The following is a 71426-nucleotide window of genomic DNA, read 5'->3' on the forward strand; positions in this document are numbered from 1 at the left end:
ACGGGCGGATCACGAGGCCAGGATATCGAGACCATCCTGGCTAACACGGTGAAACCCCGTCTCTACTAAAAAAAAAAAAAAATACAAAAAACTAGCTGGGCGAGGTGGCGGGCGCCTGTAGTCCCAGCTACTCGGGAGGCTGAGCAGGAGAATGGCGTGAACCCGGGAGGCGGAGCTTGAAATGAGCTGAGATCCGGCCACTGCACCCCAGCCTGGGCAACAAAGCAAGACTCTGTCTCAAAAAAAAAAAAAAAAAAAAAATTAGTTACTCCATACTGCCCCTTCCTTTTTTTTCTGGCCTGAGTTGAGTCTATTTCCTTCCTCTGTTACCCACCGAACTTAACCTAAGTAATATATTTTTATTCTTGGAAGTCTTTTTTTGTTTTTTGAGATGGAGTCTTGCTCTGTCGCCCAGGCTGGAGTACAGTGGCGCGATCTCGGCTGACTGCAACCTCCACCTCCCTGGCTCAAGCAATTCCCCTGCCCTGCCTCAGTCTCCCAAATAGCCGGAATTATAGGTGAACATCACCACATCCGGCTAATTTTTTTGTACTTTTAGTAGAGATGCGGTTTCACCATGTTGGCCAGACTGGTCTCAAACTCCTGACTTCAGCCAATCTGCCCATCTCAGACTCCCAAAGTGCTGGAATTACAGGCATGAGCTACCATGCCCGGCCATTCTTGGAAGTCTTTTACTGGCCACCTGTTGAAACACTTGTCTTCCTTTCTGTGTCTCCTTGGCACATCACCTGATGCCTGTAGTCATTGAGAACCTGTTCCCTGGCACGTTGTTTTCCACATAGAGGTTGAGCATCCCTAATCCCAAAATCCAAAATTTGTCTGGGTGTGGTGGCTCACACCTGTAATCCCAGAACTTTGGGAGGTCAAGATGGGTGGATTTCTTCAGCTCAGGAGTTTGAGACCAGCCTGGGCAACCTGGTGAAACCCCATCTCTACAAAAAATATAAAAATTAGCCCGGTGTGGTGGTGCACACCTGTGGTCCCAGCTAGTCAAAAAACTGAGATGAGAGGATCCCTTGAGCCCAGCAGATTGGGCTTCAGTGAGCTGCAATTGTGCTACTGCACTCCAGCCTGGGTAACAGAGTGAGACCCTGTCTCAAAAAAAAAAAAAAAAAGACATCTGAAATCCAAATATGCTCCAAAATCCAAAACTTTTTGAGCACTAACGTGACGCCACAGGTAGAAAATTCCACACCTGGCCTCCTGTGACAGCCCATATTAAACAGTCAAAACTTTGTTTCATACAGAAAATTATTTGAAATATGTAAGATCTGCCGGGTGTGGTGGCTCACTCCTATAATCCCAGCACTTTGGGAGGCCGAGGCAGGCAGATCACGAGTTCAGGAGATGGATACCATCCTGGCTAACACAGTGAAACCCCATCTCCACTAAAAATACAAAAACAAAATTAGCCGGGCGCGGTGGTGGGCGCCTGTAGTCCCCGCTACTCGGGAGGTTGAGGCGGGAGATTGGCGGGAACCCGGGAGGTGGAGCTTGCAGTAAGCCAAGATTGCGCCACTGCACTCCAGCCTGGGTGACAGAGCGAGTCTCCGTTTCAAAAAAGAAAAAAAAAAAAAAAAGAAATACATAAAATCATCTTCAGGCTATGTGTATAAGGTGTATATGAAACATAAATTATTTAGACGTGGGTCCCATTCCCAAGATATCTCATTATGTATATGCAAATGTTCCGAAATTCAAAAAATTCCACAATCAGAAATATCTCTGGTCCCAAGCATTGGTTTTTTTTTTTTTTTTTTTTTTTTGAGACAGAGTCTTGCTCTGTTGCCCAGGCTGGAGTACAATGGCGTGATCTCAGTTCACTGCACCCTCTGCCTCCTAGGTTCAAGTGATTCTTCTTCCTCAGCCTCCCTTAGCTTGGGATTACAGGAGTCCACCACCATGCCTAGCTAATTTTTGTATTTTTAGTAGAGATGGGGTTTCACTGTGTTGGCCAGACTGCTGGTCTTGAACTCCTGACCTCAAGTGATTGGCCCACCTTAGCCTCCCAAAGTGCTGGGATTACAGACATGAGCCACTGCGGTGGGCCCCTTTTCTTTTTCTTTTTTCTTTCTTCTTCTTTTTTTTCTTTTTTATTTGAGATGGAGTTTCGCTCAGTTGCCCACGCTGGAGTGCGATGGCGCTATCTCGGCTCACTGCAACCTCCGCCTCCCAGATTCAAGCGATTCTCCTGCCTCAGCCTCCCGAGTAGCTGGGATTACAGGCATGTGCCACCACTCCTGGCTAATTGTGTATTTTAAGTAGAGGTGGGGTTTCTCCATGTTGATCAGGCTGGTCTCGAACTCCTGACCTCAGGTGGATAGCCTGCCTCAGCCTCCCAAAGTGCTGGAATTACAGGAATGAGCCACCGCGCCCGGCCCCATTTTCTTTTTTTAATACAGAATCTTGCTCTGTCACCCAGGCTGGAGTACAGTGGTGCAGTCTCAGCTCACTGCAACTTCTGCCTTCAGAGCTCATCCTTCCACCTTAGTCTCCTGAGTAACTGGGACTATAGACAGGTATGCACCACCATGCCCAGCTAATTTTTTTTTTTTTTTTTTTGAGACGGAGTCTGGCTCTGTTGTCCAGGCTGGAGTGCAGTGGCGCAATCTTGGCTCACTGCAACCTCCGCTTCCCAGGTGCACACCATTCTCCTGCCTCAGCCACCAGAGTAGCTGGGAACACAGGCATCCGCCACCATGCCAGGCTAATTTTGTTTTTGTATTTTTAGTAGAGACGGGGTTTCACCATGTTAGCCAGGATGGTCTCCATCTCCTGATCTTGTGATCTGCCCGCCTTGGCCTCCCAAAGTGCTGGGATTATAGGCATGACCCACTATGTCCAGCCAGCTAATTTTTTTTTGAGATGAAGTTTTGCTCAGTCGTCCAGGCTGGAGTGCAATGGCGTGATCTCGGCTCACTGCAACCTCTGCCTCCTGGGTTCAGTCAGTTCTCCCACCTCAGCCTCCCGAGTAGCTGGGATTACAGGTGCCTGCCATCATGCCAGGCTAATTTTTTGTATTTTTAGTAGAGAGGGGGTTTCACCATGTTGGCCAGGCTGGTCTTGAACTCCTGACCTCAGGTGATCCACTTTGGTCCTCGGCCTCCCAAAGTGCTGGGATTATAGGCGTGAGCCACTGCACCCAGCCTAATCTTTGCATTTTTAGTAGAGATGGGGTTTCACCATGTTGAAACTGCCTTTGCAAAATTATGACTGAGACAGTAAAAGAGATCTAACTTAACCGACTCCTTCTTGCTTCTAACCGCCAAGCTGCCTTTGTTCGTTCCTGGGTATGGGCTGAACTTACTTTGGGAAAAACTTAGTTTGTAGTTTGTTTGTTTATTTATTTATTTATTGAGATGAAGTCTTGTTCTCCTCTTTTGCCCAGGCTAGAGTTCAGTGGCAGGACCTAGGTGCAATCTCGGCTCACCACAGCCTCTGCCTCCTGGGCTCAAGGGATTCTCCTGCCTTAGCCTCTGGAGTAGATGGGATTACAGGCACCCACCACCACACCCAGCTAATTTTTTTGTATTTTTAGTAGAGATGGGGTTTGACTGTGTTGGTCAGGCTGGTCTTAAACTCATGACCTTGGGAAATCCACCTGCCTCCTAAAGTGCTGGGAGGTAAGCCACCTTGCCAGGCTTGTTTGTAGTTTATAGTTTAAACAAAGATGGTAACAGCCCTTTCTCAAAGCAGACCTCCTTCTTGCCTGGGGACTAGGCTAATGTTAGCCACAGAGTTAGAAATTATGGTTTAGGAGTCATGCAGCTGGAGGCTACAAGATTCTGACCCTCCCTAAACTGCTCCTAAGATCAGTGCTTGGGATATTTTACAGACCTGCACTTGTGGATCAGCTGGGACCACCCAGATCAATAAACTGGCTTGTCTGACGTTGTGTTCCACATCCAGGAACTGACTCAGTGCTAGAAGACAGCTTCTACTCCCTATGATTTCATCTCTGACCAATCAGCACTCCTGGCTCACTGGCTCCCCCTCTACCCACCCAAGTTATCCTTAAAAACTCTGATCCCCGAATGCTCAAGGAGACTGATTTGAGTAATGATAAAACTCCAGCCTCCCACACAGCTGGCTTTGCATGAATTACTCTTTCTCTATTGCAGTTCCCTGTCTTAATGAATTGGCTCTGTCTGGGCAGCGGGCAAGGTGAACCCCTTGGGCAGTTACAGTGTTGGCCTGGATTACTTGAGGCCAACACGGTGTGCATGACCATGCCTCGTTAATTTTGGTATTTTTAGTGGAGACTGGGCCACCTGCCTCAGCCTCCCAAAGTGCTGGGATTATAGGCATCATCTGCTGTGTCTGGCTCCTTTTTTTTTCTTTTTTGAGACGGAGTTTTGCTCTTGTTGCTTAGACTGGAGTGCATGCAGTGGTGTGATCTCGGCTCGCTGCAACCTCTGCCTCCTGGGTTCAAGCTATTCTCCTGCCTCAGCCTCCCGAGTAGCTGGGATGACAGGCATGTGCCACCACGCCTGGCTAATTTTGTATTTTTAGTAGAGATGGGATTTCTCCATATTGGTCAGGCTGGTCTTGAACTTCTGACCTCAGGTGATCCACCTGCCTTAGCCTCCCAAAGTGCTGGGATTACAGGAGTGAGTGACTGTGCCCAGCCCATTTAAAAAATCTTAATTGGCTTTGTGATTCTCGAATAAGGCAATACTTCCTTTCATAAAATGGAATAAATGTTCCAGGGAACTGAGCAGAGGAGGTTGGTTTTATAGACCAAAAGGGCTAAAGAAACAAAAAAGAAAAAGTGAATTGGTCATTTTAAGGCTGCTTTCCTCCTAAGGTGAGAATAAGGAGACAGAACAATAGAAAAAAGAACTGACTGGCTAATCTCGGGTCCCCTTTTGTTGTAAGGGTTAAAGGCAGAGAGAACTTCATTATCATGCCACTGAAGCTGGCCTGTTTGGGAAGTTGGACTGTTATATCTCTCCTGTTGGAAGGCCAGAGATGACTATTTTGGAGTAATTGTACTAGAATGAAAATGCTTTGAAAGTTATGTTAGATAAAAATTATAGGAGACCCTTGTTTTTTGTTTTTGTTTTTTTTTGAGATGAAATTTCAAGTTTTGCTTTTGTTGCCCAGGCTGGAGTGCAACCTCTGCCTCCCGGGTTCAAGCGATTCTCCTGCCTCAGCCTCCTGAGTAGCTGGGATTACAGGCATGTGCCACCACGCCCGGCTAATTCTTTTTGTATTTTTAATAGAGACAGGGTTTCTCCATGTTGATCAGGCTGGTCTCAAACTCCTGACCTCAGGTGATCCACCCAGGAGACCCTTGTTTAGGACTAAGCTGATCCTAGGCAGGAGCTTAGTCCTAAACAAGGGTCTCCTATAATTTTTATTTATAGAATTACTTGGTATTTATGGATTGACTCAATACACACATCTCACTGCAGTTCAAGGGGCTGCAAAGGGACAGCGCAGAGCTCCTGCCTCCAATGGATGACATCACAGTGGGCGTCAAGTGGGAGGAAGAAATAGATGTGTTATCTTCCGAGTTTTGACTGACAGTGTAGTGAAGATTCACAAAGCAGGCTGTGAGGCAGAGTGCTGGGGCAGAGAGACAGCTTTCTCAGAGGTCAGAGTCAGTCAGTGAGAGAAACAGGTTTTCTTTTTTTTTTTTTTTTTTTTTTAGTGATACTTGATCACTGTTTCTGAAGAACCAGGTTTTAAATATTTGTAAGCCAGAGTCATAAACTTCTCTTTGCCATTTCCTCCAGTTAAACTGAGCCAATGAAGTAAAATACTTACCCAGATTTTAGATTAAGGCATAATTTATGAAAAGGGTTTCTTATCTTGAACCAGTGGTTCATTCCAATAAATTGAATGAACTTTATCTAAATCTTTATAAAAATAAGTTAGTTATAATGAGATTAAGCATCTGATAAGGGGAATCATTTATTTACTTGGCAGGAGTAGAATAAAATAATGTTTTTACTGGAACTGAATGTTAAAGTTGAAAGAATCCCACAACACTACGATTTGGAAAAGTCTTAGTTCTGGGTTTGTTGGCATGGAATGTGACCGTGAATGTCAGTAGTTTGTAGAGTCTTGTCTGTTAAATAAATTAAAGAAATTATTGAATTTGTGTCCACCTGAAACCTCGATTCAAATGCGATCAGAGCTCCACTCGTCTTTGTTGTCTCCACAGCAGTAGCTAATATAAAATACCAACCATTTGTTATTCGGCCTCCCCAGTAAACAAAGGGAGCTGGTAGTGTGCTCGCCTCTGATCAGACTACAAAAGAGAAGGACAGTGCTTCAGAGCAATGTTTACCAAACCAGAAAGAACTATTGAAGAAGTCGAAATTTAGTAAACAATGGGGAAAAAAATCCAATCATGTTTTTAAAAATAGAGCAGCAGGGTTTTTTTTTTTTATAATGTAAAATTAAAATGTCTTGTGGTTTGATGTATAAATTCTTGAGAGCTATTATTTGCCTCTAAGTTCTTAATAAACTGGTAAAATATTAATATATTAACTTCTGATGATCAGCATTGGGATTTTCCACACTGAGGGTCCAAATTTATAGCCTATACTGCAGAGGAACTGGAGAACCCATTTTGATCTGAGGGATGGGTAGAGTTTGCTATTTTCCACTTTTTCACTGACACAGATGATTAGGACCCCTCCAGGTTCCTGGGTTTGGGCAGACCGGGAGTTCATGGGACTCATTTCCAGTCCTAAATTCGCACACCTGCCTTGGAAAACAATCAACATTGCCTCTGAAAGCTGAAGCTGTGCACACGTGGTGCTCAGCAGGGATGCCCCAGGTGTGTCCCTCAGAGGACCAGACACACTTGCCCCTGGAGGAGGAGGACAGATCTGAAAGTAGGAGCTGAAGTTGGCACCATAGGGAGAGTTATCTCTAAGAAAAGAACACAAGATGAGGCCAGGCGGGTACAGTGGCTCACGCCTGTAATCCCAGGACTTTGCGAGGCCATAGGCAGGCAGATCACCTGAGGTCAGGAGTTCAAGACCAGCCTGGCCAACAAGGTGAAACCCCATCTGTACTAAAAATACAAAAATTAGCCAGGTGGCACACGGCTGTGATCCCAGCTACTCGGGGGGCTGAGGCAGGAGAATTGCTTGAACCCAGGAGGCGGAGGTTGCAGTGAGCCGAGATTGCGCCACTATACTCCAGCCTGGGTGACAGAGACTCCATCTCAAAAAAAAAAAAAAAATTAACCAAGCATGGTGGCGTACACCTGTAAGCAGGAGGCTGAGGCACAAGAATCGCTTGAACCTAGGAGGTGGAGGTTGCAGCGAGCCAAGATGGTGCCACTGCACTCCAGCGTGGGCTACAGAGTGAAACTCTATCTCGAAAGAAAAAAGAAAAGAGCACAAAATTCTGTATATAATCAGTTTGTCTCAAAGTTTGTGTTTATTTATAATGATAAAAGAATGATTTTTAGAATGACAAAAGCAAAACAATTGCAAATTTTCAAAAGCATAGCATAACAAAATTCCAAAAGATAAATTTTAAAATTAATTCCCTTGTAATTACATTTTACTGCTACCAGTAACTGCATAATCATGATCACTGCTTCATATGATAACGATTTAGAATATTAGAACAATTTCTTTGAGAAAGAATGAAGGACAAACAGGTCTTCTGGTTTGATTGACCCCCTCTCTTTTTTTTTTTTTTGAAGTGGAGTTTCACTTTTGTTGCCCAGGTTGGAGTGCAATGGTGCAATCTCAGCTCACTGCAGCCTCCGCCTCCCGAGTTCAAGCAATTCTCCTACCTCAGCCTCCCGAGTAGCTGGGATTACAGGCGCCTGCCACCACGCCCAGCTGAGTTTTTTTTTTTTTTTTTTTTTTTTTTTTTTTTTGTATTTTTAGTAGAGACAGAGTTTTACTATATTGGCCAGGCTGGTCTCGAACTGCAGACCTCAGGCAATCCACCCGCCTCGGCCTCCCAAAGTGCTGGGATTACAGGCGTGAGCCACCACGCCCAGCCGACACCCTCTCTTAATTTTTTTTTACTAATAGCTTAGAAAATGTGCGTTCCGGCCGGGCGCGGTGGCTCAAGCCTGTAATCCCAGCACTTTGGGAGGCCGAGACGGGCGGATCACGAGGTCAGGAGATCGAGACCATCCTGACTAACAAGGTGAAACCCCGTCTCTACTAAAAAATACAAAAACTAGCCGGGCGAGGTGGCGGGCGCCTGTAGTCCCAGCTACTCGGGAGGCTGAGGCAGGAGAATGGCGTAAACCCGGGAGGCGGAGCTTGCAGTGAGCTGAGATCCGGTCCCTGCACTCCAGCCTGGGCGACAGAGCGAGACTCTGTCTAGAAAGAAAGAAAGGAAGAAAGGAAGAAAGGAAGAAAGGAAGAAGGAAGGAAGGAAGGAAGGAAAGAAAGAAAATGTGCATTCCAGTTCACCACTTTTTATTACTAACGTTTCCCCCCATACCTGTTGCCTTGAATATATGCTCCCCATTGCTAATGTGAAAGTTTTGGACATTGTCAAATTTGGGGAAACCTCTTTCCAGTGTTTTTCATACAGGAGAAGCAAGATTTCAGGGCTCTCACGTTCTCCAGTGCAGTGCCGTCTTGAACATTCTTTGAATTGAGGATACTCATTAACTACATTGTTGCCACCAAACCCCCAAAAGCCTTGGCAGGGCCTCTGGGTGTGTGTGGGGAGAGGAGGTTTGGGGGGTGTGGAGGGGGCCTGGAGCCTAGGGCGAGCCCGGCGCGGGGCAGGGGTCTGGGTGTGGGGAGGTGACCAAGGTGTGACAAGGACAGCTGTGAGGGAGGCCCTGGGCGTGGGAGAGGCAGACATGGGGTGGGGCCGTGGGGGTCAGTGGCCAGGTGGTGTGGGGGCCTGGAATGCAGGGGGCTGGGATACTGGGGGATCGAGCATTGGAGAAGTTCCTGGGCACGGGGAAAGGCTGGGTGTGGGAGGAGGCTCAGGTCATGGGGAGTGGGGTTGGGTGGCCTTGGGGAGAGGTTCTGGGTGTGGGGCGGGCGTGGGGTGCAGACAGTGGGCCGGGATCTGAGCTGGGTAGCTGGCTGTGGGTGGGTCGGGCGGGTGAACGGGGGACCGGGCGTGGGTGGGCCTGGCGCGTGGGGTTGAAGCTTCAGAGACTCTAGTAGTGCAGAAATGTTCCCGCCAAGCACTGTCTTTAACAGAAAAAAAAAAAAAAAAAAAAACGAGAACGACACATATTTACACTGACAGAAGAAACGTCTCCAGTGACAGGAGAGACCCTCGCGGCGCCGGAGCGGGTTGGGACCGAATTCGCGGTGACCCAGGCACTGACTGGCACGCGCGGCTGCATGCGGGCACCGAGGAGCTGATGGAACGAGCGCGTGGAGCGCCGTTCACGCTGAGCTCCAAACTCTACAAGGAAGCCCCGAGATGGAGAGGATGAAAAACAAGGGCAAGATTCACTCTGGAGTCCCTTCGAGCCGCAGGAAAGGGAGAGGCGGCGCGCCGGGCTGCCTGCCCGGTGGCTGCGAGTTGAGATTCGCTGAACACCGGGCACAGCGGCCGCTTGGAGAAGCAGACGCGCGGCTCATTCGGGGAGGGCGCGAAGGTGTTTCATGGGGGCGGCGCAACCAGCTTCTGAAAGTGGGAGTGCAGGGATTGTTTCCAGGATTAGCAGCCATGGAGGGGGTGGGGGTGCAGGCTGGATACGGGGCCATTCTTGCGGATTGGCAGCCAGTTTGGGCAGCTCGGTTGGAGGGGTTGTTCTCCAGTATTACTGGCCAGAGTTCGGGCAGCCTGGACTTTATGGGGGAATGCAGGGATTGTTTGGAGCAATCAGCACCCATAGGCTGGGCAGGCTTGATTCTTTTTTGGGGGGTCTCTTGCTATGTTGCCCAGGCTGGACTCAAATTCCTTGGCTTAAGTGATCCTCCCACCTCCTCAACCTCCCAAAGTGCTGGAATTACAGGCGTGAATTGCTGCACCCAGCCTGCTCAGTGACGTTGATGCTAGCAAGATTCCATCTTATCTATGGAAAACGGAAGCACAACAGGTGAAGTTGCCTGCCAAGTCAGCCAGCTGGTAAGTGGTGGCACTAGAATTAGATCCAGGCGGTCAGGTTCAGCATCTGGGTCTCTGGGCACAGGCAACAGAGCGTTTGTGGAAGAATGCTGAATGTGGCCTTGGGGTGGGGGAAGGTAAGAGGAAGATTGTAAGAAAATGTCATCTCCTGACTGAGGAGGAGTTCACATCTCCTCCTTCCCCAGGCCTTACACGATGGACTTCCCAGCCTTCTTCAGGAGGCTGCACTCATGAGGAGGCAGTCCTGGTTCTGCTAATAAAGCCTTGGCCACTGGATGGGGGCAAGATGAGGCCACAGGGCTGTCCAGGCAGGTTGGGACAGGTTCTGTTCTTCAGTCAGGAAGGGGTCTTCATCAAAGCCCAGGAAAAGTCACTGACATTTCCAAGTCACAGTTCTTTAATTTGTATTTTTCTAGAGATAGGGTCTTGCTTTTTGCCCAACCTGGTCTGAAACTTTTGGCCTCAAGTGATCCCCCGTCTCAGCCTCTCAGTGTTGGGATTAGGGGTGTGAGCCATCATGCCCAGCAAAGTTCACAGTTTTTTGTTTTTGTTTTTGTTTTGAGACAGAGTCTCGCTCTGTCACCCAGGCTGGAGTGCAGTGGTGCCATCTCAGTTCACTGCAACGTCTGCCTCCTGGGTTCAAGCGATTCTCCTGCCTCAGGCTACTGAGTAGCCGGGACTACCGGCGTGAGTCACCACACCCGGCTATTTTTTGTATTTTTAATAGAAACGGGGTTTCACCATGTTGGCCAGGATAGTCTTGAACTCCTGATCTCAAGTGATCCACCCACCTCAGCCTTCCAAGAGGCGTGAGCCACCGTGCCTGGCCAGGTTCACAGTTCTTTATCAGTCTCAGTGGGACAGAGCTAGTTGAGAGGAAACCTCTCTCAACACAAAACCTCCATTTTTGTGTGAAAAGGCAAGCATACTCACCAGGAGAATGAGACAGCAAAGAGACATGGCAGTGGAATTTAGGAAGCTGAGAAGCCTGCTGCCACAGAGAGAGTCCTAGCCCATCCTGGGGAAAGTCCCACAGCAAGCCCGTTTGTACCACCAAATCCCAGAGGACTAGGATACAGAGCTCCTGGGAACTTCTGAAATCAGGTGTTGGGCTGGGGCAGGAGGACTGTCTGGATGCCACAGGATGGGGAGAGGAAGAGCTCTTCCTGCTGGGGGCTCCCTGCCTGTCTCGGCTCAGGTCAGAGAAGATGCTTCTTTTTCCACCATGTCTCGGGGTGCCGGGCTGGGGGCTGGGGGGCTTCTGTGTGTCTCAGTCCTTCTGCATCTCTCTGGCTTGGTTGGTATCTGTCTGGGAGAGTCTCTCTATCTCTCTCTGGGTGTCTCCCTGTCCTTGCTCCGACTCTCTCTCTCTCTCTCTGCTGAACTGTTGTTTCCTTCTTTATCTCTACATCTTTGCAGTGTCCAGGCATCTCCCAGTAACCCCGCATTTGCTTGTTTCTGAAATTTCTGTGGCTTCAGATGTCTGCCTTGGTGTCCCCTCTCCAGGCCAAACTCAGCAATGCCCCACCCTGGCCACAGCCCCACTAGGAATGAACCAAGTGGTTAGTGTGTCTTGTCACACACACATACAGGGCCCTTCCTGAGGACTGGCCTCAGCCTCTAGCCGAGAGGGCGATTTTTGTTCATGGAGACGGCCGAGCCCACCTCCTCTGTCCAGAAGGGGGCGGTCTAGGACAGTTTGGCATCACTTCCACCCTCCTCACTGCTCTCCCTGGTACACAGACTCCCAGGATGCAGGAAGCAGATTTTGGGTGTCTGCACGTTTGCTCGAGCCTGAAGTTTTCTTTAAAAATTCGGACTAGTAGGCCGGGCGCGGTGGCTCAAGCCTGTAATCCCAGCACTTTGGGAGGCCGAGACGGGCGGATCACGAGGTCAGGAGATCGAGACCATCCTGGCTAACACGGTGAAACCCCGTCTCTACTAAAAAATACAAAAAACTGGCAGGGCGAGGTGGCGGGCGCCTGTAGTCCCAGCTACTCGGAGGTTGAGGCAGGAGAATGGCATAAACCCGGGAGGCGGGGCTTGCAGTGAGCTGAGATCCGGCCACTTCACTCCAGCCCGGGCGACAGAGCGAGACTCTGTCTCAAAAAAAAAAAAAAAAAAAAAAAAAAAATCGGACTAGTCCACGAATTCTCATGACATTTTATTTATTTATTTATTTATTTATTTATTTATTTATTTATTTATTTATTTTTGCAGAGACACTCCCAGGTTAGGGAGAGTAGATTTTGAGAGTCTGCAAATTTGCTCAAGCCTGAAGTTTTCTTTAAAAATCTGGACTAGCCCACAAATTCTCATGACACTGTAAAGGTTTATAAAGTGGCTGGTGTGGCAGCTTTTCTTTTCTGTTTTTGAGACGGAGTCTCGCTCTGTCGCCCAAGCTGGAGTGAAGTGGCAGGATCTCGGCTCACTGCAAGCTCCACCTCCCGGGTTCACGCCATTCTCCTGCCTCAGCCTCCCGAGTAGCTGGGACTACAGGCGCCCGCCACCACGCCTGGCTAATTTTTTGTATTTTTAGTAGAGACGGGGTTTCACCGTGTTAGCCAGGATGGTCTCGATCTCCTGACTTCGTGATCCGCCCGCTTCAGCCTCCCAAAGTGCTGGGATTACAGGCATGAGCCACCGTGCCCGCCTGACAGCTTTTCTTTGTTGGACCCTGGCTTCCTCTACTGTAACTTGGGGATGATGGAATCATCCACCTCAGAGTAGAGAAGATGAGATGAATAATGCCCTTCCTACACAGCATGCTCAGTGGACCTCGAATACCATGAACATCACATTCCTGTATTTCCCTTCCCTTCTCCCCACTGGCTGTGCTGCCCCCTGGGTGCCTGCCTCAACAGGCCCTCAGTTTCCCCACTGGCATCTTGATACAGGACTGGACAGGATCATCTGGAGATCTTGGTGGGAAAAGCATGTTTTCCTGCTGTCCAGTGCCTTAACTAAGTTTCCCTAACCATTAAGTATCTTGATATACATTTATTTAATAACTGTATGTATCTTATCTATTAAGAAATGTGTGACGGGGTGCAGTTGCTCATGCCCATAATCCCAGCACTTTGGGAGGCTGAAGCAGGTGGATCACCTGAAGTCAGGAGTTCCAGACCAGCCTGGCCAACATGGTGAAACTCTGTCTCTACTAAAAATACAGAAATTAGCTGGGCGTGGTGGTGGGCACCTATAATCCCAGCTACTTGGGAGGCTGAGGCAGGGGAATCTCTTGACTTGGGAGGCGGAGGTTGCAGTGAGCTGAGATCATGCCACTGCACTCCAGCCTGGGTGACAGAGTGAGACTCTGTCTCAAAAAAAAAAAAAAAAAAAAAAAAAAGAGAATATATAGTATTTTTTTCCTTTTTCTTTTTTTCTTGAAACAAGTTCTTGCTATCTTGCCCAGGCTGGTCTCAAACTCCTGGGCTCAAGCAATCCTCCCACGTCGGCTTCCCAAGTCTGGGACTACACTGCAGGCCACTGTGCTCCATGCTTTATAGTATTTCTATAAATAGTGTCCCTTTAAACATATTTATCCAACTGCTATATATATATGCAAATGTATAACTTAACCAATTTATAGAGAGACATATGTGTGTATATTTGCATATCTATATCTATATCATTTCTCCACTTAGAATTAATTTTAGCACTATTCTACATTTTTTCATCATTCTTTCAATATTTATGTAACCGCTATAGTTATCCATTCTATGTATTTATGCATGGTGATTACTAAACTACTCTACGTTTCTACATGTAGGAAGATAGATGTGTAATACATTTCTTGCATTAGACAGCATGTAAATTCCCTCCATGTTGTATACATGTATTATATCCTATGTGCTTTATATCACTGATGTGTGCACCTTGCCCTGCTCTTTGTGAGGCTCTCAGCCTTGCATATGTGGCCCCTGAACTCTTGTGCTGGGAAGCGGCATTAGGAGCCGTCATCTTCTGGCAGGACCTCATGGCTGATACTATATATGTATATATATGTGTGTGTGTATATATAAGTGCGTATATATATACACACATACTTTTAACTGTTTTATTATTATTATTATTATTGTTATTTTGAGACAGAGTTCTGCTCTTGTTGCCCAGGCTGGAGTGCAATTATGCAATCTTGGCTCACTGCAACCTCTACCTCCTGGGTTCAAGTGATTCTCCTGCTTCAGCCTCCTGAGTAGCTGGGACTACAGGTGCCCACCACCATGCCGGGTTAAATTTTTTTTTTTTTTGTATTTTTAGCAGAGACTGGGTTTCATCATGTTGGCCAGGCTGGTCTCAAACTCCTGACCTCAGGTGATCCACCCGCTTCGGCCTCCCAAAGTGCTGGGATTACAGGCGTGAGCCACTGCACCCGGTCAAAGTCTTACTCTGTCACCCAGGCTGGAGTGCAGTGGCCCACTCTTGGCTCACTGCAACCTGTGCCTCCCAGGTTCAAGCAATTCTCCTGCCTCAGCCTCCTGAGTACCTGGGATTACAGGCAACTGCCACCACACCTGGCTAATTTTTGTATTTTTAGTAGAGATGGGGTTTCACCATGTTAGCCAGTCTGGTCTCGAACTCCTGAACTCAGGTGATCCGCCTGCCTATGGCTTCCTGAAGTGTTAGGATTACAGGCATGAGCCACTGTGCTCGGCATTTAACTTTTTTATTTTGAGACAAGGTCTCATTCTGTCACTCAGGCTGGAGTGCAATAGTGTGATCATGGCTTACTGAAGCTTCAGCCTCTCAGGTTCAAGTGATCCACCCACCTCAGCCTCTTGAATAGCCAGGACCATAAGTGTGAACCACCACACCCAACCTTATTTATTTATTTAGCACTTCAATTTCTTTCAACAATGTTTTGTGTTTTTCAGAGTACACATTTTGCAATTACTTTGTTAAATTTACTCCTAAGACTCTACCTTTTTTTTTTTTGAGATGGAGTTTGACTCTTATCACCCAGGCTGGAGTGCCATGGCATGATCTCTGCTCACTACAACCTCTGCTTCCCGGGTTCAAGTGATTCCCCTGCCTCAGCCTCCCTAGTAGCTGGAACTACAAGCACCCATCACCATGCCTGGCTAATTTTTGTATTTTTAGTAGAGACAAGGTTTCACTATATTGGCCAGGTTGGTCTCGAACTCCTGACTTCAGGTGATCCACCTGCCTCAGCCTCCCAAAATGCTGGGATTACAGGCTTGAGCTGCTGTGCCCGGCTGAGACTGTTATTCTTCTTAATGCTACTGTTAATGTTTTCTTGTTTCTTTTTGGATTTTATTTATGTATGTATGTATGTATGTATGTATTTTTGAGACGGAGCCTTGTTCTGTCCCCCAGGCTGGAGTGCAGTGGCGGGATCTCAGATCACTGCAAGTTCAGCCTCCTGGGTTCAAACGATTTTCCTGCTTCAGCCTCCTGTGATTACAGGTGTGTGCCACCATGCCTGGCTAATTTTTGTATTTTTAGTAGTGACACGGTTTCACCACGTTGATCAGGCTGGTCTCATACTCCTGACTTCATGATCCGCCTGCCTTGGCCTTCCAAAGTGCTGGGATTACAGGCATGAGCCACCGCACCTGGCTGACACTTTTTTTTTTTTTGAGACTGTCACCCAGGCTGGAGTGCAGTGGCACAATTTCGGCTCACTACAAGCTCCGCCTTCTGGGTTCACACCATTCTCCTGCCTCAGCCTCCTGAGTAGCTGGGACTACAGGTGCCCGCCACCATGTCCAGCTAATTTTTTGTATTTTTAGTAGAGACGGGGTTTCACCGTGTTGGCCAGGATGGTCTTGATCTCCTGCCCTCGTGATCGGCCCGCCTCGGCCTCCCAAAGTGCTGGGATTACAGGCGTGAGCCACTGCACCTGGCCTGACACTGTTATTCTTCTTGATGCTACTGTTAATGTTTTCTTGTTTCTTGTTGGATTGTTAACTAAATGTGTATAGAAATACAGTTGACATTTGTATATTGATCTTTTATCCTGTAACATTGCTGAATCCATTTATTGTTTGTTTGTTTGTTTGTTTGTTTTAGACAGAGAGAGACTCTGTTGCCCAGGCTGGAGTGCAGTGGCATGATCATAGCTCACTGTAGCCTCAAACTCCTAGGCTCCAGAGATCCTCCTGCCTTAGCCTCCTGAGTAGCTACGACTACAGGCATGCGCCACCATGCCTGGCTGATTTTTAAAATTTTTATTGTAGAGATTGAGTCTCATTATGTTGTCCAGGCTGGTCCTGAACTCCTTGCCTCCACTGTCTTCCCTCCTCAGACTCCCAAAGTGTTGAGATTATAAACATGAGCCACCGTGTCTGGTCCATTTATTTGTTCTAATAGTTTTTTTTAGTGGTTTCTTTGGGCTTCCCTTCCCCTCCCCTCCCCTTCCTTCCTCTCCCTTCCTCTCCCCTCCCCTTCCCTTACCCTTCTCTTCTCTTCTTTTTTTTCAGATAGGGTCTGGCTTTGTTGCCCAGGCTGGAGTTCAGTGGCTTGATCACTGCAATCTCCGCCTCCCAGGTACAAGAGATTCTCCTGCCTCAGCCTCCAGAGTAGCTGGGATTACAGGTGCCCACCACCACACCCAGCTAATTTTTGTATTATTATTATTAGTATTATTAGATGGAGTCTCACTCTGTTGCCCAGGTTGGAGTGCAATGACATGATCTCGGCTCACTGCAACCTCTGCCTCTTGGATTCAAGCAATTCTCCTGCCTCCCAAGTAGCGGGGATTACAGGCGTGTGCCACCATGTCTGGCTAGTTCTTTGTATTATTAGTAGAGGGGGCATTTCACCATGTTGACCAGCCTGGTCTTGAACTCCTGACCTCAGATGATCCACCTGCCTTGGCCTCCCAAAGTGCTGGCATTTGAGGCATAAGACACCATGCCCGGCCTCCAAGATTTTCTGTAAACAAGATTATGTCATCTGCAAATAGAGACAATTTTACTTCTTTTCCTATCTGGATGCCTTCTTTATTTTCCTTGCTAGAATTGCCAGAACAATTTGAATAGAAGTGGCAAAAACAGATATCCTTGTTTTATTTCCCACCTTAGGGGAAAGCAACTCTGAAAACTGATTCTCTTCTTGCCTCTCCTGGTTTGTTTTTGTTGTTGTTTGCTTGTTTATTTATTTTTTTGACTTCACTACTCTATTATAATGAAGTCTATTTCCCCTGCAACATGGAGCCTCTGATGACACTGCTCAGGTAGATAGGTAAATACATATTTATAAAGAAATAGGCATTGGGAGGCCAAGGCAGGACAGCTTGAGACCAGCTGGGACAATATACTGAGAGCTCATCTCTAAAAAAAAAATTATCCATGCATGATGTGGATGTCTGTAGTCCTAGCTACTTCAGGAGATTGAGGTGGGGGGATTCCTCGAGCCCAGGAGTTCAAGATTGCAGTGAGTTTTGATTGGGCCACTATACTCCAGCCTGAGTCATAGAGAGACCCTGTGTCTAAAAAAAAAAAAAAAAAAACGCTGGGCATGGTGGCTCACACCTGTAATGCCAGAACTTTGAGAGGCTGAGGTGGGCAGATCACTTGAGGTCAGGAGTTCAAAACCAGCCTGGCTAACATGGTGAAACTCCATCTCTAGTAAAAATACACAAATTAGCTGGGGATGGTGTTGCACGCCTGTAGTCCCAGCTACTTGGGAGGCTGAGGAAGGAGAATTGTTTGAACCTGGGAGGTGGAGGTTGCAGTGAGCCGAGATCGCACCACTGACTCCAGCTTGGGCAACAGAGCAAGACTTCGTAAAAAAAAAAAAAAAAAAAAAAAAAAGAAGAAGAAGAATAAAGAAAATAAAAAAATTTAAAAAATAATGAAATGTAGATGTTATATATAATTCCATATTCATATGGGCATGTACACATTCACCCCAGGGTGATCATGGTTTTAGCGGGGCTCTTTTTGACTATCTCTCTCTCTGATTTCTCTGTTAAGATGTTTGCCTCATTTGGTATTACACCCATGTGTTAGGCTTCACTAATTACTGTATTATTTTTGGGAGTGTTCTGGGGCATAAATTGCTCAGCAGTCTGATACAATTAAATTTAGGCAAGGTAGTTCATGAGGCTGATCTTTGAGCAGGTGAGCTCTTCTTAGCTGTCTCCGTTCCTGGCTCTCTCTCTTGCGAACTACCTAGTTGATGGTTTAGTGCAGTGGTCCCCAGCCTTTTTGGCACTAGGGGCTGGTTTCGTAGGAGGCGGAGCTCAGGCTTGCCTGCCACTCACATCCTGCCGTGAGGCCTGGTTCCTAACAGGCAGCAGACGGGTACGGGTACTGGTCTGTGGCCTAGGGGTTGGGGACTCCTGGTTTAGTGTATTGTTCTTTTTTTTTCTTTTCTTTCCCTCTTTTTTTTTTTTTTCTTGAGATGGAGTCTTGCTCTGTAGCCCAGGCTGAAGTGCAATGGTACGATCTCGGCTCACTGCAACCTCTGCCTCCCGGGTTCAAGCGATTCTCCTGCCTCAGCCTCCCGAGTAGCTGAGATTACAGGCACGTGCCACTACGCCCAGCTAATTTTTGCATTTTTAGTAGAGACAAGGTTTCACCATGTTGGCCAGGATGGTCTCAATCTCTTGACCCCGTGATTTGCCCACCTCAGCCTCCCAAAGTGCTGGGATTATAGGCTTGCGCCACTACACCCGGCTAATTTTATACTTTTAGTAGAGACAGGGTTTCACCATGTTGGTCAGGCTGGTCTCGAACTCCTAACCTCAGGTGATCCACCTGCCTCGTCCTCCCAAAGTGCTGAGATTACAGGCGTAAGCCCCCACACCTGGTGTATAACTCTTAATTTACGAGGAGCTTGGCCGGGCGTGGTGGCTCACGTCTGTAATCCCAGCACTTTGGGAGGTTGAGGCGGGCAGATCACGAGGTCAAGAGATTGAGACCATCCTGGCCAACATGGTGAAACCCTGTCTCTACCAAAAATACAAAAATTAGCTAGGTGGGGTGGCACACACCTGTAGTCCCAGCTACTCGGGAGGCTGAGGCAGGAGAATTGCTTGAATCTGGGAGGCAGAGGTTGCAGTGAACCAAGATCACGCCACTCACCCCAGCCAGGGTCACAGAGCGAGACTCCATCTAAAGTAAAATAAAAATAAAAAAAGAGGAGCTTTTGTCCTTCCTTCCTTCCCCCACTTCCTTCCTTTTATTTATTTATTTATTTATTTATTTATTTATTTATTTATTTAGACAGAGTCTTGCTCTGTCGCCCAGGCTGGAATGCAGTGTCACAATCTCAGGTTCCTGCAACTTCTGCCTCCTGGGTTCAAGCAATTCTCCTGCCTCAGCCTCCCCAGAAGCTGGGATTACAGGTATGCGCCATCATGCCAGGCTAATTTTGTATTTTTAGTAGAGATGGGGTTTTTCCATGTTGGTCAGGCTGGTCTCAAACTCCGGACCTCAGGTGATCTGCCGGCCTCGGCCTCCCAAAGTGCTGGGATTACAGGCATGAGCCACTGCACCTGGCTTTTTTTTTTTTTTTTTTTTTAAAGACAGGGTCACCCTGTTGCCCAGGCTGGTCTTGAACTCCTGAGTGCAAGCAATCTACCCGCCTTGGCCTCCCAAAGTGCTGGGATTACAGGTGTGAGCCACCTAGCCTGGCCGGGAACTGTTGGTTTCCAGGGTGCTCTTAAACTTGAATTTCTCCATTTCTTTCTTTTTTCTGGGTTTTTTGTTTTTGTTTTTGTGGTTTTTTGTTTTAGGTTTTTGTTCTGTTTTGTTTTGAGACGGAGTCTCGCTCTGTCACTCAGGCTGGAGTGCAGTGGCATGATCTCGGCTCACTGCAACCTGCCTCCCAGGTTCAAGCAATTCTCCTGCCTCAGCCTCCTGAGTAGCTGGGACGCGCCACCACACCCAGCTGATTTTTGTATTTTTAGTAGAGATGGGGTTTCACCGTTGGCCAGGATGGTCTTGATCTCTTGACCTCGTGATCCACCTGCCTCAGCCTCCCAAAGTGCTGGGATTACAGGCCTGAGCCCCAGGACCCTGCCTTTTTTTTTTTTTTGACGGAGTCTCACTCTGTCGCCAAGGCTGGAGTGCAGTGCCTCGATCTCAGCTCACTGCAACCTCTGCCTCCCGGGTTCAAGTGATTCTCTTGCCTCGGCCTCCTGAGTAGCTGGGACTATAGGTGTGTGCCACCACACCCAGCTAATTTTTGTATTTTTGGTAGAGACAGGGTTTCACCATGTTGGCCAGGCTGGTCTCCAACTCCTGACCTCAAGTGATCTGCCTTGGCCTCCCAAAGTACTGGGATTACAGGCTTGAGCCACGGTGCCAGGCCCTCTTTTTTTCTTTTTTTTTTTTTTGAGATGAGGTCTTGCTCTGTCACCCAGGGAGTGCAGTGGTGCAGGAACAGCTCACTGCAGCCTCAACCTCCCAGACTCAACCAATCCTCCCACCTCAGCCTCCAGAGTAACTGGGATGACATGGACATGCCACCACACTCAGGTATTTTTTGTAGAGACAGGGTCTTGCTATGTTGCCCAGACTGGTCTCAAACTCCTGGACTCAAGCAATCCTCCTGTCTCAGCCCCTCAAAGTGCCAGGATCACAGGTATGAGCCATGGTTCTTGGCCACACACTCTGTTTCAAACAAAGTCAGTTCCTTTGGGAAGAGATTCAGAGCTTACTTTATATTTGTTTATTTAGACAGGATGATAGAGTTCAGATGTGTGTCCCTGCCCAAATCTCATATTGAAATGTAATCCCTTGTGTTGAAGGTGTGGCCTGGTGGGAGATGACTGGATCATAGGGGTACATTTCTCATGAATGGTTTAGCACCATTCCCCTTGGTACTGCCCTTGAGATAATGACTGAATTATCATGAGATCTGGTAGTTTTTTTTTTGTTTGTTTCTTTGTTTGTTTTAGACAGAGTCTTGCTCTGTCACCCAGGCTGGGGTGCAGTGGCACAATCTTGGCTCACTGCAACCTCCGCCTCCTGGGTTCAAGCGTTTCTCCTGTCTCAGCCTCCCAACTAGCTGGGACTACAGGCGCCCGCCATCACGCCCGGCTAAATTTTGTATTTTTAGTAGAGAGGGGGTTTCACCATATTGGTCAGGTTGGTCTCGAACTCCTGATCTCGGGTGATTCACCTGCCTTGGTCTCCAGAAGTGCTGGGATTACGGGTGTGAGCCACCATGCCCGGCCAAGATCTGGTAGTTTAAAAGTGTGTGGGAACTCTTGCCTCTCTCTTGCTCCAGCTCTGGCCCTGTGACCTGCGTGCTTCCCCTTTACCTTCTGCCATGATTGTAAGTGTATTTTTAGTAGAGACAGGGTTTCACCATATTGGTCAGGCTGATCTCAAACTCCTGACTTCAGGTGATCTACCCACACTTGGCCTCCCAAAGTGCTGGGATTATAGGCATGAGCAAAGTTTTGCTTTATAAGTTATCCAGTCTTGGGTATTTCTTTATGGCAATGCAAGAATGGACTAATACACAGGGTCTCACTATGTTGCCCAGGCTAGGTTTTAACTTCTGGGCTCAAGTGATCCTCCCACCTCAGACTTCCTGGTAGCTGGGACTATAGGCATGTGCTATTGCGTCCTTGTGTCTAGCTTCAGAGCATTTTATTATTTTATTTTATTTTATTTTATTTATTTTATTTTAATACGGGGTCTCACTCTGTACCCAGGCTGGAGTGCAGTGGCACAATATCCGCTTGTTGCAATCTCCACCTCCTGGGCTCAAGTGATCCTCTGGTGTCAGCCTGCCTGAGTAGCTGGGATTACAAGTGTGTGTCACTGTGCCCTGCTAATTTTTTGTCTGTGTGTGTGTGTGTGTGTGTGTGTGTGTGTTTGTTTTTTGAGACAGTCTCACTCTGTCTGCCAGGCTGGAGTGCAGTGGCAAAATCTTGGCTCACTGCAAACTCCGTCTCTCAGGTTCAAGTGATTCTTGTGCCTCAGCCTCCCAAGTAGCTGGAATTACAGGCGCATGCCATCACATCCAGCTAATATTTGTGGTATTAGGAGAAATGGGGTTTCACCATGTTGGCCAGGCTGGTTTAGAACTCCTGACCTCAAATGATCTGCCTATCTCAGCCTCTCAAACTGCTGGGATGACTGTCATGAGCCACTGTGCCTAGCCAATTCTTTGAATTTTTTTGTAGAGATGGGGTTTCCCCAGGCTGGTCTCAAACTCTTGGGCTCCCAGCCTGCCTTGGCCTCCCACAGTGCTGAGAATACAGGCATGAGCCACTGCACCTGGCCTTGTCTTTTATTTATATTCATTTATTTATTTGTTTTTAGAAATGGAAGTCTTGGTATGTGCTCAGGCTGGTCTGGAATTCCTGGTCTCAAGCAATCCTCTAGTCTCAGCCTCACCTCCTGAGTCCCTGGGATTACAGGCGTGAGCCACAGTGCCCAGTCACAGCTTTCTTATTTAATTGGCTGCTTCTCCCCCTGGATATCTGTGACCCACGTGTCAAGTAGCTGGGTGGATGTGGTAGCCTTGGTCTTCTTGGCTTCCTTCTCCTGGAGTGAACCTCTGCCCTGCCAGTGAGCTGGGTAAGGGTCGTCAGAACTTTATATTCTTCACCTGCTGTGCTTGTGGTAGAGCCTCTATCTTACAGGTCAAGAGAGTCCCTCACGTCTTGGCCACACGAAACAAGAATTTCGCCTCTTCACCTTGGAGGTGGAGACAGAAATGATACTATCCTGCTCCTCCTGGTGAAGTACAGTAGCCCTTGATTGGGAGCTAAGGGGAGAGGGAGCCATATTTTCTTTTTATTTTCTCCTTCTTTTGTCTTTTCTTTTCTTTTTTTTCTTTTTTTTTTTGAGACAGAGTCTCACTCTATTACCCAGGCTGGAGTGCAGTGGTGCCATCTCGGCTCACTGCAGCCTCTGCCTCCCAGGTTCAAGTGATTCTCCTGCCACCGGAGCAGCTGGGACTACAGGCGCATGCTACCACACCTGGCTAATTTTTGTTTTGTATTTTTAGTACAGATGGGGTTTCAGCATGTTGGTCAGGTTAGTCTAGAACTCCTGACCTCAAATGATCCGCCCACTTTGGCCTCCCAAAGTGCTGGGATTACAGGCATGAGCCACTGTATCAGGTGGGAGACCTACTTTCTTGGCCGCAGCTGCCCAGGGTAGAGCTTGTGTCAAGCTGAGTTGGGGCAGGGGAGGGAGGGAGCGAGACGTGGTTCAAATGCCATAGACTCTTGCTGTTCTTCGCAAGTTCTAGTAGCTTTTCTTTTTCTTTTCTTTCTTTCTTTTTTTTTTTTTTGAGATGGAGTCTTGCTCTGTCGCCCAGGCTGGAATGAAGTGGCGCAATCTTGGCTCACTGCAAGCTCTGCCTCCTGGGTTCATGCCATTCTCCTGCCTCAGCCTCCCAAGTAGCTGGCACTACAGGTGCCTACCATCATGCCCAGCTAATTTTTTTTGTATTTTTAGTAGAGACGGGGTTTCATCATGTTAGCCAGGATGGTGTCGATCTCCTGACCTCGTGATCTGCCCGCCTTGGCCTCCCAAAGTGCTGGTATTACAGGCGTGAGCCACCGCACCTGGCCAGCTTTTCTTGAATAAAGAAAAGAGAGCGATGAGACAGAGAAGCAAATTCCAGCCCAGCTTCAGAGCAGGAAAAGCGAGGAAGCAGGGACAGAGGGGACGCTGGGGGAGTCCAAGGTGGATTTTAGCGGTACCCATCCCCTTCGCCATCCCACATCAGAAATTCCATGTCTCCTCCAGAGCCCAGGGTCAATTTTCCCTTCTGAGGAAAGCCTCCTGATTGCTGGGATCGCACACTGCTCAGTTTTTTGTTTATACCTTTCTCTAATTTTTTTTGAGACAGGGTCTTGCTCTGTCACCCAGGCTGGAGTACAGTGGTGTGATCACAGCTCACTGGAGCCTAAAACTCGTGGGCTCAAGAGATCCTCCTGCTTCAGCCTGCCCAGTTTCTGCCTGACTAAGGTAAAAAAAAAATTTTTTTTTGTAGTGACAGGGTCTCACTATGTTGTCCAGGCTGGTCTGGAATTCCTGGCTTCAGGTGATCTTCCTGCCTTAGCCTCCCAAAGTGCTGGGATTATAGACATGAGCCACCATGCCCGGACACACTTTTCTCTTAACTTTACTACTCTGTCCTCTGTGACAGGTAGCTCCTTCCTCTGTACACCTCACCCCAAATCTGAAAACTCTTGGAAGGAGCAGTGCCTCACACACACCACAGCCATTCTGGCGCCAGATTGGAGCAGCTGCACATTTATAAATGCCTGCCCATTGCCTGATCTCGGGGTGCCACTGAGGACGAGGGGCCTGTGCACAGCACGCGTGTGATGTGCACTTCTGGGTCACAAGAGTCCTGGGGAGACTCCAGAGGGAAAACCACCCATAGGCACTGTGCTATGACCACACCCATTGAGAACAGGACAGTTGTGACTCAGTCACCAGGGAGAACGCTGGCCAGAGATGAGAGATTCTGAGGCTGATTTTCTTTCCCTGACCTGATGAGCCAGAGCTCGGGTCACAGCACCATCTCCCGGGGCCAGTTGAGGGAGCTCCACCTGCAGAGGCCCAGAGCCTTGGGCTGGAAGGCTGCCACTTGCAGGGGCTTCTATTAAGAAGGAGACCACTACTACTCCTGCTGCCCTCCTGCCCCGACCTTGCCTAGTTCACAAGACAGGAGGAAAGAGAGAAAGCAAATAGTTAAAAACAACAACAACGACAACAAAAAGAAGATAAATAGCCAGACAACCTTGGCACCACCACGCGGCCCTAAAAGTTAAAAAGTTATAATAATAAGAGTTAAAAAAGAGTAATAATAATAACATCAATCCCTGACCTAAACTACTTGTATTATCTGTAAATTCTAGACACTGTATGAAAAAAGCATTGTAAAACTTTTTGTTCTGTTAGCTGATGCATGTAGCCCCCAGTCACGTTTGCCATGCTTGCTCGATTTATCATGACCCTTTCACACGGACCCCTTAAAGCTGTAAGCCTTTAAAAAGGCCAAGAATTTCTTTTTTGGAGAGCTCGGCTCTTAAGACGCGAGTCTGCCGAGGCTCCCAGCCAAATAAAAAACCTCTTCCTTCTTTAATCCGGTGACTGAGGAGTTTTGTCTGCGGCTCGTCCTGCTACACTATTAGGGACACAGAAGGCCAAACACCAATAAACTGCCCTCTGCTTGCTGCCATTAGGGTCAGCAGAATCAGTGCTGCCGGGACCACCTCGGCCTGACGCACTGTGGACAGTGCCCTGCTCACGGTACTGGGAAGATACCAACATTTGTGAAATATGAGGCATGTTGTTTTCTACACATTTGGGGGAAAATGGCAACTGGAAAAATGACATAATAGGCCGGGCGTGGTGGCTCACGCCTGTAATCCCAGTACTTTGGAGGCCAAGAAGGGCGCGTTGCTTGAGCCCAGGGTTTGAGACCAGCCTGGGCAATATCTCGGAATCCTGTCTCTAGAAAGAATACAAAAATTAGTTGGACAGTGGTGCCTGCCTGTGGTCCTAGCTACTTAGAAGGCTGAGGCGGGAGGATCGCTTGAGCCTGGGAGGTGGAGGTTGCAGTGAACTGAGATCCCACCACTGCACTCCAGCCTGGGGGACAGAGCCAGACCCTGTCTAAAAAAAAAAAAAAAAAAGTAGCAGAGGGTGGAGCTGGACAGACCTGCTGTCCTGTGTTGGTTCTTATTACTGGTATTATTACCAGTGCCCACCTGCTGATTCGGACTCTTAGCGACGCCTCCAAAGCACTGTTCTGAGGGTGAAATGAGATAGGGGACAAGGTGCCACCAACTGGAAAAGGTGAACTCAACACCATCTGGCACCCGCCAGAGCTTCCTACACCGGGAGTGCGTCAGAACCACCCCAGGGTGTGAAAGCGGACACTGTCAACACTGTCTTAGGATTCTAAATTATTCACTATTTACAGGAGCACAGAAATAAACTAGAATGAGATGTGTTAATTTTCTGTGTTAATTATCACAGACCTCACTCTATCACCTGGCGGTTCCGCAGGTCGGAGCCGGGTATGCGCTCCTCCTGAGATGGGCTCACGGGCCTGGCAGGCCCAGGACAAGGGGTGGGGGTAGGAGAAGGGAGGGCTGGGGCAAAGCAGCCTTTCCCTGGCCTCGCCCGGGCGCACCACGCCTGGCGACCCACCCCGCCACCGTCTCCATGGTGACGGTAAACAAGCCTCGTCCTTCGTCTAGCCAGCGCCCCAGTCTCTGGTGGAAACCAGGGAGATGGAACCCCGGGGTGAGGCACAGGCCCTGGGTGGTGGTGGAGGGGGAGGTGGGCGGAGGGCCGGGCAGGGTACAGGCGGCCTGGGCCCAGCGCAGCAAGCACTGGGGGAACGGGGCGGGGTGGGGTGGGGGGGCCGAGCTTAGCCTGGCGAAAGGGAGGTGGCAGGGCCGGACCAGCCTGGGCCTCTATTGCTCTCACCGCCTGCACCCCCTCAACCCCAGGCGCTGCAGCACTCCGCCGGCCCAGCCCCAGGACTCCACCCTGCGCAGCACCCCAGCGCTTGGCAGCCCGCACACGTTGTCCCGGACACCCTCTGCTGTCTTGCCTCAGCCACTCTCCCAAGGCATCTTCTTTCCCGACTCTCTGCACACTCGGTCTTGGTTTCTCCTGAGAGCAGCCATCAGGAGGGCTCCTACTCGCCGGCTGCATCCTCTGCCCACCTTCCTGCCTCTGGCTCCGGCCCAGCCCAGCGTCCAGTGCGCCACGCGATGAGCCCCTAGCGCCCGCGTCCGCACAGCCTCCCTCCCTCCCTACCCTCCACTCCATCAGGTCTCCCCAGTCTCCTCACTCCAGGACGTCCTTCCTGCGCTTCTCCCCTTGGCCTTCTCCACGGAGACCGTACACTCCGCATGGAAATACGCTGCTTTGTTCTCTTTCTCTTTTTTAATTTTTAGTTTTTAAAAGATTTAAAGGCCGGGAACTGTGGCTCACACCTGTAATCCCAGAACAATTGGAGGCCAAGGGGGTCGAATCGCTTGAGGTCAGGAGTTCGAGATCAGCCTGGCCAACATGGTGAAACCCCGTCTCTACTAAAAATACAAAAATTAGCCAGGTTTCGTGGCGGACGCCTGCAATCCCAGCTACTCAGGAGGCCGAGGCAGGAGAATCTCTTGAACCTGGAAGGCGGAGGTTGCAGTGAGCTGAGATCCTACCACTGCACCGGGATTATCAGGGTTGGAACTTTTCTCTAAAACATCCACTCCGATTGGTGACCTCATCCCTTCTTCCTGAAGGCACACGTTTCCCAAATGCTCCTCATATTAAAAAAAAAAGGAAAGAAAGAAAGAAAGAAAGAAAGAAAGAAAGAAAGAAAGGAAGGAAGGAAGGAAGGAAGGAAGGAAGGAAGGAAGGAAAGAAAGAAGGAGGAAAAAAAAGATTTAAAAAGCGAGGGTTAGATGCCAGAAGTAGGTGGGAGCACCTTAACCCTCTGTGTGTTGTCAGGCCCGAGGGCCTCTTCCATCCCTGTCGAGGGGAATGCCAACCTTCTTTCCCTTCACACAGCACAGTTTTCTCCTAAAACCCTCTCTTGACCCCATTTCCACTTGGAGCGACCACCTCACTGCTTTGTGCCCCTTAACAGCAAAGTCATGCCGTGTTGTCCACCTTCATTGTTTCCACTTTCTCACCTCCCCCACCAAGGCACTCTCCCTCTTTCCCCTCCAACTCCACCTGCCTTTTCTGCCTGACCATATCATGGCTGATCATTTCTTTCTGAAATTTTTGTTTGTTTGTTTGTTTGTTTTTTGAGATGAAGTCTTGCTCTGTTGTCCAGGCTGGAGTGCGGTGGCACTATCTCAGTTCATTGCAACCTCCGCCTCCCAGGTACAAGCGATTCTCCTGCCTCAACCTCCTGAGTAGCTGGGATTATAGCCATGTGCCACCATGCCCGGCTGATTTTTTTTTTTTTTTTTTGAGACAGAGTCTGCACTTCCGCCAGGCTGGAGTGCAGTGGCCCGATCCCGGCTCCCTCCTCCCCCGACTCCCTGGTTCAAGGGATTCTCACACCTCAGCCTCTCAAGTAGCTGGGATTACAGGCACACGCCACCACACCCAGCTTATTTTTTGTATTTTTAGTAGAGACAGGGTTTCACCATGTTGGCCAAGATGGTCTCAATCTTCTGACCTCGTGATCCGCCCATCTCGGCCTCCCAAAGTGCTGGTATTACAGGTGTGAGCCACTGCACCCGGCCTATGCCTGGCTAATTTTTGTATTTTTAGTAGAGATGGGATTTCACTATGTTGGCCAGGCTGGTCTGGAACTCCTGACCTCAAGTGATTCACCCACCTTGGCCTCCCAAAGTGCTGAAATTACAAGCATGAGCCACTGCCGTTGCCCTGAAATATTTTTTTCTTGGCCTCCAGCACCTCTGTCCCATGGTTCTCTTACCTCGCTGCCCAGCCCTTGGTCCTCACTAGTTCCTCGTCACTGTCCCAATCTTTTAATGTTGAAACGCTCCCTGGGACTGTCAGGGTTGGCACTTTTCTCTAAAACTTCCACTGACATTGGTGACCTCATCCCTTATTCCTGAAGACACACAGTTCCCAAATGCTCCTCATATCCTGGGCCTCTCTCCTCAACCCCAGGCTCTAATGCATTTGTTCCTCCAGCGTCTCCACCTGGACATCTCCTAGACACCTTGAGCTGAATGTGCAGCCACTGATCTCCTTCAAACCAGTCATCCCATTCGCCTAACCAGGATTCTTGCGAACGCCTCATTTCTCACACCGAGCACAGCACCCACAAGCAAATCCTTCCCATCAAGGCTGCAGGTACTTCCAGAAATAGGCCATGGTCACCACATCCCCCACTATGGCCTTAGCAATGAGTCACAGTCCGTGCTTCCTGCATTCCCACCGGTTCCTGCCGTAGCCTCCTGACTGGATATCCTGTGTGTGCACTTGCTTTCCTTGTTCAGTTGTCAGCTAAGTCCGCAGCAGCTCAATCATCCCCAGCCATGTCCCTTCTCAGCTGCAAACCTTCTGAGGGTGCCAACTTGCCTCAGAATCCAACCCGGAGTCTGCACAGTATTTCCCGTGACCCTGTGTGAAGTTCGTTGTCACCTCTCTGCCTTCACTTCCTCTTCCTCTCGCCTTTGCCCACTCTGTTCCAGCTGCACTTGCTTTTCCAGCCATAGCACCAGGCACCAGGAGCACCAGACCTCTCCTGCCTGTAGAGTGTCGACAATGGTTCCCACGCTTGATAGCTCAGCACCTTCACACCTTCCTCTAATATTGCCTGTGAGACCTTCCCTAACTATCCTGTTTTAGAATGGAATTCTGCCACACTCCTCTTCCTTCCCGCCTAATTCTACCAGTAGCATTTTCACCGCCCCACACAACGCCCCAGGCCAGCCTCTCCCGTGGCCAGGGCTCCTGTCTACTGCCTCCTACCCCAGCACTTTGAAACACTCTAATCATAGGCTGGGCGCGGTGGCTCACACCTGTAATCCTAGTACTTTGCGGGGCAGAGGCAGGCGGATTGCCTGAGCTCAGGAGTTTGAGATCAACCTGGGCAACATGGCGAAACCCCGTCTCTACTAAAAATACAAAAAATTAGCTGGGCATGGTGGTGGGTGCCTGTAAATCCCAGCTACTCAGGAGGCTGAGGCAGGAGAATCACTTGAACCTGGGAGGGGGAGGTTGCAGTGAGCCGAGATCATGCCACTGCACTGTAGCCTGAGTGACAGAGCAAGACTCTGTCTCAAAAAAACTACAGCAGCAGCAACAACAACAACAACAACAACAACAACAAAATCACTCTAATCATTTCTACTCCAAAGTCCTTCCTCTCTCCCTGACCCTCCCCTACCCCACCTTGACCGAATTTCCCATCTTATTTCTCCGTGGGGCTCCTCATTCCCTTGGCTTTCTTCCTGTCTCTGTGACTCTCCTGCATACACACACAGCCCCTCCAGAGCCCATTGTCCTCCCCTACCCCACCAGCATGGACTCTTCTCCCCACTTCTATAACAAGCCCTGTCAGACATTGCCAGCCCCTCAGGCTACCATATGCATTCTTCTTTCCTTCTTGACATATTTCCGTCCTGAGTGTCTGTTCCCAGCATGCATCTCCCCTTCTGTCCTCTTGCAGCAGTGTGGTTCCCAGCCCGGGCATCCCTGTGGGCCGTTTTGTCAAGGCTGCTCCTTGGTGCTCCTCGTTCCTGACCTCCTGGCCACCTCAACGTGGGCAGTGTGGACTGGTGGTTAGGGAGGTGGTTCTGGCGCCAACTCGGGTGCAGGTCCTGACTCTACTGCTGCGTGGCTGCATGGCTTTGGGCCAGTCTCCTCCTCCTGGAGAGTCACATTCCCTTCCTGACAGTTGGAGATAAGGCCAGTGCCTCCCCGCTGGACAGCCCTCAGGGCAGGGCGCCCTGGACACACTACCCAGGAAGCCCTGCAGGTCCCCTCCACATGGCCCTGCCTCGGACCTCAGCTAGCTGGCACTTGGCCTCACAGTCTTTTCTGCCTCTTATGTGCCTGTGTCGGTCTCCTGACACTCCTAGAGGTTGGAGCTGTTTTTTGTCCCCGCTGGTTCAGTCAAAGCTCAGGGAATGCAGAATTATCCCCTCTTAACATCCATTATGTTAGATGGAATTTTCTCAAGCACTGCTCTAGCCACGTCTGGTCCCCACCAGAAAACCTCCCCCATGGCCTCCTCTTTCCCCCATCAGCTCCAGCCACAGCATCCCTCTGACCCCTCCCTGTCTCATCCACCCCGCCTCCCACCCGTGCAACAGTTCAAACCCACCATGTGCTCGGTCGGCTTCACCCTTTGTTCTCTCTACACTGGGTGCTGTCTGCCCGGCTGGCCCCATGGGATTTGGAACTGCTGGCACATCCAAAGCAATACACAATTTAGGAGCTGCTCGGGGTTAGGCACAGAGGAGTCGTGCTCAGAGGGACTTTCTAAGGCCTCTGGTGCTCTATTCCCACAGGCAAGATCCTCTCAGGACTGATGCACTCGGTCCCACAGCCACTGGGAAGAGTGGCTACTGGTGGCTCTCAGCTGAGTCCCTTGCAGGAATTGCCCTCGGCCCACGGTCATGTCCCTCCTTTTGCTAACTTAGCACCTCCAGTGGCCTGGAAGGGCAGAGTTCCCTTGTCTCAAGGAAGGATGTCCCTGACCAGCCATCACAGCATCAGAGCTCCCCCAAGAATCGGGCGAGGCCTCCGTTGCGGCATCCTGTCTCCTTCATTCTACCATGGGGGCGGCTCCTGCCTGCACAGCACCAGCTTGAGTTTTCCAGAGATCCTGACCTGGGGGCTTGGTTCCAGGGTGGGTGGAGGAAGCAGGCTCCACATGGGATGTTCGAGCTGCTTCACATCACTGCTGGTGCCAACCCTGGTGGTAGGTGGCAGGTTGATGCCCCTGGCACACTGAAGTAGGCGAAATTGTTAGAACCTCCACAGTTGGTGAATTAGAATGGGAAAACATGCACTGGGGATGCCATAGCTCAGTTTTCTGAGAGGTCCTGGGGATGGACGTCAATAAAGCCTGGAGTTGGATGGGTGCTGCTGAGACCATCAGTTAGAGAACGACAGTGAAAGGCTAAGCGTGATTCACCACCAACCACACCACAGCACAGTGTTGGCCATGGGGCCTTCAGGCTGCAGCTAAAAAGACTATTTCCTGTTGCTGGAGGGCTAAAAATGCTGAGAATTGAGCCCAGGGCATAATTAGAGAAAATTGTGAACTCTCAGTCCTGGTCAGTTTAGCTCCCTCTGTGGGGACAGAGGCTCCCTGAAGTTTGGAATGGGGTCATCTGAACGGAAGCACCCAGGTGCCCAGCTGCCACTGACTTGCAAGGCACTGGCCACCCTCAGGGCCAGCCACCTGCTCCTGGTCACACCTGCACTTGAGACTACACTTGGCTGGGAAGGCACTGGGCTTGGTAAGAAAGGGCAGGGACCAAATTCTAAAGAAGCTGCAGGACTTGGTCAAGGTGACTGGGAAGAGCGAGTGAGAGAGGGAGGTGTGCATGTGCACCTGTGTGTGGGGCAGGCCCGAGGGTCCTGGGACAAGGTGGGGAGGGGGTAGAACATAAAGTTGAATAAGGTAGAGTTTATTTTTATTTATTTATTTATTTATTTGGGACAGCATCTTGCTCTGTTGTCCAGGCTGGAGTGCAGTGGTGCGATCATGGCTCACTGCAACCTTGACTTTAAAGCAGTCCTTCCACCTCAGCCTCCTGAGTTGCTGGGGCTACAGTCATGTACCAGCATCATGGGCTAACTTTTTCTATTTTTTGTAGAGATGTGGGTCTCACTATGTTGCCCAGGCTGGTGTGAGAACACTATCCTAAGATACAGGATATAACATCCTAGAAAGAGCCCAGGAGGTGGGGCCAACATGCTGCCTCTGTAGCCCCTGGAGGCTTGGAGAAAGCATGGCCCTCTCTAAGCAGAGGTGCCAACATTGCCATGGCAGCCGGGGACATCTGACCTTCCCAGAACTGTGGAGGTGGCGAATTGAGCAGGTTATTCCTGTGGCCGAGGAGAACAGTCCACAAAGTCATTGCTTAATCTACACAACCAAAAGAAATCCAAGATGGGAGATGGAGGCTGAGGGCAGCCACCCCAGTGAAAAGCTTCAGACCAGAGCCCAATGCCTGAAGGAGAGGCTGGGTTTCCAGAAGGAACAACTCCTTCACGGCAGTGAGTAAGTGGTCGTGATTCCTCAATTCTTCCCCCACAGCACTTATGACTATTTACTAGAGTTGCCACATACTAGGTAAAGAGGAATTTAAACATTTCAGGGGCCGGTAGACACAGAATCCATCTTGGCATTGATACCCAGGGACCCAAAGCCTTATTGTGGTCCTCTGTTAGTGTTGGGGCTATATGAGAGTTAGGCAATAGAGTTTTGACCCAGGCCCAACTCACTGTAGGTCCACTGCATTCAGGAATCCACCCAGAGGTCCCTTTTCCAGGTTCTATGCATGATTGAATAGACACATCTGGTGTTTTGAGAGCACTCACATTTCTTTCTTTCTTTTCTTTTTTTTTTTTTAAGACGGAGTTTCACACTTGTTGTCTAGGCTGGAGTGCAAAGGCACGATCTTGGCTCACCGCAACCTCCACCTCCCAGGTTCAAGTGAGCTCTGTCACCTAGGCTAGAGCGCAGTGGCATGATCATAGCATACCGCAACCTCCACCTCCTGAGCTCAAGAAATTCTCCCACCTCAGCCACCCGAGTAGCTGGGACTACAGGCATGCACCACCATATCCGGCTAATGTAAATGATTTTGTCCACAGATGGGGGTCTCTCTGTGTTGCCCAGGCTGGTCTCGAATTCCTGGGCTCAAGGGGTCCTCTTGCCTCAGGCTACCAAAGTGCTGGGATTATAGGTGACAGTCACCGCATTCGGCCAAAATGGAAAGAATACATACATATGTATGTGTGTGTATATATGTATGTGTGTGTGTGTATATATATACCTGTGAAATAATCATCACAATAAAAAAATGACTACATCCATCACTGAAAACTTTCCTTATGCCCTTCTGTGATCCTTTTCTCCCTCCCCCAAGGCTCCCTTGGAGAGGCAAAGCAACGCCACAGGCAAGCACTGATCTGCTTTGTTTGATTTGTTTGTGATTTCCAGAATTTTATATAGATGGAATCATACAATGTATACTCCTTTGTCTGGCTTCTTTCCATTAGTGTAATTATTTTGAGATAAGTAGTGATGTGAATATCAATAGTTTATTCTTTTTTTTTTTTTTCTTTTTTAGACAGGGTCTTGCTCTGTCACCCAGGTTGGAGTGCAGTGCAGTTCATTCTTTTAAAATTGCTAAACAGTATTGCGTAGTATGGACGAGCCATAATTTGTGCATTCTTCTGTTTTTTGATTTTTGTTCCCGAGATGGGGTCTTGCTCTGTTGCCCAGGCTGGAGTGCAGTGGCTCTATCTCAGCTCACTGCAACCTCCACCTCCTGGATTTAAGCGATTCTCCTGCCTCAGCCTCCCGTGTAGCTGGGATTACAGGTGTGTGCCATCACGTGCGGCTAATTTTTGTATTTTTAGTAGAGGAGGAGTTTCACCATGTTGGCCAGGCTGGTCTTGAACTCCTGGCCTCATGATCCGCCCACCTCAGCCTCCCAAAGTGCTGAGATTACAGGCGTGAGCCACCGTGCCTGGCCGCATTCTTCTGTTGATGGACACTTGGGTTGTTTCCAGTTTCTAACTATTACGAACAAAGTGTCTATACATATTACTGGGCAGGTCTTGTGTGTACATATGTTTTCATGAAACCTGGGTAAATCCTTATGAGTGAAGTGACTGAGTCATATGGCAGGTTTAACTTTTTTCTTTTTAGAATCAGGGACTCGCCAACTGGGCGCGTGGCTCATGCCTGTAATCCCAGCACTTTGGGAGGCCAAGGCGGGCGGACCACCTGAGGTCAGAAGTTCAAGACCAGCCTGCCAACATGGTGAAATCCCATCTCTACTAAAATACAAAAATTAGCATGGTGTGGTGGCATGCGCCTGTAATCCTAGTTATTTGGGAGCCTGAGGCAGGAGGATCACTTGAACCTGGGAGGTGGAGGTTGCAGTGAGTGGAGATTGTGCCACTGCACTCTAGCCTGGGTGACAGATCTAGGTAGACTCTGGCTCCAAAAAACAAAAAAACCGAGTCTCACCATGTTGCCCAGGCTGGTCTCTAACTCCTGAGCTAAAGTCATCCACCCGCCTCCACCTCCCAAAGTATTAGGATTACAGGTGTGAGCCACCATCCCTGGCTGTATGCTTAACTTCATAAGAACTTGCCAAACTGTCTTCCAAAGTGGTTGTGCCATTTCACATTCCCACCAACAGCGCACGAATGTCCCAGTTTCCTGACACCCTCACTACCACTTGCCATGGTGATACATCTTTGGTTGTAGCCATCCTAGTGGGTGTGTCACGGTGTCTCTTCGTGGTTTCAATGAGTGTTTCCCTAATGACTAATGATGTTGAGCATCTTTTTCTGTGCTTATTTGCCATCAGTTTACCTTCTTTGCTGAGGTGATTATCCAAATATTTTACCCATTTTATTTATTTATTTATTTTTGAGACGGAGTCTTACTCTGTCGCCCAGGCTGCAGTGCATTGTCGTGATCTCAGCTCACTGCAACCTCTGCCTCCCGAGTTCAAGCGGTTCTCCTGCCTCACCCTCCCAAGTAGCTGGGCTCATAGGCACGTGCCACCACACCCGGCTAATTTTTGTATTTTTAGTAGAGATGGGGTTTCACCATGTTGGTCAGGCTGGTCTCGAACTCCTGACCTTGTGATCCACCTGACTTGGCCTCCCAAAGTGCTGGGATCACAGGCGTGAGCTACTGCTCCTGGGCTACTCATTTTTTTTAAAAAAACAGAAACAAAAATACTACAGTGCAAGTGGCTGTTCACAGCCTTCCCTTTCCTTTGTGTCCTGAGGAGGTACGAATGTTTGGCTGCTCCTTATGGGGCCTTTGCTGTGGGAGTGGGCAGAGATGGGAAGAGCCCAGGCTGATCCATGTTAGAACAGACATGGGAGTGCTTGTGGGAAATCCAGCAGTCCTGTTGGAGGGGATGGGAGGGGAGAGGAAGAGAAGGTTGGAAGCTTACGGGGAGAGACGGATGGGGAGAGAGGAGGAGATACTGGAGGATCTGCTTTAAGGCGCAGCTTTGGTCGTTGGTGGGAAGGATGGCATCAGGAGGTTTTGCTTTGCATCCTGAGGTGGGAGCCTTCTCTCCACAGTTCTCCCAAGAAAACCTGAAGCAAAGCTCTCCATGACTGCTCAGGGTCTTGGACCTGCATTATTTTTGCCTATGTCACTACACTGAGATGAGGTGGAGAAGGGTGGGGGTGGTTTTATCTGGGTGTTACATAAACACTGAGCAGTTGTAGCTTTATTCTTCAATGCTGGCCTTCATGGATCACTGCCTGAGATAGCAACAGAAGTGCAGCGGTGGAGAGGAGTGGGCGGAGAAGCATTTTAAAAATAATATATGTTAAGAATTTTAAAAATTGGGCAGGGTGCGGTGGCTCATGCCTGTAATCCCAGCACTTTGGTAGGCCAAGGTGGGTGGATCACTTGAGGTCAGGAGTTCAAGACCAACCTGGCCAACATGGTAAAACCCTGTCTCTACTAAAAATACAAAAATTAGCTGGATGTGGTGGTGCATACTTGTAATCCCAGCTACGTGGGAAGCTGAGACAGAAGAATCGCTTGAACCTGGGAGGCGGAGGTTGCAGTAAGCTGAGATAAGGCTATTGCGCTCCAGCCTGGGTGACAGAGTGAGACTCTATCTCAAAATACAAAAAAAAAAAAAAAAAAAGTTTAAATTGTGAAATGATTAGAGACCCACGGGAAGTTGCAAAAAAAAAAAAAAAAAAAAAAAAAAGTTCAAGGAAGTTTCACATACATTTCACCCAGTTTCCCCCAATGATAAACATCTTTTCTAACTATGGTTCAATATCAAAGCCAGGACGTTGATGTTGATATAGTCCTCGAGCTTGTTTGTACTTCATCAGTGTCACATGCATTCACTTGTGTGTGTTGTATGTATGCGTGTGAATAGTTCAATGCAATTTTATCACATGTGTAGGTTCGTGTAAGCAGCACCACAATCAAGGTACAGAACAATTATCACCACAGAAGTCCCTCATGCTAACCCTTTACCTATGTCTTCCCCCTTTCCTCTGCCCCTAAACCCTGGCAACTGCTAATCTGATTTCCATCTGTCTACTTTGTCATTTCAAAAATGTTATATAAATGAAATCACACAGTATATGGCCTTTTGAACTGGCTTTTTTTCACTGAGCATAATTTGCTTGAGATCCATCCAAGTTGTTGAATGTATCAATTGTCGGTTCCTTTTTATTGCTGAGTAGTATTCCATGGTATGGGGGTGTCAGAGTTTCTTTAACCATTCACCCACTGAAGAGCATTTGTGTTTTTCCCAGTTTTTGGCGATTGTGAATAATGCTGCTGTGGACATTTGTGACCAGGTGTTTGTGTGAATAGTTTTCATTTCTCTGTGATAAATGTGAATGTGGTTGTTGAGTTTTATGGCCAGTATGTATTTAATTTTATAAGAGACTACCTGCCAGGCGTGGTGGCTCACACCTGTAATCCCAGCACTTTGGGAGGCTGAAGTGGGAGGATCACCTGAGTTTAGGAGTTCAAGACCAGCCTGGCTAACCTGGTAAAACCCCATTTCTAGTAAAAATACAAAAAATTAGCCAAGCATCATGGCGCACACCTGTAATCCCAGCTACTTGGGAGGCTGAGGCAGGAGAATTGCTTGAACCCAGGAGGCGAAGGTAGCAGGGAGCCAAGATCTCGCCATTGCACTCCAGCCTGGGCAACAAGAGCAAAACTCCATCTTAAAAAAAAAAGAAAAAAAGAAAGAAACTATCAAGCTATTTTCCAGGGTGGCTGTACCATTTTACATTACTTTTTTTGTGAGATGGAGTCTTGCTCTGTTGCCCAGGATGGAGTGCAGTGGCCCAATCTCGGCTCACTGCAACCGCCACCTCCCAGGTTCAAGCCATTCTCCTGCCTCAGACTCCCGAGTAGCTGAGATTACAGGTGCCCGCCACCACTCCTGGTTAATTTAAAAATATTTCTAGTAGAAATAGAGTTTCACCATGTTGGCCAGGCTGGTCTCAAACTCCTGACCTCAAATAATCCGCCTGCCTCTGTCTTCCAAAAAGGTAGGATTACAGGCGTGAGCCACCATGCCTGGCCACATTCCTAACAGTAATGTGTGGTCTAGTTTTTCTGCATCCTCACTGTTATTTGGTGTTATCACTTTTTTTTTTTTTTTTTTTTTTTGAGGCAGGGTTTCGCTGTGTCACCTAGGCTGGAGTGTAGTGGCACAATCCCGGCTCAATGCAGCCTCAATCTCCTGGGCTTAAGCGATCCTCCCACCTCAGTCTCCCAAGTAGGTGGGACTACAGGTGTGAGCCATCATGCCCAGCTAATTATTAGTTTTTGTAGTGATGGGGTCTCACTCTGTTGCCCAGGCTGGTCTTTTTTTTTTTTTTTTTTTTTTTTGAGACGGAGTCTCGCTCTGTCGCCCGGGCTGGAGTGCAGTGGCCGGATCTCAGCTCACTGCAAGCTCCGCCTCCTGTGTTCACGCCATTCTCCTGCCTCAGCCTTCCGAGTAGCTGGGACTACAGGCGCCCGCCACCTCGTCCGGCTAGTTTTTTTGTATTTTTTAGTAGAGACGGGGTTTCACCGTGTTAGCCAGGATGGTCTCGATCTCCTGACCTCATGATCCGCCCATCTCGGCCTCCCAAAGTGCTGGGATTACAGGCTTGAGCCACCGCGCCCGGCCTCAGGCTGGTCTTGAACTGCTGGACTCAGGCAGTCTTTCCCCCTCAGCCTTCCAAAGTGCTGAAAGTGCAAGTGTGGGACACTACACCAAGCCACTGTTTTTGTGTTTAGTCACTCTGATAGGTATATAGTGATTGTGGGTTTATTTGAGTTTCTCTAATAGCTAATCATGTTGAGCATCATTTAACGAGCTTATTTGCCAATGTATACCCTTTTTGGTGAAATATATGTTTATGTCTTTTGCTCACATACGAATTGGATTTTTAAAAATTGGGTTGTCTGTCTTCTTATTATTGAGTTATAAGAGTTCTTTTTGTATTCCAGATTCAAGTTTTTTGTTGGACATATATTTTGCAAATGGTTTTCACATTATATAGCTCCCCTTTTCTAACAGTCTTTTGAAGAGCCAAAGTTTTAATTTTGAGAAAGTTCAATTTATTGATTTGTTGCTTTCATGGATTATGCTGTTTGTGTCTTATCTAAGTAATCTTTGCCAAAGCAAAGGTTGTTAAGATGTTCTCCCATGCCTTCTTTAAGGAATTTGTGTTCAGCTGCTGAAAGGACCTGCAGGACTCAGTTTATACTTGTGCTGTTTTATAGGCACAGTAGCAAAAGCAGAAGGCTATGCACTAAAGGGACTTTGAGAGTTAGGTATTTTTAACACTGGGACCCATAGGATGCACTTTGATTTCAGATCTTGCCCTTGAATACTGTGTATGGAAGCACCTCGGTCCCAAGAAGCCTGAAGTCTGCTCATGGTGGAAGTGGAGGGTCTTAGAGTGAGCTGATCACATAGATATGTTCCGACTTTGTGACCAGCTTTAGCTTTCAAAATTTTCCAGACCCCTCTAAAACCAGGTACGAATAGTAAGTTCAATTGTTATTGAACAATGCTGTCAGGCTGGTAGTCCTGCCCTGAAACAACTCACAGACTCATAGTTATAGAACATCTTTATCTTTAGTTAATCCATTGCACAGCATTGGCCAAGGGTCAATACCTTGTAATAAGCCTGTGTGTATTGGTCAGGGTTCTACAGAGAGACAGATCAATAGGAGCTATCGATAGATATAGGCATATGAGAGGGGGTTTATTAGGGGAATTAGTTCACTTGATTACAGAGGTTGAAAAGTCCCACGACAGGCTGTCTACAAGCTGGAGACTCTGAGATGCTGGTAGCATGGCCCAGTCCAAGTCCAAAGGCCTTAGAACCAGGGAAGCCAATTATGTAAGTCTCTGTCTGAGGCTGAAGTCCTGAGAACCTGGGGGCAGGAAGAGAAGAGTGTCCCAGTTCCAGGAGAGAGAGGGTAAATCCTTTCCCTTCTTTTTTTGTTCTCTCTGGACCCCCAGCCAGTTGAATGGTGCCTGCCCACATTGAGGACAGATCTTCCTGACTCAGTGCAGCAACTCACACATCAGTCTCCTTGAAACACCCTCACAGACACACCCAGAAGTACTGTTTTGTCAGTTCTGTAGGTATTTCTTAATCCAGTCATGTCAACACCTAAAATTAACCGTCACAACGTGGTTAATCCAGATCAGCTGAGATTAACCCATGCCATGTAAGTCTCATAGTTTTAGCTAACACTAAAACTATGGTTTAGGGGTATGATCCATTTTGAGTTAATTTAATTTTTTTTTAAGAGATAGTGTCTTTCTCCAATCCAGGCTGGAGTGCAGTGGCATGATCATAGCTCACTGTAACCTTCAACTCCTGGGCTCAAGGGATTTTCCTGCCTCAACCTCTCAAGTAGCTAGAACTACAGGTTTCTCAGGAGGTTGAGGTGGGAGGAGCCACCACACATGGCTAATTTTAAAACTTTTTGTAGAGATGGGATCTCACTATGTTGCCCAAGCTGGTCTCGAACTCCTGGCCTCAATAAATCCTCCTTGCTTGGCCTCTGAATGCACTTTGAGTTTATTTTTGTATACCTAATCGATTGATGTATATATTGACCTTGTATCTTCCAACCTGCTAAACACATTTGTGGAGACTTCAGGATTCCAGTGGTTTGGGACATGCTTGGACATTCCTTCCAAAGTAAAAGACAAGTGATTACATCTCATACCTCCCACCAACAAGAATAAAGCACAATGCTTATTAGGCTCCCTTGGGTTTAAAGGTAGCAAACCCCATGTGTGGGCATGCTGCTCTGGCCGCCTTATTGAGCTGTATGAAGGCTTTGGGCCCAGAGCTGGAAAGGGCTCTGTAGCAAGTTCAGGATGTGGGTCAGCAACCCTGCTCCTTGCATCATAAGATCCAGCAGACCTTATTGTATATGAGGTATCTATGGTAGAAAAAGAGGGCATTTGGAGTTTACAGCAGGTTCCCATGGGAGAATCACAATACAGACACTTAGGGTTCTGGATCCAGACCACACTATCTGTAACTGCTAATTATACATATACCACCCAAAAAACCAAACCCAACCAGAACAGCTCCCAGCATGCTACCGGGCCCTGATGGAGACAGAGCACCCAGCAAGAGACATCAAGCGACTCTGCAGCCAGAACTGCCCATCCTGAGCTGGGTTCGGCTAGAACCCAAGTTATAAAGTCAGTGGTGGGCCCAACAGCCCCATTCACAGTACGATGGTGATGGTGCATTCCATTCTGGGCCAGAGCAAGGCCACATGGCAGCCAGGAGCTGCACAAGCAGGTGGCGCAGGCCCTATGTTGTCTGTAAAGGTTGCATCGTGCCCCTGTCTCACTCAGCTCAGAACCGGGGTAGAGGTGGGAGTAAAGGGGCCAAACTTGGGCCATGGCTTGATAGGTGGGTGTAAGTCCCAAATGCTATTGTGCTATAGCCTGCCATGGGACGGCCCTGAAAACCAGTGGTGGGGGAAAGTCCTTCCAATGGGCAGAAATTCTGACAGAGAACCCATCATTCACTATGTGGAAAGAAGCAGACTGAGGTTAAACATGAAACTGATGGGCAGGGGCTGACGACTGGGCTGGTGATCAGGGGCCTAGAAGGAGAAAGACTGGGAGGTGTGGTGGGCTGAAAAATGCCCCCCTGCAAAGTGTGTCCATGTTCTCTTCCTGAAATCTGTGAATGTGACCTCATTTGGAAAAAGGGTCTTTGCACGTGTGATTCATTTAAGCATCCTCAGGTGAGGGTCATCCTGGATTATCTGGGTGGGCCCTGAATGCCATCATAAGTGTCCTTATGAGAGAGAGGTAGTGTGAGATTAGACACACACAGTTGGAAGGTCATGTGATAGTGGGAGCGGACATTGGAGTGTACAGCCACAAGCCCAGGAACACCAGCAGCCACCATAGGCAAGGTATGGGTTCTACCCTAGAGGCTCTGGAGAAAGTGCAGCTTTGCTGACACCTTCACTTCAGAGTTCTGGACTCCAGGACCTGTGATAAAAAACTAGTCTGTTCTTTTTTTTTTTTTTTTTTTTTTTTGAGACAGAGTCTTGCTGTGTCACCCAGGCTGGAGTGCAGTGGTGCGATCTCGGCTCACTGCAAGTTCCGCCTCTCGGGTTCATGCCATTCTCCTGCCTCAGCCTCCCCAGTAGCTGGGACTACAGGCGCCCGCCACCATGCCTGGCTAATTTTTTGTATTTTTAGTAGAGACAGGGTTTCGCCGTGTTAGCCAGGATGGTCTGGATCTCCTGACCTCGTGATCCGCCCACCTCGGCCTCCCAAAGCTCTGGGATTACAGACGTGAGCCACCATACCCGGCCTACTCTGTTCTTTTAAGTCACTAAGTTTGTGGTAATTTGTTACAACAGCCCAGGAAACTAATAAGAGAAGGCGAGGCAAGAGGAGGTTTTTGCAGAGGCCTGTGACAGAGCTGTGGAGTGGGCATGTGAGGGTCCATATGCAGTCTGCCTCTGTTGCAGTGCCCCGGCCTGCGACTGATCGGGTCAAGGAAGCTCCCAGCAAGGGCTTGCATTTATTCTCACGTCTCGCCTCTGCCTTGTGCAGTGTGCTGTGATCCTGCCCACCACCCATGGCTCACACTGCATGGGAACTAGCCGCCTCCTTTTTCAACCCTTGTTAAAAAAGAATTTGTCTGGGTGACATCTGTCCCCTCTCTCCTCTGATGTTTTATCTTTTCTGTCTGGTGTTGGGCCAAGTTTCTGCTGCCTACAGCTGAAACTGCTCACAATTTCTTTTTTTTTTTTTTCTTTTCCAGGAGACCAGGAAATATTTTATTGACAACCAGGGACACAGCCATAAGAGAGGGAAGCACACAGGACTGCAAACTAACACCCAATAACCAGCAAGGGCCCTCTGGGCCAGGAATACTGAATCCTGGGGTCCTCACAGTCTCCCACCAGTAGATGTACAATACTGGGCACCCAGGGGAGGGGGCAGTGGCTCTGGTGTCCCAGAGAGTGAGAGGATATATGATGCCTCATCATGAGCGACATGGTACGGAGGTAAAATGGAGGGTCCGTCACTGCCTAAGACCACCTCCTCCTCTCAGAGCCAACACCAGGTGAAGGACTGAACCACCTAAAATCTTGTAATCAGCTGCTGTCTTCTCATCATTCATGTTTGCCACTGTAGATGAGCCTCTGCTGTTGTGGGGGGATTCCCTCTTTCTCTTCCACACGCTCCTTGATCCGCTCCACCTTGTCTGTAGGTTCAATGTCAATCTCAATCTCCTTTCCGGTCAGCGTCTTCACTTTAATTAGCATCTTCTTTCCAGTTTGGGGCTGCACATGGATAAATTGCTGCTCCTACCGCTCCGGTTGCCGCTGCCACTATTGCTCACAATTTCATATCATCCCTTCTGTAAGGCAGGGCTTCTAGAACAGACGCTCCAGAAGTTCTCACTCAGGGGTCTGCTCCCACTGGCACGGAGCTTCCTGTTGTAACTGCGCCGGCATCTTCTGCCAGGCACTGTTTTCTTTGAGCCTATGGAGTTCAACTGTGTACCTGTTTGCACTCTGTTTAGCTTCCTCAGGAGGGTCTTTTAACCTCTAAATTTTTGGCCTATACAAATTTTAATAAAATCTTGCAACTGGAGCTAGGCATGGTGGCTCATACCTGTAATCCCAGCACTTTGGGAGGCCAAGGTGGGGGGATCGCTTGAACCCAGGAGCTCCAGACCAGCCTGGGCAACATAGTGAGACTCCCATCTCTTAAAAAATAAAAAATAAATAAATAAAATTAGCCAGCTGTGGTGGTGTGCGCCTGTGGTCCCAGATACTCAGGTGCTTGAGGTGGAAGGATTATTTGAGCCTGGGAGGTCGAGACTGCAGTGAGCTATGACTGCACCACTGCACTCCATCCTGGGTGACAGAATGACACTCTGTCTTTAAAAAAAAAAAAAAAAAAAAAATCTTGCCATCAGCTCATAGATAATCAGCTTTCAAGTATATTTAAAAAATCAGCCAGGCGCAGTGGCTCACACCTGTAATCCCAGCACTTTGGGAGGCTGAGGCAGATGGATCACTTGAGGCCAGGAGTTCAAGACCAACTTGGTCAAACATGGAGAAACCTTGTCTCTACTAAAAACACAAAAATTAGCTGGGTGTGATGGCAGGTGCCTGTAATCCCATCTACTTGGGAGGCTGAAGCATGAGAATCACTTGAATCTGGGAGCTGGAGGTTGCAGTGAGCCAGAATCAAGCCACTACACTCCAGCCTGGGTGATAGAGCAAGACTCTGTGTTAAAAAAAAAAAAAACCAAAAAAACAAACAAACAAAAAAACAGGCTGGGCACGGTGGTTCACACCTATAATCCCAGCACTTTGGGTGGCCAAGGCGGGCGGATCACGAGGTCAGGAGATAGAGACGATCCTGGCTTACATGGTGAAATCTCGTCTCTACTAAAAATACAAAAAATTAGCTGGGCTTGGTGGCGAGTGCCTGTAGTCCCAGCTACTCGGGAGGCTGAGGCAGGAGAATGGCTTGAACACGGGAGGCGGAGCTTGCAGTGAGCCGAGATTGCGCCACTGCACTCCAGCCTGGGTGACAGAGTGAGACTCCATCTCAAAAAAATAAAATAAAATAAAATAAAATAAAAAATTCTGTTCTCTTTTGGTCTCCAAAAAGCAAGCCGATTTTCCACTCATCTTTAAGCCCTCCAAGACATTTTTGTTGTCTACCTTGCTTCCTTGAGAAGGTTTTGTTTTGGGTTTCTCTTCATTGTCTGATTAAACAATTTTCTTTTGCAATTTATCTTCATCTGTCGTTCAGTTATGTGCTGTCTTTCTCCCCCACCCCACACAGGAAAGTGAACTCCCTAGAAGAAAATGGCTCCCCAAAATGATATGTTCCGAACTCCTCCTGACAAACAGACTGAGGTTTTCAGGCAGAGGGGACACTAGACCTCCGTGAACGCTCAGGAAGCGCGGGGCCCTGCCGCTCTGCCCAGAGGAAACCTGGTGGGCGGGCTGCACCACCCCCTCATCCCACTCTAGTCCCTCGGGGCTTCCCATTCTAGACACCCTAGTGCCAGAGCGTTATAATCGCCAGGTCCTGCTGGGCCTTCATCCTCTCTGTCGTCTGTTATCCTGGCTGTCTTTTGGGCTCCATTTCTAGCTGTTTCGTGGGTTTCACAGAGAAAGTTTCTTGGTAGGGAGGATGGGAGCCCAGGAGTGTTCAGTGGGAGGCATGACTTTGGCCTTAGTGACATTGCCCGGAAACAGTGCATTTGAAGCCGCTGAGACGTCTCTGCTCTCTGCAGGCTCCCCGCTCTCTGTGGTGCCCCAGGGGAGTGGCAAGAAGGGGCATCCATCCTCTCCCTCGGCCCAGCCCAGGCCGAAGGGCCTTCACCAGAGCCTCAGCCCTGCCCCTCCGACTGACTCAGCCCGCCCCACGCCCAGACGGCCAATCACTGGCTTAGCTCCGAATGCTCCACCAAGGCGCTGGCAGTCCGGCCCTCCCCAGCCCAGGACGCGCTGTTGCCATGGTGACGGTAAACTGGGTCTGAGTAGCCAAGCTCGCGAGTGAGACCCCTGCACAGGCTCTCAAGGGGCAGGTGAGGCGCGGAAGGTCCATGATTGCGAGAAAAGAGGTCCTCCAAAGCCCCCGCAGCTCTCCTTGTTGGTTAGTGAAGATTGTGGCCCCACTTCGCGTCTCTTCACCGCTTCTGTCATCTTCCCGGATTCCTTCAGCGTCTACCTTGGTCTCTTGGGGCTTTCACTCCTTGACTGTGAAAACAAAGTCGCTTCTTCCCTAAAAGTCTTCCTTTCTTCCTCAAAGTAATCATTCTTCAGGCATCTTGAGCAAAGTGCACAAAGAGCGGAGCCTCCCGAAGGCCATTCCCTTTGTCAGGGATTGGAGTAGTTGGGCCAACTTAGCAGTTCCGCCCAATTCTGACTGGCAGGACCAGAAACCAGGACTTTCTGTGTGTGGTATGGGAAAGTGGCCTTGGTAAATGACGTGCGGAGCTTCGGTGCCATCCATGACTTGGGGAGAAGAGCGTCTTTAAGAAGCTAACCCCGGCCGGGCGCGGTGGCTCAAGCCTGTAATCCCGGCACTTTGGGAGGCCGAGACGGGCGGATCACGAGGTCAGGAGATCGAGACCATCCTGGCTAACATGGTGAAACCCCGTCTCTACTAAAAAATACAAAAAAAAACTAGCCGGGCGAGGGGGCAGGCGCCTGTAGTCCCAGCTACTCTGGAGGCTGAGGCAGGAGAATGGCGTAAACCTGGGAGGTGGAGCTTGCAGTGAGCTGAGATGGGACCACTGCACTCCAACGTGGGTGACAGAGCGAGACTCCGTCTCAAAAAAAAAAAAAAGAAAAAAAAGAAGAAGCCAACCCCATCGCCCAGTTTGTGTGGTTTAGAGATATCCAACCCAGGCGCCTTGGGCCTCTAGACTCCAGAGATCGCACCGTTTTTTGTTTGTTTGTTTGTTTTGTTTTAGACAGAGTCTCACTCCATCATGCAGCCTGGAGTGCCCTAGTGGGATCTTAGCATACTGCAACCTCCCTTCCTGGGTTCAAGCAATTCTCCTGCCTCAGCCTCCTGAGTAGCTGGGACTACAGGAGCATGCTACCATGCCAGCTAATTTTTGTATTTTTATTTAATTAATTAATTAATTTATTTTTTGATGAAGTATCGCTCTTTCGCCAGGCTGGAGTGCAGTGGCTTGATCTCGGCTCACTGCAACCTGTGCCTCCCAGGTTCAAGCGATTCTCCTGCCTCAGCCTCCTGAGTAGCTAGGAATATGGGTGCACACACCAGCCCAGCAAATTTTTGTATTTTTAGTAGAGACAGGGTTTCACCATGTTGGTCAGGATGGTCTTGATTTCTTGACGTCGTGATCCACCTGACTCTGCCTCCCAAAGTGCTAGGATTACAGGCATGAGCCACTGTGCCTGGCCTTTTCTTTCTTTTTTTTTTTAATATGGAGTCTTGCTCTGTCACCCAGGCTGGAGTGCAATGGTGCGATCTCGGCTCACTGCAACCTTCACCTCCTGGGTTCAAACGATTCTCCTGCCTGAGCCTCCCAAGTAGCTGGGATTATAGGTGCATGCCACCACGCCCAGCTAATTTTTGTATTTTTTAGTAGAGAAGGGGTTTTGCCATGTTGGCCAGACTGGTCTTGAACTCCTGACTTCAGGTGATCCACCCGCCTCGGCCTCCCAAAGTACTGGGATTACAGGCATGAGCCAGCATGCCTGGCCAACACCCTGTTGTTTAAGCCACTTTGGCCCGGATTTCCTGTACTTGAACCTGGAAGCATCCTTTATAATATGCCATCCTTATGATAACACCTCTGTTCCACTGTGAACACCCACGAGACTCTGGACCTCAGTAAAAATTACCAGTCACTGCACCATCTCCGAATCTCCAGGTCAGCCATCTCCCTCCCATGCCCTGCCCTGCTTTCCGGTGAACCTCACCATCTCTTTGAAACCCTTTCCTCACTTGACTTGAGACAGCATTCCCTGGTCTTCAGCCTTTCTCAGGGGGCCTCCCTGGGTCTCACTTTCTCACCTTTGTGGTGGCAGTGGTGCAGGCTCCATCCAGCTTTGGACCCTTCTTTTGATCTCTTTGCCCTCCTTAAATGAAGGTATCGAGCCACGATTTTTAAATTCCATCTGCATGCTGACTCCCCAAGCTGCTGTCTCCAGCCTGTTTTTGTGAACACAGGCTCAACCAGCCAACTGCCTCACACACATCATGCTTGGATGCTGTATTAGTCTGTTCTCACACTGCTGAAGAAAGGCCTGAGACTAGGTAATTTATAAAGAAAAGAGGTTTAATTGGCTCACAGTTCTGCAGGCTGTACAGGAAGCATGGCAGCATCTGCTTCTGGGGAAGCCTCAGGGAGCTTTCACTCATGGCAGAAGGCAGAGCGGGAGCAGGCGTCTCACATGGCAGGACGAGGAGCAAGAGAGGGAATAGGGACTTTCAAACAGTCGGATCCCTCCAGAACTCACTCACTCACTAACAGGAGAACAGCTCCGAGGGGATGGTGCTAACCCATTCATGAGAACTCCGCCCCCATGACCCAATCACCTCCCGCCAGGCCCCACCTCCAACACTGGGGATTACAACTGAACCGCAGATTTGGGTGGGAACACAGATCTAAACCATATCAGATTCTAATGCCCATTTCAAATTGAGCATGTTCGAAGTAGAATTACTGATGTCTCATGCATCCGTGTGAAGAGACCACCAAACAGGCTTTGAGTGAGCAACAAGGCTGTTTATTTCACCTGGGTGCAGGCAGACTGTGTCCTAAAAGAGAGTCAGCAAAGGGTGGTGGGATTATCATTAGTTCTTATACGTTTGGGGATAGGCAGTGGAGTTAGGAGCAATGTTTTGTGGGCAGAGGGTGGATCTCACAAAGTACATTCTCAAGGGTGGGGAGAATTACAAAGAAACTTCTTAAGGGTGGGGGAGATTATAAAGAACCTTCTTAAGGGTGGGGGAGATTACAAAGTACATTGATCAGTTAGGGTGGGGCAGAAACAAATCACAATGGTGGAATGTCATCAGTTAAGGCTATTTTCACTTCTTTCCTGGATCTTCAGTTGCTTCAGGCCATCTGGATGTGTACATGCAGGTCACAGGGGATATGATGGGTTAGCTTGAGCTAAGAGGCCTGACAACTGATACGCACCTCCCCCCACCGCCCCTGCAAAAAAACAACAACAAACCAACAACAAAAAAACCATGACCCTCCAGCAGTGTTCCCTATTTCAGCAAAGGTGCCAGGCTTACCCGGAGGCCCAGACCTTGACCCTGTTTCCCATGTCCTCTCTGGTTCATATCTAAATTCATTGCCCCCACCACCTCCACTGCTCCTGCTCTGGTCTGTCTCACCTGAACTACTGCAAAAGTCTAAAGAAGGGATCCTCTTGCTGCTGTTCTTCTACATTTAAAATCCACTCAAGTACTCTGACAGACACCTCGGTTTTGTGGACGACTTAGTAATGTGCCTGGCAATGGCTCTCAGAGGGGGACTGGGATCCAGATCTCCAGGGCTCACTCCAGGTCCATTGATTGCCTGGAATTCACCCTCAGGTCTAACCACATAGAGTGAAGCTCAGCCATGGCCATTTACTCCCCCACACTGCTCCTGGGAGCAGAGATTCTATGTTGAAGAACTGGAGGCAAAAACAGAGGCAGGAATGTTAGATTCTCCAGTGGGGGGTGGTGGGGAGGTGTCCAGACAGGCACAGGCTCCAGCAGGAGCTCGGAGCTGCGGCAGTAAGGGGATGTTGTTCCAGAGACACATTGTAGCAAGTGGCCTTGGCAAAGCACTTACCCCTGATCTCAGCTCACCTCCAGGACACAGCTGAGATGGATGGATGTTGGTCACCAAAGTTCAAAGGGACCCTCTTCCTCGAGGTCTCCAGCGGCACTAAATGAAAATGAGGGGCCACAGCAAGAGCTCGCTCGTGAGGCCGCACTGTTTGATACTCTTTGCAATTTTTTTTTTTTTGAGACAGAGTCTCACTCTGTCGCCCAGGCTGGAGTGCAGTGGTGTGATCTCAGCTTACTGCAACCTCCGCCTCCTGGGTGTCTTGTTTTTCTAAGACCAGCCGAGCGGGCGCAAAAGAACCAGCGGGTAGGCAAGTGTAACAGCAAAACTGCACAGTTTATTCTTGGTAACCTAAGGTGTGCGGGAGAAGTCTGTCGGCCTCCGGGGAAGGAGGCCGGCAGAGTCCCCCCGTGGGGCTCTCGGACGGACTTCCCACAGTCCCGACATCCCGACAGGAGTGGGGCTGCAAGAAGGCCGCGTGGCTCAATGGCGGAGAGCGGCTTTTCTAGGAGTGGGAGGGCAATAGGTGGGGCATGGGCGTGTCAGGGGCGTTCCGCAGGTGCGACCAGGTAAATCTTGGTCTCTTCAGATTGATGTCACCTGGCGCATGCCCAGTTGGTCTGCACCCTCCCTGGGCGCCCGCTGCATTTTCGGGCGGGCGGGAAGAGTTGGGGGTGGGGATGAAGAACCCGGAAGTGCACCATCTTGCCTCGGTTCGTCCAAACACTGGGTTCAAGTGATTCTCCTGCCTCAGCCTCCTAAGTAGTTGGGATTATAGGCACGTGCCACCACACCTGGCTAATTTTTGTATTTTTAGTAGAGATGGGTTCTCACCATGTTGGTCAGGCTAGTCTTGAAGTCCTGACCTCCGCGCCCGTCCCTTTGCACATACTAACTCATTGAAAATACACAACCTACCCACTAGTGGGGAGGCTCTCTTATCATTACTCTACAGAAAGGCAAACTGGAAATGCAGAGAAGCCACAGCCAGCTTGCGACTCTGTCTCCATCCCCTTCGCCAGGATCCCAGCTGGCTCCTGCATCCACCTCACTGTTTTCAGCCTGGCTCTCAAACTCCTCCTCAGCATCCTTCCTTGCTGTGGCAAAGCAGCAGCCTTGTCTTGGCTGACCACCACAGGGACTTCTTGAAAACATGAGGTTTCTCCTTGGCGATGATGTTCAGGCCTGAATCAGAGGATGACCCTGCAGGGGTGTCCCTGGGGAAGCTAGACTGCCTGTATCCGGAGCTGGACCCTAGGCATCTCCCCTGCGGGATAGGAGGCTGGGGCAGCAGGCATGCTCGGACATTACCCACTCAGTGCACTCTCTTCTCCTCCCACGCACTTCCCACGAGTAGGGGAAGCCACACCATTATTGTTTGTCAGTCAGTGTGAGGGCCGATTGCTAGAAAAGGTGTGATTTTGCTCACCCCACACTGAGGGCACCGCAGTGCTAAGGCACAAAGTGACAAGACGCTCCCCTCTGTGGCTTCCCGAATGTGAGCTTGTACCCCAGCCAGCCATGAAGTCATGAGGAGTTGCTTCCTTCTGTTCCCTCCTGAGAGTCCTAGAAACCCTCACTAGGCTCCTGGGCACAATCTCACAGGTAACATCTGGTGCGAAGATGCCTGCACCACCAGCCATGTCCTCCTGGTGTCGTTTGCTGAGTGTCCAATCCGGCTCTTTCCACCCTGGCTTCGAGACAGTCCTCTGTTGGAGATACAGTTTCTAGTTTTTAGCTTAAACTGAGTCTCCAGGCAAGCATGGCAGAAAAGCAGAAACCATCTACCCCGAGGTGACCTGATGACCTGGTTAAATGATGACAGTAGCTGGCAACAGAAGAGTTGAGAGGACAAGTAACCCCTCATGAGGTGCAACCCAGAGCGATTTGGTAGGGATTTCCCCAGGGGCACACAGCACAGCCAGGACGTCGACATGGCCCCAGGCCTTCCCATTCCCTCTGGAAAGAGTACGAATTCTAGGGCATTTTATTAATATAACACTTTATTCATATCTTGTACATTTTACATATACAAAATTAGCCTCTAAGCTTCACTTTTAGATTTTAGAACTTTTTCCACCCTGTGGGCTGCATAAACAGGTCAGCAGGTCAGCTCTTCGGTGAGTAGCAAGTAGAAAATGTGGAGCTAATTAAAGGTCAAGGACACCATGGTACCTGTTATTTCCAGGGCCTGTCTCATGTGGCTGCCATCTCGGGCAGTGAGGCGAGGGATCTGGCTGTCCGTGAAGCACCAAGATGGTTTGGGTGTAAAGCCATGCCGCCAGTCTTGGTGACTTCCTGAGTTTAGTGTCTGATCACAGGGAAGATGACGTCACAAAGGCATGTCTGCAGAGGCTGGCCCCTTGACCGAGGGTGAGGCAGGGACAAGACTGGGCACAGAGGAAGGGGAGGGCATATGAAACCCTCTGGTGTGTTTTTTCAGGGCATAACACAAAACGGCAACAAGCAGCAAGGAAACAATTCACACCAAGGACAGGAATGGAGTCTAGGGATGGGTCAGGGGATGCACTCACCTCCAAGGCTTGGGGTTGCACCCTTGAGAGGCCACTCAGGCTCAGGCACACAGAGGTCACCTGAGGACATGACATGTCCTGCTTTCTATGTGGACTCTTTCTATTTATTATTTATACCTTACCTTTGTAACCTCTCTCACACACGATATCTTGTTTATTCTTTTTTTTTTCCTTTTTGAGACAGGGTCTCACTCTATCATCCAGGCTGGAGTGCAGTGGTACCATCCCAACTCTCTGCAGCCTTGACTTCTTGAGCCCAAGTGATCCTCCCACCTCAGCCTCCAAAAGTGCTAGGATTACAGGCTTGAGCCACTACACCCACCCTCATTTATTCCTTTAAAGTGAGGAAAATGACCACATACCAAACTGGAATTGTAACAAAGCCTGCACAAGCCTAGAACACAGCCCTTGACCCCCCCAGCACAAACGTCCTGCAAAAACCTGGTTTGGGAAAAACTCACCTTTGGAGATAATGTAGGGACAAGGAACCAGCAAAGGATCATCCTGAAGACCCGGCCCACAGCAGAATGATGGGAACACAGGCAGGTGAGTCAGAGCACCAACCAGAAGTTGTGGCCACGTGCTGCATGAACAGCAGGTGACACTGGTGAAGGGCGTAGCCATCACTGCAAACCGGAGGCATGCCTGAGAGTGCGGGGAGGCGGCAGGGCCTCTCGGGAGAGGGGATGCAGCCTGGCCAAGCTCCAGGTTGGAAAAGCCCAGCTCAGAAATGATTTCCTTGGGAGTAGGCTGCAGGGAACCCAGTGCCAGTTATCTACTGAAAGATATCTTCCAAGCTCCTTACATGCAGAACCAGAACAAGAAGTCCTCACTTATTACCATTTTATTCTTGGGGCTCCATGCTCCTTAAAACATCAAATGAATCAGCAATGAACTGAACCAAAGTTTAAAACTATCTGCACAGAAATGCCACATTGCTGAATACTGCCAGGTTGAGGCATTCTGGCCAAAGCAGCAAAGTTACCTTCTGAAAACCTGCAAGGCTAGGAATGGGCCTCACTCAGGGAATCACCCAAGGCCTCTGGAAGCCAGTCCAGGTGCACAGTGACAATCTGGAAGGAAGTTCTAGCCACAGGGAAGGAAGGCAGTTCAGGTGTACAGTCACAAGGCTGCACTTGCTGGGGCTCTGGCCTGCAGAGGCTCCCAGGGCAGGGAAGGCAGGAAGCACAGTGCTGCGGTGAATGGCAGAGAAGGCCTTCAATTCGCAGAAAGGAAAAAAGAAAACAAAAGGATTAGCCGGGCCAGGCATGGTGGCTCATGCCTGTAATCCCGGCACTTTGGGAGGCTGAGGCTGGTGGATCACTTGAGCCCAGGAGTTCCAGACCAACCTGGGCAAGACGGTGAGACCCCATCTCTACCAAAAGAACTCAAACAAAAATTAGACAAGTGTGGTGGTGTGCACCTGTGGTCCCAGCTATGCGGGAGGCTGAGGTGGGAGGATTGCTTGAGCCAGGGAGGTGGAGGCTGCAGTGAGCTGATTGCTTCACTGCACTCTAGCCTGGGTGACAGAGCGAAACCCTATCTCAAAAAAAGAAAAAAGAAAGAAAAGAGAAAACGAGAATGTGCAGAAATAGAAAGGAATAAGCAAAAAATCATCTAGACAAAGACAGGAGACAAGAAGTGCAGGGAAAATGACAGAAAACTGTCCACTCATCCGAAACACAGGTGGCTTCCCTGTACCAAGACCGACTGTGACCTCCATGCTCCAGGGCCGGCTGCTGGCAGGCTCTGAATGAGGAGGAGTTTTCAGAGAAGAACATCTCAAAATGGAAATATTTCAAAGACCAAGCAGTGTAAAAGCATCTCCAGGAAGACCTGGGCTTCAGACCCCTACTGAAGGGGTCCCAGGCCCAGGCTTCCCCTGGTCGGGGGTTGGGGGTCTCTGAGGCAGTACTTTGTCACCTTTTCATGGAAATATCATGGTCCTAGAATAGAATCTGGGCCTGAAGAGGGGCCTCCCCTGGCCTCCAGGGAATGGAGCACTTTAGTGTAAATGTAATTTTTTCAAGAATAGTTTTGTTTTATGTTATTTTAACACTCCCCAGGGCAGTCTGCTTGCACACTCCAGTGTGGGCAGCATTTGTCCTAGCAGTTCTACCAAAGGGATCCAGGTCTGAGGACTTGTAGTTCATTCTGGCGCTCCTGCTGGGGCCTGACAAAGGCACAGCACCGGCATCCCAGGCAGCCTCAGGATGGAGCTGTGAGGACGCGGAATCCCCAAAGGTGAGTGCAGTTCTCTCACGACCTCCACAGCGAGGACATTCTCTATCAGGAGAACCAGCCCTGGATAACTCCTTGTGCTGTCCTAGTTCCGAGCACTTGGTACTTTAACTCATTCAGTGCCTACAACCACCAGTTTTGAAAAAGTGAGAGGAAGCCCAGGGACGTGGAGTCACTGGTCCAAGATTGCACAGTTAGCATGCGGCCAACCCAGCGTCTGAAATCAGGCACTGTGAGTCAACGTCCAGCCCCATCCTCTGGCTCCTGTGACTTCTGTCACTTGTGATCTCTGGGGTCCACTTCCTCAGGCTGCCACCTCTGCCAGTCTCCCTAGGTGACGGGCAGGGTCAGTGTAGCCTGTGCTCAGCCTGAACCCAGGCTCTTCTCTACCAAAGCAGATTGAGGGGGGTGGGGGTGGCGAGCGAGTTGAGGCCAGATGTGTGTTCATGGTGGTGCAGGGGGTTCAGCTGAGGCGCTGCTGGGTGGGCAGCAGACGCAGGCTCATCCCTATCTGCCTCGCAGAGGGCAGCCCTGCCCCCGAGGTCACAGAGGTGGTCCTGCCTTCTGACATTGCCGTTCTTGCTGTTTCTGTGAACTCTCACTCGGCTTTCTCTGGCTGGCTCTGCTTTCACTCTGTTCTTTCCAGAACGCTTGGCTGACGATCAGCAGGGCAGGAGGTGGGAGTGCTCAGGGCCAGTGGGGCTGCCAGTGAAGCCCAGCTTCTTCTGTCCTGAGTCACCTCCAGCCCCAAGCCATCCCCTGCCTTTGTGGCCCACAGCCCCCAGCCCCTTCTCAGCCCCCTCCTGCCTGCTCCTGGAGGTGCGCACGCCTGTCCTTGTGTTGTCTCAATGCCCTGGGATGCTCTGGCTAAGGCAGGTTTTCTGTCCTCCTTCCAGAGCACTTCCAGGCTAGCAAAATGGCATGGACATCCTTTCCCCAGGATGAGCCTGTCCTGTGCACCATCGGCCTAACCCCTACTGAACGCTGGCCTGTCCAGCACGTGGCCCAGCTGCCCTGAGTGTTGTCATCGTGATGAGTAGACATCCTCATCGCCAGGAAACGGGCAGTCTGGCAGTGAACTGATTCCGTGTCCAAGCCTCTGACTGTCTCCCCATTGGACCTGGCCAGCAGCTCGTGGCTCAGTAAAAACTTCCTCCCCACCAGCTGCCAGGCTGCCAGCTGCCAGTCTGATCCTGGGAGGCACCAGGTCTGATCTGTGCTGCCTCCTCTAGGGTCTGAGGGGCCCATTAGCTGTCCTTAGAAACAAGTCTACCTCGAGGACCAGTCTGTACTTGAGGCCTATGGAGCCTGGTTTGTGAAATCGCTTTGATGCTGGTGTGCAAGGTAGGTGTATTCAGAATTGTGTGTGCAGGTGACAAAGTGCATTTTCTGAGATAGCCAATTTGTTCAGCTCTCCAAGGGTCCATGACCCCGGGGGGGTTAAGAGGCACCTATCGGAAGAGACTCATCCTGCTCTGGAAGGCCTGAGACAGACTCTTTCTCCCATTTTGCTCCCGTTCCCAAAGGGGCAGCATCTGTGGGGAGCCTCAGGCCTGGGCTGGGGATGAAGGGTGTGGGAGGCAGGCCAGGGCCCCATGGTCTTCTGGGGCTCACTTAGGGACCTGCATGAATCACTGAATGCCCCCTACTGTAGCTTCAAGGCTCCATGAGGGGCACTGCTGTGGGTCGGGGTGGGAGCGCTGTCAGTGAGGGGCCAGGTCTGTGCCCACTGTGGTCCTGGGATAGCCAAGATGGCGTGTACTGGGGCTGGTCCCGCGTGTGATTTACCCTCATAGTGGCTGAAGCAGGGAAGCATGCTGACCGGAGCACCTGTCCCTCGTTCAGTTTTCTATGGAACTCACCCAGGTTTGCTTGGTTGCAATCTCTTGTTCCTGGGCAACTGGACTCAACCATTAGGTGATTTTTTTAGAGCAGAAACCACAACAGACCAGGCATCTGAAATGGAAGCCTCTTTGCCTTGATGTTCCTAAGCAGTGCCGGGGCTCTGGCAGGAACTGCTCTTTGCACTGGGCTGTCACTGAGCCTGGAAGGCTACACTGAGCCACCGGTGTAGCCCAGGTGGAGGCAGCCTCACTCTCACAGGCCTTACAGGACCCTACCGCTTTCTTTTGCTTTAGACCTACCTGATGACTGGGATGCTGCAGATGAGCTGGGGTGGTGGCAATCCTGTAGTCTGAGCTACTCAGGAGGCTGAGGTGAGAAGGTCACTTGAGTCCAGGAGTTTGAGGTTGCAGTGAGCTAGAGTTGTACATAAGTTTTTTGTAGAGACAGGTTCTTGTTGTGTTTCCCAGGCTGGTCTGGAACTTCTGACCTCAAGCTCAGCCTCCCAAAGCACTGGGATTATAGGCGTGAGCCACCATGCCCAGCCCAGTGTTTGATTTATTATTATTTTTTGAGAGTCTCACTCTGTCATCCAGGCTGGAGTGCTGTGACTCAATCTCGGGTCACTGCAACCTCCGCCTCCCAGGTTCAAGTGATTTTCGTCTCATGCCTCGGCCTCCCGAATAGCTGGGATTGTAGGTGCACGTCACCACACCTGGCTAATGTTTGTATTTTAGTAGAGGCAGAGTTTCACTATGTTGGCCAGGCTGGTCTCAAACTCCTGACCTCAAGTGATCTGTCTGCCTCTGTCTCCCAAAGGTCTGGGATTACAGGTGTGAGCCACCGCGCCTGGCCCAGTGTTTGATTAAAATGCTGTTGTGCAGGTGCTGCCCTGCAAATGATCCCAAAATGATCATCCAGCAAGGGGAGCAGAGGAACTGCATGGAGGCTGAAACGCCCGCCCTGTACGGCACTCAGCTGTGGGGAACTGCAGGGATCGTCCCCTCACCAGCACTGTCCTCTGACCACGGGGGGTGCCAAGGTCGAGCCCACGGCTCAACATCAGCACCAGTGGCCACAGCTTTGGGACCGCCTTCCCAGCACAGCCCTGCTTTCTAGGAGACAACTTCATCGTTCATTCCAGCAACTGCCAGAAAGGCCCATCAACTCTTGGGTAGAAAACAGAAACAAGTTTAACCCTAGGGCTCTCTGAACCCTCACCTTGCTGTGTTTGCCACTTCTAAATTGCTGTATTGTGACCCTTACTCTAATCCTAACCAGCCCCACATTGAAAGACCCTAAACCAGACTTCATAGTCTGCCAGACAGCTCAGCCCTGCCCTTCTGCCACCATGCGGCAGAGAAGCATCTGCCTTCTCAGGTCCATCCTACAGAGAAAGAAGGAGAGCAGGGGAGAGAGGGAGGGGCAAGGAGAAAGAAAGAAGAAAAAGGGAATAAAAGGAAGAGAAAGAAGGAAACAAAAATAAACAACAGTAGTTCGTTCTTTCTTTTTCTTTCTTTCTTTTCTTTCTTTCTTTCTTTCTTTTTTTCTTTCTTTCTTTCTTTCTTTCTTTCTTTCTTTCTTTCTTTCTTTCTTTTCTTTTCTTTTCTTTTTTCAGATGGAGTCTCGCTCTATGGTCCAGGCTGGAGTACAGTGGTGCAATTTTGGCTCCCTGCAACGTCTGCCTCCCTGGTTCAAGCAATTCTTCTGCCTCAGCCTCCCCAGTAGCTGGGATTGCAGGTGCCCACCACCATGCCCAGTTAATTTTTGTATTTTTTTTAGAAACTTGGTTCCACCATGTTGGCCAGGCTGGTCTTGAACTTCTGAACTCAGGTGATCCACCCACCTCGGCCTCCCGAAGTGCTGGGATTACAGGCTTGAGCCACCGTGCCTAGCCAATAGCGATATTTCTTTTTCCTTTTTAGATACAGAGTCTTGCTCTGTCACTCAGGCAGAAGTGCAATGGCGGGATCACAGCTCACTGCAGCCTCGAACTCAAGTGATTCTCCCACCTCAGCCCCCAAGCAGGAGCAGCTGGGACCACAGGTACAAGTCAACACACCTGGCAAATTTTTGTATTTTTTGTAGAGACCAGGTCTCACTATGTTGCCCAGGCTGGTCTCGAACTCCTGGCCTCAAGTGATCCTCCTACCTCTGCCTCCCAAAGTGCTGGGATTACAGGTGTGAGCTACTGCGCCCCATCGACAGTAGGTATTACAGAAGAGTTCTATGATTGTTTTTCTATGTATGATGTAAGCAAATTAAAGAAGTAAAAAATAATCACCTAATATAAAACCGTTTGGAGAAATTAAAATTTATTTTTTCTTGTCCTTTCCAGTGTCTGTTAACACAACAAGTAATTTTAAATAATCGAAGAGCTCCTAAGCAAATCTTTATGTTTCTCAAACTTTAAAAAGAAATAAAGATGGGAAAATCCTGAAATCACATCCAGCAGAGGAGAATGGACTGTAGTCGGGTCTGTGCTGGTTTGGAAGAGATCATGTCATCCCTAAGGTTAATTTGAGAACAAAATCAAGATTTCAATGAAAGCTGTTCCTCTACTCTGAATGTCTCCTTTCCATGTAGACATTGGAGCATTGGAGTTTATGTAAGGAGCATTTCCTAAAGTTAATATCTGAAGGAAATTAACGAGGTCATCTCAATATCTAAACATATAGCATCACCATTTTCAGTGTGGCAATTTCCACATCAGGTCTATGCGGTGAACATCTGAGAGAAACCTGAAAGGCCACAGAGTGAAACATGTAATGTGGCTCTATGTTGGGAATTTAGGCGACTGCCACTGTTTTCTGCCTTCTAGTTTGTTTGTTTTTTCTAATTTCTATAATCAACAAGTATTATATAATAGACACTAAAAAGGAAAATGAGAAGGAAATGGCAAAGGCCATCAACAGACAGCTCAGGGCTAGAAATGTGCATTTAGGCCTGGCGAGGGCTCAGCCTGTGATCCCAGCACCTTGGGAGGCTGAGGCGAGAGGATTGCTTGAGCCCAGGAGTTCAAGATCAGCCTAGGCAATATAGTGAGAGCCCATCTCTACAAAAATATTGAAAAATTAGCCAAGCATGGTGGTGCATGCCTCTGGTCCTGGCTACTTGGGAGGCTGAGGCAGGAGGATCACTTGAGCCCAGGAGGCAGAGGTTACAGTGAGCTGAGAACGCACCACTGGACTCCAGCCTGGGCATCAGAGCAAAAAAAAAAAAAAAAAAAAAAAAAGGCCAGGCACAGTGACAGGTGCCTATAATTCCAGCTACTTAGGAGGCTGAGGCAGGAGAATTGCTTGAACTTGGGAGATGGAGGTTGCAGTGAGCCAAGATCATGCCACTGCACTCCAGCGTAGGCGAGAGAGTGAGACTCTGTCTCAAAAATACCAAAATTCTCTTTTTTCAGTTCTCAGAGGAATGGGTGTCTCTTTACATAATACCCAGGCTGAGATACAGCGCTGTGAGCCTGCTCATCATAAGTATATATGAAACCTTCCCAGTGAGGCAGAGCACATACAGGAGTGAGAGACAAAGGGAGGGGCTTGAGATTTTGTAAAATTCTTTTTGTGGCAGAAAAGAAACAGACAACTGGTAAATTTATGAAACAAATACAAGTAAATAAATTTAAGTGTGGATCTTAAGGACAACCACCATAAAAATAAACAGAGTGCATTGCTGCTGGGCGCAGTGGCTCACGCCTGTAATTCCAGCACTTCGGGAGGCTGAGGCGGGGGATCACTTGAGGTCAGGAGGTCGAGACCAGCCTGGCCAACATGGCAAAACCCTGTCTCTACTGAAAATACAAAAATTAGTGGGGTATGATGGCACATGCCTGTAATCCCAGCTACTCGGGAGGCTGAGGCACAAGAATCGCTTGAACCCAGGAGGTGGAGGTGGCAGTGAGCCAAGATGATGTCATTGCACTCCAGCTTGGGTGACAGAGCAAGGTTCTGTCTCAAAAAAACCCCAAAAAACAAAAAACCAGATTACAGTGCTTTTAAAGCACCACAAAAAGCCCTCAAAGCATGATCTATCTGGTGGATGCATGCAAGAAAAACTCTTCGAAGAGACAAAACCTCTTTGCAAACTACATTTATAAGGGAACTTCCTTTTCTTGTTAAAGGTTATCTACCAAGATCTGCAACTGCCACATTTAAGACTTTAGGAGCATCCCCTTCAAAATCAAGCACGATATCAGATGTGTACATCACCGTGCCAGAGTTAGCCAAGGTTTGCAGGTGTTGTAGTCATGTATGGAGAACAGCTACCAAATGAAACAGCTGTCTCCTGCGTTTTTCTCTGGCATACCACGAGACTCCCCCTTCATCGGGGCCCCCTGCCCCTGTGGGCATGCCCAGGCTGGCTTTAGGAAAGGAGGCGGGACACACTTAACACTGTGGTTGTTCCTACAGCAGGAAAGTGTTTGTTTCCACCTCCGCATCCTAGGGGAATCCTAGAGGCAGCACGAGAGGCAGAAAGACAAGCTCCAAACGTCAGCTTTTCTATTTTTAATATGTGTTTAGTACCCTTGGTGTCAGTACATAAATAGCATGCGTGTGTGTATCACACATTCTTCCTCTCTCCATGCATGTGCAAACACACTCCTTGACAAAAAAGTGCAAAACGGAATTGGAAAAGTGTCCACTCACGACACTGCATGTTGTGGGCCTTTCTCTCTCTCAGATTTTACGTCACAGAGATTACTGGGAAACCACATGCGCTGCTTGGATCGGGAGGACGGGACCTTTGGATTCCATCCCATCCATGCAGTAAGCACATAGCCATGTGAAAGAGCCCTATTGTCAGTGAGCACATTGCTAAGAAAGAAGTGTTAACAGGCGAATTTATCATCCAAGCATAATTATTTGAGTAAACAAAATATTAATTCATCAGGTCAATTGTGAGACTGAGATGTACAATTGCTAAAGAATTATTAAAGAAGCCACATGTGACACATAAACGCGAAAAAAAGATTGGAGTAGAACTTGGGAATGTCATAATTTCTAACTCAAAGATTAGTTCTCAATTGAAAAAATAAGAGGGAACGTAAGAGTTAAACAGAAAGCTGAGTTTCAATTGTCAGCTCTGTCCACCATGTGTATTTTAAACACATAGATGCCCAGGGCCACACCTAGAGACGTCAGTGCAGGACAAGGGACTGGGCTGGGGAGTAGATGTCTCATGGTCTTTCCATTGAAAATAGTGACACAAAGCTGACATTTCCTTTCTTCTCCAGAATCAGATCTGAAGAGTGTGACAATCTCCACGTGCACAAGGGGAGGTGTGCTGAGTAGGGCAGGGGAGGGCAGGTTCAGAATGGGCTGCAGGAAGAGGGGCATCCTGCCCCCCCAAATTAAAACACTTCTCTTGCAAGCTCAGGAATGGGGGCAGCTGCCTTCTCTGAGAGGAAGAAATCATTTGCAATTTAAAAAAATATGCCACAGCATGGACACCCCTTTAAAAGGTCATGCTAAGTGACAGAAGCCAAATACAAAAGGCCACATATGATCTGATTCCATTTGCATCAAGTGCTGAGAGAAGGACATCCACAGAGACAGAAAGTGGTGTCGGGATGGGGTCGGGGGCTGATGGAAGTGCCTGAAAACTGGATTGTGGTGAGCGTTGCTCAACTGCATATATTAGCTAAAAATTATTGATTTACACCTAAAATGGATGAATTTTTTTTTTGAGACAGAGTTTCACTCTTGTTGCCCATGCTGGAGTGAATGGTGCTATCTTGGCTCACTGAAACCTCCACCTCCCGGGTTCAAGTGATTCTCCTGCCTCAGCCTCCTGAGTAGCTGGGATTACAGGCATGTGCCACCACACCCAGTTAATTTTGCATTTTTAGTAGAGATGGGGTTTCACCATGTTGGCCAGGCTGGTCTTGAACTCCTAACCTCAGGTAATCCACCCGCCTCGGCCTCCCAAAGTACTGGGATTACATGTGTGAGCCACCATGCCTGGCCAAAAATGGAGGAATTTTATGCGGGAGAGAGATGCAGACACCCCTCCCAGGAGCAGGTCAGGTGCAGGTGAGAGGCCCCAGCGTGGCTGGCAGGGCCAGGGGGGAGGCTCCATGGCCTAGCAGCTGGGTCTGTGCAGGGTTCTGCTGCCCCTTGACAGACCTTTCAGAAGCCTCAGCCTTGTCATCGCCATAAGCTAGGGTGATGGCACTGCAGGCTGGCAGGCTACACTGGAGATGCAGTCCTCCAGGTGGGGAATGGGGTGATACCCCACCCTCAACCAGGAGCAGAGGGCCCTGTCTGGGGGCTCCTAGTGTGGCCCCAGAGTGCTCAGGGGCCACAGAATCCAGCAGCATGTGGAACCCATATGCACATTCAGCTTCCCTAGTGACAGGTGAAGCCAGCTGGACTTTCTGGGTGAGTGAGTACTTGGAAAACTTTTATATCTAGCTGGAGGATTGCAAATGCACCAATCAGCACTCTGTGTCTAGCTGGAGGATTGTAAATGCACCAATCAGCACTCTGTAAAAATGGATCTATCAGCCCTCTGTAAAATGGACCAATCAACGCTCTGTAAAATGGACCAATCAGCAGGATGTGGACGGGGACAAATAAGGGAATAAAAGCTGGTCACCGGCCTCCTGCCTTCCCCCTTCTGCCTCAGCCTCTAGAGTAGCTGGGACCACAGGCATGTGCCACCACACCTGGTTAATATTTTTGCTGCTGTTTGCTGCTGTTGTAGAAATGTTGCTGTTGTAGGAATTGACTCTCCCTTTGTTGCCCAGACTGGTCTCAAATCCCTGGTCTCAAGTGATCCTCCACCTCAGCCTCCCAAAGTGCTGGGATTACAGGTGTGAGCCACTACGCCCAGCCATAAAACAGTTATTAACCAGACATTTCACTTCCTTTTTTTTCTTACAAAGCATTCAAAATCCAGTGTGTATTTTACCCTCACAGCACATTTCCATTTGGGCCAGCCATGTTTCAAATCTCCATTAGCTGCCTGTGGCTCCCGGTCACGGTAGTGGGCAGTTGTGGGGGTTCAGTCAGGCTGGTGGGAAAAATTTTAGTTATAATAGCCACAAACCCTCTTGAAAGACCTGAGAGTTTGCATAACTTCAGTAATAAATCTGACTGAAGGCAGCCTAGGCCCCTTACCTTTAGTTAAATAAATTAGAGTAGAAACAAAGGAGTGTAGGGAATTTATCTAACTAACTAGTTTAATCATGTGGTCTTAAGACTAACCTTTGTTCTACCAAGGGTGCTTAATTGCTTTCTACTTGGGAGGTCTGCAGTGTCAATTACCCTCTAGTGGTGTTGACTCAAACCTTTGTCAATTAATCTTTACTGAATAAATGCGAGTCTCGCTAGTTATTCTGGCAGCAGTGGCAACTGTTTACAGCACTCTGTAAGCGGCCCAGAGGCTCAGCTGGACTGGCAAAGCAGAATATCTGTGTATCAGTGTACTTTATTCATCCATAGTTGGGTCAGGGTCTGCGGGACAGACCCCCACAGCCGGTGCCCCCATGTGATGAACACTGCCAAGGAAGGGGAAAAAGGAACCACGTGGTCAGTGAGTAATCAGTAAGTCATTGGTGCCCACTGGGGATTTCCATTTCCAAGTTTCTGGGAGATTGTTCATGCTGAGATTTTATCATGGGACAACAGTTAGCTCAACAGAAACAGTATATAAAAGTGTTGAAACAGTTGCTTAAGGCTAGCAGACCATCAGTTTCACAGGCTCAATTAAGGGACTTAATGCAAACTGTTGAATCCCAAAGCCCATGGTTCCCCGAAAAAGGCACACTAAACATGAAGCTCTGGGAACAAGTGGGGAGAAATATTTATTTATTTATTTATTTATTTATTTGAGATGGAGTTTCACTCTTGTTGCCCAGGCTGGAGTGCAATGGCACGACCTCAGCTCACCACAACCTCCACCTCCCGGGTTCAAGCAATTCTCCTGCCTCAGCCTCGCGAGTAGCTCGGATTACAGGCATGCGCTACCACACCCGGCTAATTTTGTATTTTTAATAGATACGGGGTTTCTCCATATTGGTCAGGCTGCTCTCGAACTCCCGACCTCAGGTGATCCGCCCACCTCAGCCTCCCAAAGTGCTGGGATTATAGGCGTGAGCCACCCCGCCGGCCTGTGGGGAGAAATCTTAAACAACATTATGCACAAGGGCAACAGGTCCCAGTAACAACTTTAACGCTATGGGCTTTAATTAGAGCAACCCTGGTTCCATTATACATGCAAGAGCCTAAAAAGGGGAAGGAGGAGGAACCGTCACCCGCCTTATCGCCTCCTGTTTCCTCAGCCCCAGTATCACCGGGGCAAAATAACAAAGAGGATCCTCCAATAGTAGGAAAAAAGACAAGAAACATGCTCCAGCTATGGGACCCTGTCGTAGGCAAGCGGCATTTGAAGGGGGGCCCTTAGCTTACCCCTAATGCAAGACCCGCAAGGCAATCAGGTACATAAAGGGTTAAGAAAAGGCATTAGAGGCCCGAACAGCCGGGTGGTGGAGCAAGCAAGCAGTAAGTAGAAGGGAAAGCTCCGTGGGGAGGAAGTTCGGAAAACCTAAGCCAGCAAGTGCTCCCAGGAACTCTGCATGGAGGGCGGCACCTGCAACAAAGAGCGCAGAAGTTAGCCTGTTAGGGCGGGGCAGGAGGCACGCGAGAAAGTCCGCCCAGCCAGCAGCGGCCGGGGGAGGACGTCGCACAGGCGAAAAGCGGCACAGAAAAAAGGGGCGCCTTTGCAAGCGCAAAGCTGTCGCTGCCCAAGGACCCGCCTGCTCAGCTCTCCAGCTCCGCAGGCGGCGCAGGGCAAAATTTTTGAGTGCTCCTTGTAGAGGAGCGACACCACAAAGTATAATTCTATGCTAAGATTTAAGTAAAATTTAAGAATTTGAAAAACCTGTTTCTGATAATGGCCACTGTTCTCTTTCTTGTACCCCTAGTGTGACTCTCCAAATCCAATTTAAGCAAAACAGTAACCTCTAAAAGGAGAGAAATTACAAAAGTCCCATGAGTTAGTTAAGGAGCAATTAAAATCAAGCTCTGCTCCCTAGTGAAAAAAAATTTCCTGATTGCAAGATTATTCATTTTATGGATAATATTCTAACAGCCCTTAAAATTCACCCATTTTTGTCATTCCCAAAAAGTCTAGTAAATATTTTACCTACAAAATAGTTCATTCCCCCATACCTGATGCTTTAACACTGTTTACTGATGGGTCTAGTAAACATAGAAAAGTGGCAGTCTAGTAGAGACCATACAATTCGCTCACTCAGTCTGTTTACTAGCAGAGAGCTGAGATTAGGGCTCTGATACTGGCCTTAGAAACTTTTTCAACTCAGCCCATCAATATAGTTAGTAATTCTGCTTACTTTGTGTGTTTACTACAGAACCTTGAGATAGCACTAATTAAGTCTACTCTGGAGCCAGCCCTGTGTGCTCTTTATCTTCGACTTCAGCAATTGCTAGATCAAGGTATACATCCTATTTTTATTACACACATTCAAGCTCACAGCTCACTGCCTGGCCCATTGGCTTATGGCAATGAACAAGCAGACCTTCAGGTTATGACATCACTGCTTGATCAAGCCACCTAATCACATCAATTTTTCAACCAAAATTGGACAAACTTATCTAAACCATTTCAACTTACACAGAGACTAGCTAAACAAATTATCCTACAATGCCCAGATTGCCAGCTCACAGGCACGTCCCCTCCTTCAACAGTTGTTAACCCTAGAGGACTAGAACCTAATCAGTTATAGCAAACAGATGTTACATCCCTAAATTTAAAAAACTAAGATATGGCCGGGTGCGGTGGCTCAAGCCTGTAATCCCAGCACTTTGGGAGGCCGAGACGGGCAGATCACGAGGTCAGGAGATCGAGACCATCCTGGCTAACACTGTGAAACCCCATCTCTACTAAAAAATGCAAAAACCTAGCCGGGCGAGGTGGCGGGCGCCTGTAGTCCCAGCTACTTGGGAGGCTGAGGCAGGAGAATGGTGTGAACCCGGGAGGCGGAGCTTGCAGTGAGCTGAGATCCGCCCACTGTAGTCCAGCCTGGGTGACAGAGCAAGACTCCGTCTCAAAAAAAAAAAAAAAAAAAAAAAAAACTAAGATATGTGCATGTGTCCATTGATACTCTCATTTAATCAGTGCACATGCTGTGCTTAGAGAGTACACTCGATATGTCATTAAACATCTTTTAACTTTTACATTTATAAGACAACCCACAAAAATTAAGACTGATAATGGTCTGGCTTATGCCAGCTCACTATTTCAACAATTTTGTCACATGTAGAATATCCAACATTCCACAGGCATGCCATATAACCCCCAAAGACAAGCAATCGTAGAATGTGCACACTCCACTGTTAAAAATATGCTCAAAAAACAAAAGGGGAGTATGGGTAAAGACCCTGCAACACTATTGGCACAAGCCTTATTTACCCTTAATTTTAAAAATTTAGATGACAAATTTCAATCAGCTGTAGAAAAGCACTTTGCTAAAACCTCTCAAGGCATAAAACCTGCAGTTTTATGGAAAGATGTGAACAGTAATAAATGGTGTGGTCCAGATGAATTATTATCATGGGGAAGAGGGTATGTTTGTGTCCACACCCCCTCAGGTCCTCTTTGGATTCCAGCATGATGCATCAAATTATACCATGGTGTAGCTAGGACCGAATCCGGTACCAGAAATAAAGGAGTTAACCCTGCAAGACCCACAGCCCCAGACAATGTGGCTTCCGTGGATGACGTGAGGCCCGCATGTTACCTCGGGGATGCTGAAGAGGACAACTCAGGAGGCTGAACGAATCCTGCTCCGGACGCAAACACCATTTATTCCAGATAATTTGTTTCTTGCTATGCTTACTGTTGTACATTGCAACTCATATAAGGTATTAATCCTTTTTATGCTCTCGCTTTGTCTGCAACCTGTTCCTGCTACTACACTGTACTGGGCTCATATCTTAGACCCACCTTTCTTTCGCCCTGTCACCTGGGCAGACACTCCCCAGACTATAATAACGTGACTGCTTGGTTAGGAGGAATAGATTTACCCCCAGTGAGGTCCCGCAATAGTGGCACACATTGGACTAAGGTGCCAGGTAACACTACATATCACTTCACTATCCTCCCACTGTATGTAAGTTATAAAGGATCTAACCCTTACTGTGTACCTGCCCAAAAACAAGTATGGCTACATCATCGTAAAGGAAATGCCTTAGCATTCTTAGCTGTAGGAAGCCTCAAGCTGGGCAATGCAATCAATATCACTTTCCCAAACATTCCTTCCTGTGCTAAAGAACAAAGCCAGGAAAGTAATGGATTCCACTTTAGCTGGGAGGTCTGTCGTGGGAGACAAGCCCATAGCCTGCAGTTAGGCAATTATAACATCTTAGACTGGAGCCCCCATGGCCGATTGTAGGGCAGCCTTACTAATGTCTTCATCCATCATAGCATCAATCAGTTTCATAGCCACGTCTCGTTCCCCTATAATTTGGGCCGATGGGGGGATGGGATATCCCAGACCTTAAGTAAAGTCCATGCCACCCCAAGGAACCTTATGGCGCCTGGGACATCTTAGCACCTCCCTTAACACCTGGCATGGGACATGTCATAATTCCAGTCACAACTATACCATAACCTTTATTCATAATCACACTGATCAGTGCCTGATTTGCTCGCTCTACCCATCCATATGTTTTCCTTATGAGAACTAACATTTCCATTACACCTCAAAACTCCACGTTTGTGACCCGGGTGCAGGGACAGTCTTGGTTTGCCTCATGTATCACCACAATATATCTAATTTAAAAATTACTAGTGTCATGATATTAAGGAGACAATCTGAGGCATTCCTACTAGTCAATCTGATGCACAGTTAGCAAGGTTCCTCTGTCCTTGCCACCTTAGAACGTACCCTGTCCCGTGTCAGACACAAAAGATTCATAGTTACACTTATGGCTTTTATAGTCTCAGTCATAGTCATCCTGGCAACTGCTCGCGTTGCTGTTGCATCTATTACTGAGTCACTATAAACAGCTGCCTTTGTAGATAATCTGGCCAAAAATGTGTCTAATGAACTTCTCTTACAGCAAGGTATAGATCAAAAAATTCTTGCACATGTGCAAGCCCACGAGGCTGCTTTAGAATATGTGTGTGTGTGTAGGGGGGGTGACAAGATGCACTGGCATTCTGACAGCAATTAAACTCTGGGAGCATAAACATATCTGTGTCACTTCTCTACCATGGAATCAATCTATACCTAGTTGGGATGAGATGAAACACCACCTCTGGGGAACCTTTTGTGACAATTTAACAGCAGACATAAAGCAACTTAAAACAAAAATTTTAGAATCCCTTCACACCATAGGTCCACACACCCAACAAACAGCCATATGGAAGGGTATGCAAAATCATCTCTCCTGGTTAGATCCCTGCTTCTGGGGGGTCACTCTTTGACTGGAACTGAATGTTGCTAATTGTACTCATGATTGTTTTATGTTATGTGCTAATTCTAGGATGCAAAGCTGGAATAAGAGCAATGACTGCCATGCCTGACAAACCTGCTGCTGCACACATCTGCGCTCTCCAATGCAAAAGACCTGATGCAGAAAACAAAAAAGTGGGGGGATATGGGGGTTCAGTCAGGCTGGTGGGAAAAATTTTAGTTATAATAGCCACAAACCTTCTTGGAAGGCCTGAGAGTTTGCATAACTTTGGTAATAAATCTGGCTGAAGGCAGCCTAATCCCCTTACCGTTAGTTAAATAAATTAGAGTAGAAACAAAGGAGTGTAGGGAGTTTATCTAACCAATTTGTTTAATCACGTGGTCTTAAGACTAACCTTTGTTCTACTGAGGGTGCTTAATTGCTTTCTACTTGGGAGGTCCGCAATGTCAATTACACAATGTCAGGTGTAGAAAAATTGGATATTTCAAAAAAGAACACCGCCAGACCTCTGGGCAGAAGGGATCTTGTAGCACAATTCCCCTCTCAACAGAAAAAGCACCAGGACTTTGCCCTTGTTGCAATAAAGGAAATCACAGGGCTAATCAATGCCACTCAAAATTTCATCAAAATAGCACGGGAAGCGAAAAGGTGACCTGGACCCAGGCACTTCAAACTATGAGGGCATTCCCTGTCCAGGCCACAACTCTGTTTCAGGGTAGGTTTCCAGAGGCACATTGATTCCTTCTCCTCAGGAACACCTGGAAACGCAGGATTAGATCTCCTAGAGAAAAAATTATGTTAATTGAAAGAAACAAACTCGCTAAGATTCCCGTTGGTATTTGGGGGCCTTTGCTAACAATATACATGGGACTGATTTTGGTAAAGGCTGCCTTAACTTACAGGTCCAGGATTTGTTGATTTTGATTGTGAAGGAGAAATTCAGGTAGTGGTAATGTCACAAGACCTTTGGGTTTTTGAACCAGGAGAGTGTATTGCTCAGTTGTTGCTTATTTCCTGTAAATTGTACTCTTCTCTAAGTAAGAAGAAGTGAGGAGGTCAGGGATTGGGGAGGTACATTTGGGAGAGAAATTTATCACAACCCATAGCATCTCTTAGACCCAATTGTGCAGTGTAGATTTAAGAAAGGAAGTTTTGTGGGCTTATGGATATGGGAGCAAGAGACTGGTCTCTTGTGGTAATAGATCTTGAGGATTGTTTATGAGAAGGATAAGCCTCCATTTGCTTTATCTGTGTCTTCTGTTAATCAGAAAGAGCCTGTCTTTCGTTATCAGTGGAAAGTTTTACCCCATGGCAATTGGCTAAAGAGGCAGAAGCTGAGTTACAAATCCTTCAGCAATGGCATGCCTCCTGGCTACAGCCACAAAAACCTTTGCTTTTGTAGATTTACTAATGTGGGGTCGAGGGTATGCTTGTGTTTTTGCAGGAGATGAACAAACCATGTGGGTGCCCTCAAGATGTGTGTGACCATGGAAAGGGAGACTGGAGGGATCCATGGATTCCAACTACAGGTCTGGTTCCCCCAGTACGAGCCATGAGCCAGTTGAATCTGAATGCAAAAACAGAACGAGGTCTGACCGGAGTCACGCTGACACCAACCCCCATGACATAGGGACAGATCAAGAAAACCACACAGGGAGCTGAGAAACTGCTGGAGTGTCAGGGTTTTTTACCTTGTGCTGGAACGCAGAGATACAATTGATGCTTAATGGACCAGTGCTTTCTGACTGAGCTCCTCTCTACCCTGAATACAAGAGAACCTAATAGGCAGGAGTATCTTCGCCCCTGTTCAGCATGAAGAAGTTGCAGAAGATGGATATTCATCTTTCTGCAACCCTTACGATTAAGAGTTCTCTTGTAAAAGGGAAGGGGGAAATATGTAAGAAGCATTCGGCCGGGCGCGGTGGCTCAAGCCTGTAATCCCAGCACGTTGGGAGGCCGAGAGGGGTGGATCACGAGGTCAGGAGATCAAGATCATCCTGGCTAACACGGTGAAACCACGTCTCTACTAAAAAATACAAAAAAATAGCCGGGCGACGTGGCGGGTGCCTGTAGTCCCAGCTACTCCGGAGGCTGAGGCAGGAGAATGGGGTGAACCTGGGAGGCGGAGCTTGCGGTGAGCTGAGATGCGGCCACTGCACTCCAGCCTGGGTGATAGCGAGACTCCGTCTCAAAAAAAAAAAAAAAAAGCATTCAAACCAGAGTGACTCTATTTTGAATAAGGGCTAGGAAAAATGAAGCTGGATCACCAACTGGCAATTAAGGGCTGCACAATCTGCAATTGCCTTACTCAATTAATTTAAAAACAAAAAGGAGGAGATGTTGGAGGCTGCACAAATGTTTCTTATGATTAGGCATAATTGAAGCCTGTTAGTAACAATATGAACCTGTGATCAATTAAGCACCTGACCAATCGTTACCTCCTCCTCCTTGCTCTTGTTACCCAATGAATACGAAATACTGTAAAAGCTCAGGCCGCTGCCTTTGCTTAGCATAAGCAGAGAGCCCTTCTCTTCTCTCTTCTTCTTCCCCATGCTAGCCTTTCCTTAATATAGTTACTTTTGTCTTTTGTTATCATTTCTACATTGGTCTTGTAATGTCGGTCTCAAACAGTAACAGTAGTAACTGCTGTAATGACAGTCTCAGGCAGTAACAGTAGTAACTGTTGTAGTGATGGTCTCAAGTAGTAGCAGTGGCAGTTGGCCACAGATCATCACCCCAAAGTGGCTGGGATTCTGGTTCCAGCCAGCAAGGCCCAGGTTGGACGTGTGAGTCTGGACCTGATAGCACCCACACTGTGTCTGCAGTGCCAGAGAGGGACAGATCGCAGAGTAGCTGGATACAGAGGGAGGCAAGGAGCCGGGGACTGAGCCTCGGGCATGCCAATGTGGGGTGGGAGGTGGGGGGACCAGAAAAGGGGATTGAGGGGAGGGAACAGGGCAGAGGTGTCCTGGGACAGGTGAGGAGGCCGAGGAGGAGGGGCTGTGGAGGAGGAGGACATAGGGGAAGGAGGGGCTTAGGAAGGCAGGGGTGAGCCCATACAGATAGGTCTTGATAGGATACGTCCTCATAAGGAACTAAGGATTAGTTTCTAGAACTGGCTGCTGCAGGCCGGGTGTGGTGGCTCATGCCTTCTAATCCCAGCACTTTGGGAGGCTGAGGTGGGTGGATCACCTGAGGTCAAAAGTTCGAGACCAGCCTGGCCAACATGGTGAAACCCCTGTCTCTACTAAAAATACAAAAATCAGCCGGGTGTAGTGGCGCATGTCTGTAGCCCCAGCTACTCAGGAGGCTGAGGCAAGAGA

General features: G+C 48.7%; 1 non-coding gene and 1 pseudogene across 1 annotated transcript; both read right to left on the reverse strand.

Moving 5' to 3' along the window:
- Positions 1 to 27417: 27417 nt before the first annotated feature.
- On the reverse strand, positions 27418 to 27542 carry LOC111531352. Its single transcript, XR_002728234.1, has one exon. It is a non-coding gene; the product is annotated as a U6atac minor spliceosomal RNA (small nuclear RNA).
- A 15144-nt stretch (positions 27543 to 42686) lies between these two features.
- Positions 42687 to 43261, reverse strand: LOC111531331 (annotated as a pseudogene).
- Positions 43262 to 71426: the final 28165 nt, after the last annotated feature.

The sequence above is a fragment of the Piliocolobus tephrosceles genome, chromosome 9 (assembly GCF_002776525.5).
Source record: "Piliocolobus tephrosceles isolate RC106 chromosome 9, ASM277652v3, whole genome shotgun sequence".
Lineage (NCBI taxonomy): Eukaryota > Metazoa > Chordata > Mammalia > Primates > Cercopithecidae > Piliocolobus > Piliocolobus tephrosceles.